The sequence below is a fragment of the Gossypium arboreum genome, chromosome 2 (assembly GCF_025698485.1).
Source record: "Gossypium arboreum isolate Shixiya-1 chromosome 2, ASM2569848v2, whole genome shotgun sequence".
NCBI classification, from domain to species: Eukaryota; Viridiplantae; Streptophyta; class Magnoliopsida; order Malvales; family Malvaceae; genus Gossypium; species Gossypium arboreum.
Genome location: NC_069071.1, coordinates 13,707,312 through 13,779,400, shown reverse-complemented (window position 1 = coordinate 13,779,400; position 72,089 = coordinate 13,707,312). Strand labels below are relative to the sequence as shown.

Here is a 72,089-nt window from a genome sequence, read left to right as displayed (position 1 = left end):
CCAATTGATCTTGGCGTAAGTAAAAGTGAGGCCAAACTTTTAATTCTTTTATATGAGTGATGTTCCTTTTATATAGTAGGGGATTTCATACTGAGTTTTTGAAAACTCACCCCGTTTATTAACCTTTCAAGTAATTTCCAGCCTTAGACAGATCGGAGCTGCGAGGGGCTCGGAGGAAGTTACACACACTGTTTATTTTATAGTTTTGATTATTACTTTTAAATGTTTTATGTGGGTTGTAGTAAAGCCGTTGTAATTTTTTGGATTTCAAATTTGAAATTTTACTTATTATTCTTATAATTGCTAGTATTAGAACACAGTTTTCCAAAGCAACTACTATTGTTCAAAACATCACGTATCCGCAATTGTTTTTAAATCAAGCTTCCGCAACTGCCAAGATTTTTACAAAGTTGTTACGAATGTTATTCAGTTGAGGTTTCTAACAAGGTTTAAAAAGGGTATAAATTTTTAATTATTAAGACGGGTTTTTAATGGAAACATGGTTTTCGAAAAACAATTCAATGTGACATGCCAGATTCGAGCCAAACTTCAGGCCGGGTTTAGGGTGTTACATTTAGTGGTATCAGAGCCAAGTTGCAACAACTCGACTGTGGATTGGGTTTTCAAATGTTGAATTTCAAAAAATTATTTTCAACCACGTTAGTGCATTTGAAGTATTTCTCCTAAAAGTGTAGCACAACCGAGTCTCCATTGCCGAATCCGTAAGTCTTGAATACTTTTGTCTATTTAGAAATTGGAATCTGCAGATTCCTTAGATATTGGTCCAATTTAAATTTGGTATTTATTTTATGTGGATATGATTTTGGATATAGAAATTGTATATATGTGTGATAAATATGTATGCCTTGGTGAATAAGTGTTGTATGTATGAGATCTTTCAAGTTCTAATTGAAGTGTGATAGTGATAGTAGGATCGAGTCTTGTGATAGCGTAGTGGGGTAGATGTTACACGACTACCCTGTTAGATGGAAATTTCGAGGATGACATTTCTTTAAGGGAGGTAGAGTTGTAACACCCTAAATTTGGGCCTAGAAGCTTTGGGCCTTAAGCATGGAAGCGTTTGAAGGTAGCTTATAATATTTTGTTGTGCATGTAAATTTTGTTAATGAAGGCTTGTTTTAGTGGTTAAGTGTGCTGAGAAGTGTTGGAGAAGTCCTGGGTTCAAACCTGGACTCTAGCAAAAATTTTGGTTTAAGGTGAATCAAACCCTGGGTGTAGTAGGTAGGCCTTAAGAATATTGTTGGAGAAATTGTGACACAAAAAGCATTGTGTCTTAGTGGCAAGTAGCGTGTGGAGCATTTAAGGGGAGGCATGGGATCGAATCCCATGGCAAGCAAAGAGCATTTATTTTGCTAACGAGGCGGCAAGAGTTGGTATTGAATTTAAACTCGATGATGGAGAGATCCCCATCGGAAGCTAACATAAGAGTGGATCTGGTCGGCTTTAAATAGAGAGAACCATGAGGAGAGTAAAGGTACCCTTCTTGGTGATCCCTTTCGCTTTGTGGCGTGCTCGGTTGGGTTAGGCGGCTAAGAGTGCTCGGAGCATGGATTAACTCAGGTCTTCAATCGTGTGTATTTCTCACTACTCTAGGTGTAGGATGACTACTTGAGACGCGATGGGCCAAAAAGGGCCATGTGGGCCAAAAGGGAACCATATGTGGGCCCAATGGGCCTCTGAGCCCAATTGGATAAGTTGTTTGATTGTGTAGTAAATATTGGACTAGGCTAGGTGAATCTCATATCTGTGGCTAGATTTGGGGTAAAACGGCCACACGAGCGTGTGGGCCCATTTGGGTCGAAAAGGGCTTTAGACCCATTCGTATTATTATTCCTGTTTAGAATACTTTAGTTTACCAAATTACTAAAATACCCTCGACTTGTAAAATTACCAAAGTACCCTCGATTTATAAAATTACCCAAATATCCTCGATTTGTAAAATTACCGAAATACCCTCAGTTTGCAAAATTACTAAAATACCCTCGATTTGTAAAATTACTGAAATACTCCTGTAAGATAGAATTGCCATTTTACCCTCGATTCTGTAATTCTTGAAATACCCTTGGTTTACAAAATTACCAAAATACCTTCCATCAATAAAATTACCAAAATACCCGGTTTGTAAAATTACCAAAATACCTTAATTTTGAAATTACAGAAATACCACAGCAGGGTAGAATTACCGAAATACCCTTGTAGGGTAGAATTCTTGAAATACCACAGTAGGGTAGAATTAGAAATACCCTTGTAGGGTAGAATTACCAAATACCCTTGTAGGGTAGAATTAGAAATACCCTTATAGGGTAGAATTAGAAATACCCTTGTAGGGTAGAAATAGAAATACCCACGTAGGGTAGAATTACCGAGATACCCTTGTGGGGTAAAATTACCATTTGCCCCTAGGGTTTTAATTATTGTTTTGCCCTTTTGGGCAAGTGATTGACTTGGATTGTGTGGTTGTGGATTTGATTGTGAATATATGTTGGTGATATGAATGACTTGGTTGTGATAGTTTGATTCAAATATGGGCATGATATTCTAATTACGTATGTTGTATGCCATGACATTTATATACATTGCATGGGTTAGTTAAGAATTTTGAGAAATTGTGCAAAAAGGTTTGGTAGCATAAGTGGAAGCTTGGGAACCATGCAAGAGAGCATTTTTTTCAATGGGAAAAGAGTTGTGTTGTTTAACTGATGTGGAGGTAAAAGTATAGGATGGATGCATCGGAAAAGAACCAATAAGTATGGCTTGGTGTCCCTGCGGGTGGGCTTTGGGTTTGCTGGGTGTCGATTTGGCGGTAAATTACTTTATCTATACCTTGGTATTGTTAACCATGAAAGTTAGCCAATGGGCCAGGCCCAATTGGAAAGGTTAATTTAATAAGTGATTCTGGTAGTAACAAGGCTAGAGGGAACCAATGGAATTAAAGGAAACCCTTTGGCCCATTCTAATTGCTTTTTAGGCCCTATAATTACCAAACTGATACTTTTCAATTCTAAATTTTAATTCATTATCATTTAAAATTAAATACCTAATTTATAAATTACAAAATACCTATTGTAAAATTATAAAAACCCTAATTTGAAAATTATATTATTTCATTTAGTAAATTACTTTTATAATTAATCCATTATCCTATTTTTATTAAATACCAATTTACTTCATAAATTACCATTTAGTTAAATTACGAATACCCTTTTATAAATTACCAAATCCCTAATATAGAATTACCAAATTTATAAAACCATTAAATTATAAAATTCCAGGTTTCCAATATTTAAAATTACCCAATTCAATATTACCAAATCTATTTGTAAATTAAATACTTGGGAAATTACAATCTTTGAATTAATTCCTGTAAATACCTCATGAAATTACTAAATATGTGATAATTTATATGTTTAATTCCTTGGATTATCTTTTGGAGAATCTTTCCCTAGGTTTATTATGGTTTTGAATTGTGGAGGGCATTTTAAATGTTTCCGTAACCCAATTAGGCTGATATACTGAATTGATTAGTATCCATAATTAATTTATCCGTTGTTATGATTTGGTTAGAATTTTTCCAGATTATTATTCAATAATGATTATAAGTTGGAATGATCGCAATATGGGTTTTTAAAATTGTTTGACTAACCCAATGATATAATTTAGAGGGTTACTATTTAATTCTTATAAGGAATTTCCATTTTATTGAGGGTAATCAGTTTACTACGTTATTAAGTTCTTTAAATTTTTTTTTAGAAGGTGTATGTTTCATTAATTGTACCCAAATTGTAGTTTAAGTTTAACTTATTATTGTTATATATGGGTTGTTAAAAAGCTTTTTTTATTTAAATTTAATGGATTATAAAGTTAATGTTAATATGTTTACTTTAATTTTAGTTTGACCACTTTTTTTTATTTTAAATATAATTCCATTGTTTTAATTCAAGTTGAACAAAATTTTCAAAGGGTAAATTTAAAATGAACAAATTTAAATAGTTTCAATTTTTAATTTTAAGGGTTTTAAGGAATGGTTTTAAATTGATTTTAGGATTTTTTAAAGATTTTTTTTAGGTTTCAATGGATGTTCCATTCAAGATTGTGAATTCGACATGAAATTGGGTTTTAATTTAATGTTAAAATTTTTAACGGGCTAATAAACTCCCAAATTGGTTAAAGGTTCTAAGAAACTTAATTTTAATATTTTGTCATGTTTTTTAATGGATTTTAGGGTATGGATTGAAATCCTCAACCGTTTTAAATTTTGTTAATTTTTGAGTAGTAGATATGGTGAAAATTGTCCAGTTTGTTTAAGTTTGGATATTGGACTTTAGTTATGTTGTATAAAGTAATTTAAAAATTGAGTTAGATTTTTTAATGAATTAAGAGGGAACTAAGGAAGTGTAAGAATTTTTAGAAGAAATTAAGATGCAATTTTAAAGTTTTAAATATTTTCTAATTTTAAGGTTAATGGATAAAAATTTAAATTTTGGTTAACCTTTGAAAAATTATGATTAAAGGGGTGGGAGGTGGAATAAATTTAGCCAATTAAAAATTTTTGATTGTTTAAATGGTTGGGTTTAAAAATTGGAAGGCAAAAACAATTTTCTAGGGGCAAGGTTTAAACTAATCTTTAAATAAATTAAATTAATTCTAATTGATTGGTTTAATTAAAAACCTGATGGAAGATCCAATCCAATTTAATAGGTGGTTGGTTAAAGAAAAGTTGAATATAATTCCCTTATGGTGTTTGCTTTAACTAGAGGATTAACCTGGTTTAAATTAACAGGGTCCTTACTTATGGGAAATCGGGACACCATTAAAGTTTTGAAATAAAATTGGCCCAGAGGTGAACATATACCTTGTAGTTGAAAATATTTGGGGGAATTTAAAAGGCTTTGGTAATACAAATTAAGTGGAAATTACAAAAATTTTGTAAAATTCAAATACCCGATGTTAAAATTACCAAAATCCTTTGAAATACAAAACCTGTTTTAAAAAATTCTGATTTGAAATTATATCCAGGTAAAATTTTTAACCCGAATGTATTTGAATAAACTTGATGAAATTCCAATCCCAATTTAAATAATACTTGGTTTAAAATTAAAAATTTAAAAATACCTTCCCCGTAGGTTTTACTTTGAATTGAATAAAAGTGGTGAATTAAAACCTTTGGGTATTATCAAAACCTTAGGTAGGATTAAATACCCTTGGTAGATCCAAATACCTGTGGTAAATTCCAATCCCTTGGGTAAATTCATCCCGTTTTGATTATATTCCTTGGGGGTATTAATTTTAGTTTTAATTGAGATTTGGGTTTAATGGCTTGATTGTAGTTTATTCCTTTGGGAATTTAAGTTAGGAAATTAATTTTTGCTGATTTTTTATATTATATTAAATTTGTTAAACCATAATTTGTCAATTTGTAATTATAAAGTTGAAATTATTGAGGGTTGCTATTTCCTAATTAGTAATTAAAAGTTGGTTTAGTTAGGTATTTTTATTCCAATTTGGTTTTATAAATTATTCTTTTAACTTTATTCCGATTTTTGAACTCATTCATTCAAATGTCCGAATTTATTGATAAGCTTCCAAGTTCAATTTAAATTTATAATTTAAGGGTTAAAATTTAATTTATGGTAATTATAAATTTAATGGAAACTTGATTTTTAAAACCAGGTTTTATTAGTGAATTTCATGATGACTAGGTGGGATTAAATTTAATTTGGTTTTAAATTGATTTATTTGTTTTCAAGTTTTTTTGATTTATTTAATTTATTTTATTTATGATTGTAATTTATAATTATCTTTCAAATTCAATGCATTTTAACAAGCTTCAAATGAAATTGCAAATTGTATGAATTGTTTATTAAAAGTTTCGTTAGAAGGTTTGGTATAAAGTTATTAAGATGTTTTAATTATTTCATGGTTTAATCATTCCTTGAAAATTGTCGGGTTATTTTAATTTAGTTTTACACAATTGGCAAAACTCCTTACTTGGTTGGGTAGTTTAATTTATTAAATTTTAAGCAGTTTGAAAACTATTTAAATTTTTCAAATTCGTTAAAATTTTTAGGACCAACGTAGTTCTTGAAATTTGTATTTAAAATTGGCCAGGTTCTGAGATTAAGGGCCATATTGTTTTATTAAAAGTTTTTTTAAGAATTTATATTGTTAATTATAAGTTTGATATAAGTGGTTGTTTTATGAAAATTTAATTATTGGTTTTATTGTTCGGATTAGAAGGTTTTAAGAACTCTTATTTTAAAATGGTATCATTTTTAGGAGATCATTAAAACTATGGGACAAGGGTTACATACTAATGTTATTATATTTGTACAGTTTTTAAGGGTAATTTGTTAAAATGCCGGGAGGAAAGGGTTTAACAGAATTTCAATTTAGTTATTAATATCCGGTATTAAAATTATTTTAAAATACCAAAGTTTGAAAATTTCCGGAATTTAAATTATTCAAAAATTTGAAAATTTGTTTAAGTAATTTCAAACCAAGTATTGGTTATTCCTAAATTTCGTAAATTCCCAAAACATTTGTCATTAAAATTGAATTTTAATACCAAACCAGTATTTTTCATCCTTGGTTTGATTTCTATGGACCCATGAAAAATAAATTGTGGGTTAAATAAATTGTAAATGAATACCCTCGTGGGTTGATGGCCAGGCCTGTGGGTAGAATTAGAGTGTTCTGGGTGATTATATTTATTGTTATTTACTTTGGCAGGTGATGCTATTTGCGTTGAAAAAGGAGTGGGAATTGCTTGAAGGGACACCCATTTAATATTTTTGCTAGATACTTTAGGGAATTAATTATTGGAAAAACAAAGGTCGCATTTTAAGGTTTCCCATTATATATTTGTAATCCAAATTTTTCTTGTAATATCAAAGATGATTTAAAAAATATTAGATTCATTTATCAATTAAACTCATATATTCCTAAAACCCATTTTATAATAAATACCAAAATCCTTTTTTACAAGGCATCTAATGTTTATACCAAATTTAATAAGGAGGACAAAAACCCTGGTTTAAAATACCTTTATTTGGGAATTACCAATAAATTGGGAGAATTACCAAATCCCTTTAGAATTAAAAACTCATTGAGGAGAATACCAAATACCTAGGAAATTCCTACCTTTAAATGGTAAAACCTTGAGGTGTAATTACTCTTTGATTTCTTGGGAATTATTCTTTTGTTTACTCATTGAAGTTTTTTGGATGGATACTTATTGTGTGATTCAATTGGTATTTGAGTTTATAGGATTAAAAGGGCAAATGTTTATTATAAGATGGAGGACATTTATAAACTTTGATTGGTTGTAATTGATACGGTGGTGAATATGCAATATCGGAAGTTGGAACATCGGTTGGGATTTGGGTAAATTGGTTGGGAACGTATTCCTAGTATTGTTAGGGAATACCTTTATCAACTCATACTTCGATTTGATTAATTACCATTCCGATTTTTATTATTCCAATATTCTTATTGATTGTTATAAATTTGTTGTTATTAAAATGTAAGTTGTAGAAATTTAATTTTAACCTAATTGATATTAAATTTATAGATCCTAATTTAATCCTTTGACATTCTTTTAAAGGTGGATTAACAATTTGCTATTTTGGTTTTAAATTTAAGCAAGAGGTTTAATTGTTGATTAATTTTGTTATCTTTTAAATTTTTATGAGGTTTAGAATGCCAAGTTTAAAATTTGTTAAGAATACTTTAACCTTAAATGAATTTCAAAAAATTATTTTAGGCAAGTTCCAATTTAAATATCCAAATTGCAGTTTTAAAAGTTTAAAAGTTAAATTTTAATTTAAAGGTATAAATAATATTAAAACATTTATGGAATCGGTTAAAAAACTTGCCTTAGGAATGTATGCCGTTGGCCTTTACGTGGGTGTTAATTTATGTTTGGTATATGCCTTACTCATAGTACATTCAAAAATTTTCAACCAATTGGTTGCCAATGAAACCCTTTAAGTTTTGGAATGAGAATTGCCAATTATTTGCTAATTTGATTAGAAAGGAAAAAGCAACCTTGTATGTCCTAAAATGTTTAAATTTGAGATCCCATTTAGTTTTACCCAAAAGAAAAATATACATCACCAAATTTGTGTGGGGGTCGGGATTGTTCGGATGTTGAGTTTTAACACTTGACTTCTACTAACCTGCGCACGGAAACAACCGTACGCTGAGTATGGATATACTCAGTGGTATTACTATAAATCAAGACTATTTAATATTAATAAATTACAAACATCAACCATAAATTTTATAATTATTTAAACTACTTTTATATATAATTATTTTACTTCATAAATCTTAAATTCATAAATCATTTTTCTCATACTAACTCAATTCATAATTTAGTTCATACATTCTTTCTCGTACTTTTCAATAGTGTTAAAACAAATAATCTCATTTTCAAAATTTCATTTCAATTATTTACCCTATTAACAAAGCTCGGACTATGACAGATATGCGGATTCCATCCAAACACACCAGAATATCCAACCCAAACACACCCGGAATATTGTAAATCCTCCATAACACACCGGTATAATATATCCTCCCAAACACACCAATAAGGCATTAAATGCCTATTCGGATAAACCAAAGTATATAATAACAGAAACATCTTCTCGGCCGAACTACAATCTCTTCATCACATCACAAATCCAATGGCATGCCATTTGTATCGAATCTAGTCCGACAAGTTAATAGGGTATTATTTTACTTTTTCTAATTTCAATTTCATTTACACAAAAATTTTCAATACTCATTCAATTCAAATATCTATTATCTTAATTCATATACAAATTAATTTTCACACAAGTGTATACCATCAACACCATACAATTGTCACCATTTATTTATTTTTCAATCAATACACTTTTCAAATAATCACATACTTACTGTGACATCCCTAAATCGACCCTAGTCGGAAAGTGGTTTCGGGACCACCAAACCGAGTCATAATAATAATTAACCATCATAATTGATGCTCATTATATGTATATATGCATGTGTGAAAATTTCGTGTTTGGATTTTGTTAATAGTAAGTGAATTTTTATCAAATAGGACTTATGTGAGAAAATTTAGAAATGTGCTAGGCAATTGTAAGGTGGCCTATTAATACATGTGGGAAAATAGTTGTCCTTGCATGTCAAATAACCCACTTCCTAAGGTGAGTGGCCGGCCATGACAAGAATATGGGCAAGGGAACATGTTTCCAACATGTTTAGTTAGTGGATTATGTAGAAAAATAAAGAAATGAAAAAAAATGAGCATGGATGCCCCCTTTGTTGCCGTGAGTAGAGGAAAAAGAAAGGAAAAAATTGTTCATCCATTCTCAAAATCTTGGCTGAAAATACTAAGGGAAAAGGAAGGATTTTGCTTCATGCTTGGTTTAGAAGAGAACTAGAAGGAGATTTGGTCATACTTGTGTCAAGATTAAGGTATGTTTGAGGTTGTGTCATGAGATTCATGCATGTTTTAGTTGCTAACTTGATGTTCATGTTAGCCCATGGTTTAAATCCTTGTTATGCCATGGAAATGGTATTTGGCCAAGGTTGATATTGTGTTAAAGCCATTGCATGCTAAATGTGAAGCTTGTTGATGATACATGTAATGATGGATTGACTACTCTTGAAATTTCTTTTAGCATTCTTGAGTAAGACATGGAGTTTTCTTTGTTTAACCATGACCAAAAATTGAAAGGGGATGGTGTGGGATGTATTCGGCCATGGCATGCTCATAAGTGCGATTTATGCTTGTTGCATGATAGGTAAAATTTGTGTTTTGATATATGTGTATATGTGTTTGTACATGATGTTACAAATGGATGTGAAAATATGCTAGATTGGGAAAATTTGATTAAATGTTCATGAGATGAAATTAGGTGATTAAAAGATGTTAGTTGACATTGTACATATATATATATATTCGCCATTAAAGTGAGTATGTAGGTAATGTTGAATCAAGTTTTGGTGCATATTCGGTTAGGTGTATAATCGACCAAATGGACGATTAGTAAGAATGGTTGCCGAATATACAAGCATACATATGCATGTGTAGTTGAATTATGAATGTTTAGCAAGATGGTTAAACTAGTGATTTATTGATTAAGCTCAAGGAGTTAAAGAAGGAGAATCAAGCAAGGGAAAGACGAAGGTCATCGAGTAGCCGACTTGGAACTATTTTACCCAACACGAGGTAAGTCATTAAGCACGTATTTGATATTGCTTAAATGATTGTAAAATTTATGCAATTGTGTTTAATGGGATGATATATATATATAAATGAAAATGTATGTGTATGGAGTGATGACAATTGTTGAATGTAAAAGAAATAGTGAAATGTGTAGAAAGTTTGCTTTCGGCACTAAGTGTCTTGGGCAATACGTGTGTACGGTGACGAGATTGGCACTAAGTGTGCGTGTTGGAAATATATGGCACTAAGTGTGCATGCTGGAAATATATGGCACTAAGTGTGCGAGCTCAAGGGCATGGCACTGTAAAAGGGCCTAAATCGCATGGCACTAAGTGTGCGAAATCGAGTATTAAGCACTGTGTGCGTACTCTATATATATATAAATATCTCCAATCGAACAATTATATGGAGGGTGTGTCTCCATCGAGTGAGTATGGACAGCGGATCGGTAAGTACCTTGAGCTCATGACGAATAGGTAATACGCTCATGCTTGGGGTTGAATTTGGTAAGCCTTAAATCTATGTGATGATTGAAATTGTATGGTTGTGCTGGAAAATGAGTTAATGTGTAAAATGCTTGATTATCTTGTTGTGTAGAATATGAAATGTGGATGTATGAATTGGTACGAGATTGGACCAAAAGGTCCGAGGTATTATGGTATAGATTCGATATGGACGAGTACCTAGCCTCATTTGTTGTACATGTAGTAGTAACTTTATCGATTGGATTGACGAATGCTTATGACTTCTTGAGTTGTAAACTCACTCGGTGTTTTCTTGTCACCCATTTTAGGTCTCTTGGACTCGTATTGTTGCGTGCTCGGAACCGTCGTTGAAGTCATCACACCGGCTGAAATCTTGTGGTATTGTTTTTTGTTGTTGAAGAACATTTGGCATGTATAGGCTATTATATTTTGTCGAATTGTGGGTTGTAAACTTTAAGCCATGTGAAAATGGCCTATGTGGTCGTCGAGTGGGATGCTAGAACCTATAGCCACGAGTCTTAGAAACTCAAATTTTGTTAAGGTGGCCATAATTTGTGTCATGTATGATGGATGATTAAGGCCAAGGAAAAATTCATGAAATTGGCATAGTTCATGCGTAAGCTGTTATGGACAGCAGCAGTGAGATGAGATTGAAAATCACTAAAAATAGTATAAGTAGAATTAAATAGTGAGTAAATTATGGAACTGATCCTTGATGAATCTATTTTTATATGGACGAAACGAAACGACCATATGAGCAGTATACTGGGAGATATTAAAGTTCTCGTGAGACAGGGCCAGAACGATTTCTGGGTCCCCTGTCGCGACTTTGAAAATTTACCATAAATTATCCAGAAAGAATTAGGAGTCATGCCTTATATGTACAGATTCCATTTTGAGTCTAGTTTCATTAGAAACAAACAGCACCAGTATTAAAGCCCTGTACAGAAAGATATTCAAGTTGTAACGCGCGGAGGTCAGAGCAGTCGATCCCTGTAACATGGGTGACTTTAACTAATAAATCCATGGATGGGTATATGAGTCTAAATTCAGGAAAATTTACGAAACCAGTTTCGAGTTTTGGAACTCGAGATATGATTTTAAGGCGACGGTGACGTAGTTTTCCAGCCTGTCCGTAAATGCCAAATTGGTCGGTACTTTAAGAGGATTTGTCTCGTTAACCCTCGTGTGTCCGGCTAACCGGCGTCGGTCACGAGTTAGGGTGTTACAATTTTATTGGTATCGAGCTATGGTTTAGTCGGTTCTAGGACTACCATAGCGCGTGTGAGTCTAGCTATACATGCCAAATTGATAGTGCTTAATAATGTGATGACTTCGACGGTTGAAATTTTTGTTTTGATTAGCGATGGAACCGGGGTAGAGAGACCCTTGGCGGATGACGTTGAAAGTGTAGCGGCTGCTCTGCGCAAGGGACACCGCTGTTGAGCCTCGGTCATCCGCGAATAATCAAAATGAAGGGCTAAACAAGCCTTCTTCACTATGATGAATGAGTGGGTCGCGCAATATGCCCGAACCAACCCTACTGTCCAACCATTCCCGAATTTAAATACTCCACCCCAAGACTCGCAATGCCTCCGAGCATCGATCCCGTGAGGTCGAGTAAACCACCGTGGACTTGATTAGGAAGCGTGGGGCCGAGGAGTTCAAGGCCATAGTTACCGATGATGCCGAAAAGGCCGAGTTCGCTCGATAACACCATTAGAGTGTTAGATGATCATCATGCACACCGATTTAATGTCTTAAGTGTGCTATATCCTTGTTATGAGACTCACTTACTATTGGTGGAGGACTTTAATTTCCATAGTCCCAAATGAACGAGTTACTTGGGATTTCTTCCAATCCAATTTCAAAGAAATACATTAGTCAACGGTTCATCGATTAGAAGCGTAAGGAATTCTTGGAACTCAAGCAAGGCCGGATGACCGTATCTGAATACGAACATGAGTTTGTAAGACTTAGTCGGTATGCTCGGGAGTGTGTGGCTGATGAGGTTGCGATGTGCAAAAGATTTGAAGAAGGATTGAATGAAGAGTTAAAGTTACTAGTGGGAATTTTGGAGATAAAGGAGTTCGTGACACTAGTCGAACGAGCTCGCAAGGCGGAAGAACTTGGGAGGAGAAGAAGAAGGCTGAATTTGAAGCAAGAGATTACCGTAAAAGATCGACGAGTAAAGCTCCGTTCTCGGTGTAAAGAGGTTCGTGGAGGACACCAAGAAGTCGAGGACGATCATGCGGGAATTTCCATTAGAGCCCGACCATTGACGGACTCGAGCTACTTCAGTAGCTAGTGTGGGCAATAATCGTCAAGAGAGACCGAATGCCCCCAATGTGGAAGACGACACCTAGGTGAATGTTGGGGTAAGTCATTAATAGGGCCTGTTATGGATGCAGTTCAAGGACCACTTCATTAGAGATTGCACGGAGCTAGATGAGAGGAATAAGACGCAAGGTGCAAGACCTAGTGGAACGACGGTGGAGGTAGGCCCCGAGAATCTCTGGAGGTAGGGGTGGTAATCGAGAGGAGCCTCTAATACGGCCGTCCGATCCGAGACCCGTGTTCTGCTAGAGCATATGCCATCCCAGCACGAGAGGAGGCATCCTCCCCGACGTTATCACCGGTACTTTTACTCTTTGATACTATTGTGATTGCATTGATTGACCCCGCTCTACTCACTCATATGTATGTGAAACCTTAGCATCCAAAGAAGACTCTACCGTTGAGTCTACCGAGTTCGAATTCGAGTGTCAAACCCTTTGGGTCAATACGTGCTTGTTGATAAAGTGCAAGAGATGCCCCTAATAATTCGAGAATCCTGCTTCTCGCCGATCCGATGCTTCTACCATTTCATGAATTCGATGTTATTCTTGGTATGGATTGGCTGATCAGACATGATGCAAGTGGTGGATCGCAAAAGGAAAACTATTAATTTGAGGAGTGCAAATAATGAGGTAGTCCGAGTCGAGTCTCATCGATTTAAAGGAGTGCAAGAATAATATCTTCTATGACCGTCAAGATATGTGAAAAGGGGTGAAACATACCTTGCGTATGTGTTTGGGAGTAAAGAGACGGAAAGGAAACTCGAATCGGTACCAGTGGTTTGTGAGTATTCAGATGTTTTTCCGAGGAGTTACCGGATTGCCACCGGTTCGAGAAGTGGAATTCGCATCGGTTGTACCGTACTACGCCGATTTCAATAGCCCCGATCGTATGGCATTAACGGAATTAAAGGAATTGAAGGTTCAATTGCAAGAATTGACGGATAGAGGTTTCGCTCGACCGAAGTTTTTCTCCATGGGCGACTTGTATTGTTTGTGAAGAAGAAGGACGGAACCATGAGGTTGTGCATCGACTATCGTCAACTCAATAAAGTGACGATAAAGAATAAATATCCATTGCCACGAATTGACGATTTGTTTGATCAATTAAAGGGAGCCTCGGTGTTTTCAAAGATAGATTTGAGGTCGGGTACTATCGGTTGAGGGTCCGAGAATCGGACATACCCAAAACCGCTTTTAGAACGAGGTACGGTCACTACTAATTCTTGGTGATGCCGTTTGGGCTCACTAATGCCCTCGGTGTTTATGGATTTAATGAATAGAATTTTCAGGCCATACTTGGATCGGTTCAGTAGTTGTATTTATCGATGACATTTTGGTCTATTCGAGAGATGAAACCGAACATCTTTGAACACCGAGGCTAGTGTTGCAAATCTTACGAGATAAGCAATTATACGCAAAGTTCAAGAATGTGAATTTTGGTTGAAAGAGGTTAGCTTTTTGGGGCACGTGATGTCCGTGATCGGTGTCGGTGGACCGAACAAAATTTCGCCATAGTCGATTGGAAACCACCAAGGAATGTTACCGGTTAGGAGCTTTTTGGGGCTTGCGGTTATTACCGACGATTTGTAAAGGTTTCTCGACGATAGCCACGCCAATGACGGCTACTCCAAAAGGATGTTAAGTTCGAATGGACGGAGAAATGTCGAAAAGTTTCGATCAACTGAAAGCTTATTTGATGAAGCCCCAATTCTAGTGCAACCCGAATCGGGCAAAGAGTTTGTCATTTATAGTGACGCATCCCTACTTGGGTTGGGTTGCGATTGATGCAAGAAGGGCGAGTTGTGGCCTATGCGTCGAGACAATTAAAGCCACATGAGAAAAATTATCCGACCCATGATCTCGAATTGGTCGCCATCGATTCGCCTTTAAAGATATGGCGACATTACTTATTTGGTGAGAAGTGCCATGTGTATTCGGATCACAAAAGTCTCAAATATTTGATGACTCAAAGAGACTTAAATCATGACAAAGACGATGGCTCGAGTTGTTAAAAGATTATGAACTCGTTATTGATTATCACCCGGAAAGGCCAATGTGGTTGCGGATGCCTTAAGTCGAAATCACTGCTTGCTTTACTGACGATGAATGTACACTTGTCTATTCTACCCGACAATGTGTTAGTAGTCAATTGAAGGCCAAACCATTGTTGGCTCATCAAATTCGGGAAGCTCGAAAGTTGATGAGGAGTTGCTTGCAAAACGGGTGAGTGTGTTTCGAGCAAGGAATCGAGTTTCAAATTGATGATGACGATTGTTTAAGGTTTAGAAGTCGTCGTGTGTTCCAAAGAATTGAACTTATTTCGATAATTCTAAATGAAGCCCATTGTAGTCGAATGTCAATCCACCCGTAGTACTAAAATGTACAATGACCAAACGCCAATTTTGGTGGCGGTGATGAAACGAGACATTTCGAATTTGTTTCAAGGTGTCGATATGTCAACAAGTGAAAGCGAACATCAAGTGCCATCGGGATTACTTCACCGATCATGATACCGAATGGAAATGGGATCGAGTCACAATGGACTTTGTATCCGGACCGCCATTGTCGATGAGTAAGAAGGATGCGATTTGGGTCGTTGTCGATAGACTAACTAAGTCGGCTCACTTTATCCCCGACGCACGGATTTTTCAATGGACAAATTAGCGGAATTGTACGCTTCTCGATTGTGAGATTACACGGGTGCCTATTTCTATCGTGTCGATAGAGACCCAAGATTTACGTCGCGATTTTGGAAGAAATTGCAAGATGCTTTGGGTACCAAGCTGCATTTTAGCACCGCTTTTCATCCCCAAACCGATGGTCAATCCGAACGGATAATTCAAATACTCGAGGATATGTTGAGATGTTGCATCCTTGAGTTTAGTGGTTCATGGAACGGTATTTACCTTTGATTGAATTCGCCTACAACAATAGCTTTCAATCAAGTATTAAGATGGCGCCTTACGAGGCTTTATACGGTCGTAAATGCCGTACCCCATTATTCTGGATCGAACTTAGTGAAGGTAAATTCTTGAGGTTGATTTGGTTAAGGATGCCGAGCAAAAGTTCGAGTAATTCGTGAAAGTTTGAAAGTCGCTTCGGATCGCCAAAAGTCGTATGCGGATTTGAAAAGAAAAGATATTGAATATCGGGTTGGAGACAAGGTCTTTCTCAAAGTTTCACCTTGGAAGAAGGTGCTTAGATTTGGTCGTAAGGGCAAATTGAGTCCGAGGTTTATCGGCCATATGAAGTATCCGAACGAGTTGGGCCAACGATATCGATTAATTTTGCCCTCGAGCTCGAAAGGATTCACAACGTTTTCATGTCTCGATGCTTGACGATATAGGTCTGATCCATCGCACGTAATTGCTCCATCTCGAGATTGAGATTCAGCCTAATTTGAGCTATGAAGAGGAACCGGTTCGCATTATGAGGCGTGAAGTAAAAGAGTTGCTAATAGGAAAATCCGTTAGTGAAGGTGTTGTGGCATAAACACGGAATGGAAGAAGCCACTTGGGAACTTGAGGACTCTATGAAAGAGCGATACCCGAGCCTATTTACGGTAAGATTTTCGGGACGAAAATTTCTAAGTGGGGAGAGTTGTGACATCCCTAAATCGACCCTAGTCGAAAAGTGGTTTCGGACCACCAAACCGAGTCATAATAATAATTAACCATCATAATTGATGCTCATTATATGTATATATGCATGTGTGAAAATTTCGTGTTTGGATTTTGTTAATAGTAAGTGAATTTTTATCAAATAGGACTTATGTGAGAAAATTTAGAAATGTGCTAGGCAATTGTAAGGTGGCCTATTAATACATGTGGGAAAATAGTTGTCCTTGCATGTCAAATAACCCACTTCCTAAGGTGAGTGGCCGCCATGACAAGAATATGGGCAAGGGAACATGTTTCCAACATGTTTAGTTAGTGGATTATGTAGAAAAATAAAGAAATGAAAAAAAAATGAGCATGGATGCCCCCCTTTGTTGCCGTGAGTAGAGGAAAAAGAAAGGAAAAAATTGTTCATCCATTCTCAAAATCTTGGCTGAAAATACTAAGGGAAAAAGGAAGGATTTTTGCTTCATGCTTGGTTTAGAAGAGAACTAGAAGGAGATTTGGTCATACTTGTGTCAAGATTAAGGTATGTTTGAGGTTGTGTCATGAGATTCATGCATGTTTTAGTTGCTAACTTGATGTTCATGTTAGCCCATGGTTCAAATCCTTGTTATGCCATGGAAATGGTATTTGGCCAAGGTTGATATTGTGTTAAAGCCATTGCATGCTAAATGTGAAGCTTGTTGATGATACATGTAATGATGGATTGTGTAACACCCCGAACCCGAGACCATCGCCGGTGTCAGACACGAGGGGTTAACAAGCCAAGTTCACATGTTTTGCCCACCAATTTGGCATTTCCAGTCAGGCTGGAAGACTGCGTCACCGTCGCCTTAAAAATCATATCTCGAGTTTCAAAACTCGGAAACTGGTTTCGTAAATTTTCCCTGAATTTAGACTCATATATCCGTCCATGGATTTATTTCTAGAATTTTTGGTCAGGCCAATTGGTACAGTTTATTAGTTAAAGTCACCCATGTTACAGGGATCGACTGCTCTGACCTTCTCTCGGTATAACTTGAATATCTCTCTGTACAGGGCTTTAATTCTGATGGCGTTTGTTTCTAATGAAACTAGACTCAAAATGGAATCCGTACATATAAGGTATGTCTCCTAATTCTTTCTGGATAATTTATAGTGAATTTTTAAAGTTGCGACAGGGGACCCAGAAACCGTTCTGGCCCTGTTTCACAATAGCTTCAATATCTCTTAACATGTAACTCCTATGATCATTTCGCTTCTTCCATATGAAAATAGACTCATTAAGGTTCATTTACATAGCTTATTCACTATTTAATACCATTCCTACAATTTTTGGTGATTTTTCACATTCACGTCACTGCAGCTGGCAGCATCTGTTTTAAGGTAGGTCTTATCTATTTTTTGTAGTCTCCATCAACCAACTAGTCTTGCCATACATAGGTTCACATATGATCATTTTAACCATACCAATGGCTGATCATGTGACCAACACTCCCATTTCCGATCCATAATCACATCATGACACCATATATATACATTCAAACCACAAATAGTCTAAGTTCATGCTTCCTTTTACGAGCCATTTTCGCATGGTCAGATACATATACATCGCCACATTTTTAAACCAACAAGGGGTAGTCCTATACATGCCATTTCAAAGTTCAACCAAAATTTATACCAAAATAGAGGCGTGGATAGTGTGGATGACTTCGACTTTATTGATCCCGAATCCGTTTGCTATCGAGCGAAATCTATAAAAAAGAGAGCCAAAGCAATGGGGTAAGCATTTTTATGCTTAGTAAGTCTCAAGGAATATAATCAGCTTTAATTAAAGCAATACATTCACATAACCAAATGCATCATTTCATTAATGCACATTCACATAATCGTACTTACTTCACCATCCCAACACTTATGTTCATACACAAATAACGGCTTCATTAAGGTCGATAACTCGCTCCATCATAGGAGCGGATATTCATATGTTTACTCCTAGTGCGCAAAGCACACACCGCACTTACCTTGTCATTGGGAAATTTCACAAGTGCATTAGCTGAAATTTTCCAGCAAGCTTATAATTTTCAAATCACATACCTTCGAGTTTAACCGACGTCGCTACTCGCTCAATCGCCGGGACATAGCCGGTTATGGTAACCCGCACCAAGGCTTACGGGACTTAACCCGGATATCACGATTTGCACAAATGCCTTCGGGTCTTAGCCCGGATTTAACAACTTGCACGAATGCCTTCGGGTCTTAGCCCGGATATAGCTACTAGCACAATTGCCTTCGGGTCTTAACCCGGATATAATTTTTAGCATAATTGTCTTCGGGGCTTAGCCCGGATATCATTCAATTTCTCATGCACACATACATCAATAATCATTGGACATACATATTTCATTTTCCTTACTAAGGCTCAAACACAATTATAATCATTAATCATACACATCCATATTTCATCTCACATAATTCAAGTAAGGTCACTTCTTGAGGACTTACCTCGGATGTTGTCGAACGGCTTTTACGGCTATTCGATCACTTTTTCCTTCCCCTTGTCCAATTGTGGACCTCTTAGCTCTTGAGCTAATTCAAACAAATTCAATTTATTAAAACCTCATTGTGCTAGCTTATGGCCGAATATGACAAGGAATTTAAATGGTCATATGGCCACTCTTTAGCTTGAATACACAATGGTCATGCACATTTTATACTACATCAAGCAATTCAATACAATTTATTTGAGCATCAAGGAAATGCTAAGGCCTTCAATAGGCTACCCAAGGCCGAATATTCATGTACATGTTGAGGCCAATTATGCACTTAATACCTCACAAAACAGCATGCATTTTACTAGTTAATGCTTTGCATATTGTGGCTCAAAACTTATAATATAGCATCAAGCACTTATATGTGTGCTAGGCCGATTTGTGCTTGCAATTTCACAATTATTCTTCAACATCTTCTTCTTTAAACAAACTTATTCATCACTTCCTTCATAACCAAAACATCATGTGCAAACATATATATACATATATGAGCATGGCGAATATGACAATCATGCTCCTTTTCAACTTCAATCATGATAAAACAAAAGAAAGCTCAAAATCTTACTCAAGAGTAGACAATCCATCATTGCATGCATCATCATCAAGCTTCACACTTAGCATGCAATGGCTTTATCACCATAACAACTTTGGCCAAATACCATTCCCATGGCTTAACAAAGATTTGAGCCATGGCTAACATGCACATCAAGTTAGCAACCAAAACATGCATGAAACTCCTAACACAACCTCATACATACCTTAATCTTGATGCAAACTTAGCCAAATCTCCTTCTAGATCTCTTCCAAACCAAGCATGAAGCAAAAATCCTCCTTCTTCCTTAGTTTTGGCTCAAAGAAAGGATGAACAAAATTTTTTCTTTCCTTCTCTACAACTCACGGCAATGGGGGGATTACCACACTCACACACATTTTTTTTTCATTTTTTATCACCCATACACCTTTGTTTATTATTTCACCCTAATGCACCAACAAAACATGTTTCATGACATGTTTAGCCCATCCTCCCTTGTCATGGCCGCCACCACCTATAAAGGGGGAATTTGACATGCAAGTCCATTATTTTGCATGCATGCTTTAATTAGTCATCACACATTTCCCTATCATACTTTCAAAGTTCATTACTAAGTCCTTTCTTGTGGAATTCACCCTTATAACACTAAATCAATCATCATAAAATGTCATACATGAGCACACATATTATAGGCATCAAAATAAATTTTAATTATTTTTATGCCTCGGTTTTGTGGTCCCGAGACCACCTTCCGACTAGGGTCAATTTTGGGCTGTCATGATTGACTACTCTTGAAATTTCTTTTAGCATTCTTGAGTAAGACATGGAGTTTTCTTTGTTTAACCATGACCAAAAATTGAAAGGGGATGGTGTGGGATGTATTCGCCATGGCATGCTCATAAGTGCGATTTATGCTTGTTGCATGATAGGTAAAATTTGTGTTTTGATATATGTGTATATGTGTTTGTACATGATGTTACAAATGGATGTGAAAATATGCTAGATTGGGAAAATTTGATTAAATGTTCATGAGATGAAATTAGGTGATTAAAAGATGTTAGTTGACATTGTACATATATATATATATATTCGGCCATTAAAGTGAGTATGTAGGTAATGTTGAATCAAGTTTTTGGTGCATATTCGGTTAGGTGTATAATCGACCAAATGGACGATTAGTAAGAATGGTTGCCGAATATACAAGCATACATATGCATGTGTAGTTGAATTATGAATGTTTAGCAAGATGGTTAAACTAGTGATTTATTGATTAAGCTCAAGGAGTTAAAGAAGGAGAATCAAGCAAGGGAAAGACGAAGGTCATCGAGTAGCCGACTTGGAACTATTTTACCCAACACGAGGTAAGTCATTAACACGATTTGATATTGCTTAAATGATTGTAAAATTTATGCAATTGTGTTTAATGGGATGATATATATATATAAATGAAAATGTATGTGTATGGAGTGATGACAATTGTTGAATGTAAAAGAAATAGTGAAATGTGTAGAAAGTTTGCTTTCGGCACTAAGTGTCTTGGCAATACGTGTGTACGGTGATTGAGATTGGCACTAAGTGTGCGTGCTGGAAATATATGGCACTAAGTGTGCATGCTGGAAATATATGGCACTAAGTGTGCGAGCTCAAGGGCATGGCACTCGTAAAAGGGCCTAAATCGCATGGCACTAAGTGTGCGAAATCGAGTATTAAGCACCGTGTGTGCGTATCTATATATATATAAATATCTCCAATCGAACAATTATATGGAGGGTGTGTCTCCATCGAGTGAGTATGGACATGGATCGGTAAGTACCTTGAGCTCATGACGAATAGGTAATACGCTCATGCTTGGGGTTGAATTTGGTAAGCCTTAAATCTATGTGATGATTGAAATTGTATGGTTGTGCTGGAAAATGAGTTAATGTGTAAAAATGCTTCGATTATCTTGTTGTGTAGAATATGAAATGTGGATGTATGAATTGGTATTTAGATTGGACCAAAAGGTCCGAGGTATTATGGTATAGATTCGATATGGACGAGTACCTAGCCTCATTTGTTGTACATGTAGTAGTAACTTTATCGTGGATTGACGAATGCTTATGACTTATCTGAGTTGTAAACTCACTCGGTGTTTTCTTGTCACCCATTTTAGGTCTCTTGGACTCGTATTGTTATAAGTGCTCGGAACCGTCGTTGAAGTCATCACACCGCTGAAATCTTGTGGTATTGTTTTTTGTTGTTGAAGAACATTTGGCATGTATAGGCTATTATATTTTGTCGAATTGTGGGTTGTAAACTTTAAGCCATGTGAAAATGGCCTATGTGGTCGTCGAGTGGGATGCTAGAACCTATAGCCACGAGTCTTAGAAACTCAAATTTTGTTAAGGTGGCCATAATTTGTGTCATGTATGATGGATGATTAAGGCCAAGGAAAAATTCATGAAATTGGCATAGTTCATCGCAGTAACTGTTGCGGACAGCAGCAGTGAGATGAGATTGAAAAATCACTAAAAATAGTATAAGTAGAATTAAATAGTGAGTAAATTATGGAACTGATCCTTGATGAATCTATTTTTATATGGACGAAACGAAACGACCATATGAGCAGTATACTGGGAGATATTAAAGTTCTCGTGAGACAGGGCCAGAACGATTTCTGGGTCCCCTGTCGCGACTTTGAAAATTTACCATAAATTATCCAGAAAGAATTAGGAGTCATGCCTTATATGTACAGATTCCATTTTGAGTCTAGTTTCATTAGAAACAAACGGCACCAGTATTAAAGCCCTGTACAGAAAGATATTCAAGTTGTAACGCGCGGAGGTCAGAGCAGTCGATCCCTGTAACATGGGTGACTTTAACTAATAAATCCATGGATGGGTATATGAGTCTAAATTCAGGGAAAATTTACGAAACCAGTTTCCGAGTTTTGGAACTCGAGATATGATTTTTAAGGCGACGGTGACGCAGTTTTCCAGCCTGTCCAGAAATGCCAAATTGGTCGGTACTTTAAGAGGATTTGTCTCGTTAACCCTCGTGTCCGATAACCGGCGCCGGTCACGAGTTAGGGGTGTTACACTTACCTCAAGTCTTACTTACCATACATAACAATTAAAATTTCAGCAATCAATAATAATTAAAATTTGAATTATAGTAATACACACCGTAATTCTCCGCTTTTAGTCCTCGATGACTTTCTCCTTTCCTTTCGATGTTGATGCTTCGTGTTCTTTGTTGGCTACGAAAATAATAGTAATTTACATTATTATTTACAGCATTAATTATAATAAATAATTAAATTTCTAAACAACCCCTACCTTATTCCCAATTTAATCCTAACTAAACTTAATTATTTTCTTAATCCAATTCACTCTCTTTTCTATTCAAATTTTGTCTAAACTTATATTTAACTATAAAATTTCCAGCATATTTCCCTAATTTCGAAATTTCTTCAATTTAGTCCCTACAACATAAAACTTATAGCCTAGTTTACAATTTAATCCTTAATCAATTCTAACTTAGAATTCATTCAATTAAATCCCTAATTCCATAATTTTTCCAGCATGAACCCTACTTGGAAACATATGAACTCTTGAACTATCAACTTAATTTCATCAAAATCTTGTTTCAAAGCTCCTAAAACATCAAAATTAACTGAAAAGGACTTAATTGAGTTACCAAATTAACTCCAAGCTTCAAATCCTTAGTTTTCTTTTATTTTTCTTTCTTTTCTCCCCGCTTCCGCTTTCAATTCTGTTTCTATTCCTTTTTTTCTTTATTTCTTTAATTCTTTTATACTTTATTATTTTATTAACATAATATAATATTAATATAATATATTAAAATATCTTTTACTTTAATATTAAGTAAATTAATAATTATATAACAAGTGTACATGTCATTATCAAATTTGCTTATTAAATAAAAATCTCATGATTTAATTAATACAATTAATAATTATAAAATATCTTTATACTTAAATTATAAGTAATTAAATATTTAAATTACAAATGTACCAATACAATTCTTACACATGTATATTTTATTACCATACAATTGTCTTCTATTTAATTTAGTTATAATATATTATCAATTAAATAATTATAACAATTTAATACAAAACCATAATGATAATCATTATAATATATAAAACCTAAAAAATCTTTGATTTTATTTCACCAATATGGCACCTCATTTGTAGTCAATGGCTTAATTGCCATTTTAATCCTTTTTATTTTCTATTGCTTTATAATTAAACTTTTACCCTTTATTCAATTTAATCCTTTTTATTACTTACTCTAAATTAGCTAAATTCACTTAATTAGATCCTAATTAGACACACCACTAGGCTCATAAATATTTTTAATAATTATTTTCGAACTTATTTCACTAAGACAGAGGCCCTATAGCTCACTTTTCCGGTGCCCGTGAATTTCAGGTCATTACATTTCTCACCCCCTTAATAAATTTCGTCCTCAAAATTTACCTGAGAAGAGATGAGGATATTGTACTCTCATAGTTTCCTCTGGTTCCCAAGTCGCTTCTTCAACATTATGATTTCTCCATAGGACTTTCACTAAAAGAACCTTTTTATTTCTTAATTCTTTCACTTCGTGCTAAAATTTGAACCGCTCTTCTTCATATGATAGATCGTGTCGAACTTCAATATCTTCTGAGAAATTATATGAGAAGGATCTGATCTATATTTTCGTAGCATCAAACATGAAAAACATCATGAATCCTTTGTAATTCAGAAGGTAAAGCCAATCGATATGCAACTGGTCCAATTCTTTCCACTATTTCATACGGCCCAATAAAATGTGGGGTCAATTTACCTTTCCGACCAAATCTCAAAACTTTTTTCCAAGGAGAAACCTTAAGAAATACTTTGTCTCCAACTAAATATTCAATGTCCCGACGTTTCAGATCAGCATAAGATTTTTGTCTGTTAATCTCTGTTGAATCTTCTTGACTGTTTCTTCTATTTCACGAATCAATTCCGGCCCAATTACTTTTCTTTCATTCAACTCCGTCCAACATACCAGTGATCTACATTTTCGACCATATAACGTTTCATACGGAGCCATCTGAATACTAGATTGGAAACTATTATTATAGACAAACTCAGCTAGTGGAAAATATCGCTCCCAACCTGCTTCAAAATCAATAATACAAGCTCGAAGCATATCTTCTAGTACCTGAATTACCCGTTCGGACTGTCCGTCAGTTTGGGGATGAAAAGCTGTACTGAAACTAAGTCTAGTACCCAACGACTCATGTAATTGTCTCCAAAATCTTGATGTGAACCGATGATCTCGATCTGAAATTATTGATATCGGAATGCCATGTAGTCTAACAATTTCTTGAATATACACGTCTGCAAGCTTCGCAGAACGACCAATCACCCCGATCGCTATAAAATGTGCTGACTTGGTAAGTCTATCAACTATCTCCCAAATAGCATTCTTTTTGCTTGCTGACAACGGTAATCCCGTAATAAAATCCACCGTGATGCGATCCCATTTCCATTCAGGAATATTAATAGGCTGAAGCAATCCAGTAGGAACCTGATGTTCTGCCTTTACCCGTTGGCAAGTCAAACATTTACTTACAAATTCTACTATGTCTCTTTTCATCCCTGGCCACCAGTATAATTCTCTTAAATCTCGATACATTTTCATGCCTCCGGGGTGCATAGCAAACGAACTATCATGAGCTTCCCGTAGAATTAATTCTTTAAGCTCAGAAATATTTGGAATACAAATCCGATTTCGAAACCTCAAGCATCCACAATCATCAATACTAAAATTTTCTGCTGTGCCATTCTGTACCATATCTCTTTTCTTCAATAATTTGTCATCTTCCAACTGAGCTGATCTAATCTGATCAAACATTACTGGTTTTACTCTTAATTTGGCCAAAAGACTCCCATCATCAGTGATACTAAGCCGTGCAAACATTGCTCTTAATTCAATTACAGCTTTTCTGCTTAATACATCAGCTACAACATTAGCTCTTCCCGGATGATAGTCTATAACACAATCATAATCTTTCAGAAGCTCGATCCAATGCCTTTATCTCAAAGTCAATTCCTTCTGAGAAAGAAGATACTTCAAACTCTTATGATCAGTATAGATGTAGCATTTTTCACCATAAAGATAATGTCTCCAAATCTTCAATGCAAAAATCACAGCTGCTAACTCAAGATCATGAGTGGGATAATTCCTTTCGTGTGGTTTCAATTGACGAGATGCATAGGCTACTACCTTCCCATCCTGCATCAATACACAACCCAAACCATTTAAAGAAGCATCACTATACACTACAAAATCTTTACCCGATTCTGGCAATGTCAAAACTGGTACCTCGGTTAACATTTGCTTCAATGTTTCAAAACTTTTCTGACACTGATCATCCTAAATAAAAGGAACATTCTTCTGCAGTAGTTTAGTCATTGGTAGTGCTATCTTCGAGAATCCATTTACAAACCTCCTGTAATACCCAGCTAAACCGACAAAACTGTGTACCTCCGATACATTCTTTGGCGCCTTCCACTGAACAATTGCTTTGATCTTCTTTGGATCAACTCTAATCCCGTCAACAGATACTACATGTCCTAAAAATACAACCTCTGATAACCAGAATTCACATTTACTAAGCTTTCCATACAACTGTTTCTCTCACAAAATTTGTAGAACTATTCGAAGATGCTGATCATGTTCTGCCTCTGTCTTCGAATATACCAATATATCATCAATGAAAACCACCACAAATTAATCTAAATACGGCTGAAAGATACGACTCATGAGATCCATAAAAGCAGCTGGGGCATTTGTTAACCCAAATGGCATTACCAAGAACTCATAATGGCCATACCTCGTACGAAAAGCTATTTTTGGTACATCACTTTCTTTTACCTTCAACTGATAGCAACCCGACCTTAAGTCAATCTTCGAAAACACAGAAGCTCCTCTCAACTGATCAAATAAATCATCAATGCGAGGCAACGGGTACTTATTTTTAATTGTTACCTTGTTCAACTGTCGGTAATCAATACAAAGTCGCATAGAGCCATCTTTCTTTTTAACAAACAATACTGGAGCTCCCTAGGGTGAAATGCTTGGTCTAATAAATCCACGATCTAGTAAATCTTGTAACTGCACCTTCAACTCTTTCAACTCAGTGGGCGACATTCGATACGGAGGTATAGAAATTGGTGTTGTACCTGGATACACCTCAATAGTAAATTCAACCTCTCTATCAGGTGGTAAGCCCAATAATTCTTCTGGGAATACATTTGGAAACTCACATACAGTCCTAATCCGACTGCACTGACTCCCAACTGAATCAGAATTAATAACGTATGCCAAGTATGCTTGTAATACCCCGTACCCGAGACCGTTTCCGGGGTCGGACACGAGGGGTTAACAGACTTAATTCACTTATTTTCACAGTCCATTTTAAAAATTTCCAGACTAGCTGGCTAACTGCGTCACTGTCACCTTAAAAATCATATCTTGAGTTCCAAAACTCGAAAATCAGTTTCGTAAATTTTCCCTGAAACTAGACTCATATATCCATCTACAAATTCTTTTCTAGAATTTTTGGTTGGGCCAATTAGTACAGTTTATTAGTTAAAGTCTCCCCTATTTCAGGGTTCGACTGCTCTGACCTTCATGTATTACGACTTATATATCTCCCTGTACAGGGCTTAAATACTTATGCCGTTTGTTTCTAAAGAAACTAGACTCGAAAAGGAATCTATACATATATGGCATGACTTCTAAATATCTCTGGTTAATTTATAATGAATTTCCTAAGTCCGAACAGGGAATCCAGAAACCGCTTTGGCCCTATTTCACGAAAACTTTAAAATCTCATAAAATACTGTTCATATGATCGTTTTATTACTTCCCTATGAAAATAGATTCATCAAGGTTCAATTACATAATTTATTCACTATTTAATTCCATTCTTATTATTTTTAGTGATTTTTCAAATCCACACCACTGCTGCTGTCAGCATCTGTTTTTAAGGTAAACCTTACCTATTTCATGGTTTTCCATGAATCAACTAGAGTTTGTCATACATAGCATCAAAATAATCATAATTAACCATTCCCAATGGCTAATCGTTACCAAACATTTTCATACCTCTCAATGAACAACATACAAGACGATTATAATGCTATGCTCAAAGTGTATATAAGCCATTCTCGCATGGCTATCCAAATTTATGCAAAACCAAAGGGCACATGACCAACAACAAAAGGGTAGTCCTATACATGCCATTTTCAGAGTTCAACCAAAAGTGTACCAAAAGGGCTTTGATAGTGTGGACGACTTTGACTTCAACAATCCCGAGTCCGATAGTGATTTAACCAAAATCTATAAAACAGAGAATCAAAGAAACGGAGTAAGCATTTAATGCTTAGTAAGTTTTGAGCCATGAAATTAGACACAACTAAAGTATAGCATTCATATGGCTAAACGGATAATTTCTTATGCACAAATTCTCAATATCATACTTACTTCACATTACCAACCCTTATATTCATACACAAAAGATCAACTTAGCTAAAGGTCGGAAGCTCATTAATTGACTGAGCGATTAATATTTCAAGGGAATTTACTACTCCAATGCATATACGAAACGTACCTCATCGTTGGGATTTACGAGCGTATCAATTTAAATTATTATAGCAAGATCGCTCATTCCCAAACCAAGTACCTTCGGAGTTTAGCCGGATATAGCTACTAGCTCAAATGCCTTCGGGACTTAGCCCGGTTATAGTAACTCGCACAAATGCCTTCGGGACTTAGCCCGGTTATAGTAACTCGCACAAATGCCTTCGGGACTTAGCCCAGATATAGTAACTCGCACAAATGCCTTCGGGACTTAGCCCGGATATAGTAACTCGCACAAATGCCTTCGGGCTTAGCCCGGAATTAGTCACTAGCACAAATGCCTTCGGGACTTAGCCCGGGTATCAATCCGAATATCCATACACATATCAATAAATCATGACACATCAATATTTCATTTTCATAACTAGAGTTCAAACACAATTCAATTATTAAGCATTACATTTTCGGCTCAATAGCCACATACGAACAGCATGATTCGGCTTGCTTCATGACATGATTTCTATGCACATATGGCTACCCATCATACGTATAGACTAATTAACTCACATATGATTCAAGTAGAATCATTATATCACCGTATATTGTTATAATTATACGTCATGACTTAATCAAATCGTAAACTAAGTTTCACTACTTGAAAACTTACCTCGGATGTTGTCGAACGATTTCGATGGCTATTCGATCACTTTTTCCTTCCTTTATCCGATTTAGTTCCCTTTGCTCTTGAGCTTAATATTAACAAATAAATTGATTTAATCATTTTGAACATCAAAGAGGAATTTAAGGTACTTAGCCCTTATATATTAGGCATTAGAGTCATATATGTATGAAATCACGAATCAAATTCAACATATTAGCCAATATTCTCCTTAGCCGAATTTTCTAAGTCAAGATAAAGCCATCAATATGCTTACCTATGGCCGAACATACACATCAACCTATGTACTCATTCATGTGGCCGAATATGCAGGTCTATGTTGAGGCCGATTGTATACTTAATACATTCTACAAATATGGTCACTTGTATTGACTAAATACCATTTTGTTTCAAGTTCAAAACTCGCTAATACACATATATACACTAGAAATCAAATACTAACATTTGCACTTCACCTTAATAGCTAGCTTAGCAAACCTTGATTTAACACATAATTGTTCATAACACAATTTAAGCATACTCTCCATTCCATCAATTCCAAAACACATACATTACTCAATAATGTTCAAACTTATATTCGCCTTAGCACACAACTTGCTAGCCGATTCTTCTCCATCTAGCAACTAATGCACATATGTGCTCATTTGTTAGACTCTACTTCATCTAACAACAACCATATTTCTCTTCTACCTCCTACCATGGCCGAATGCTCAAGATACCTCAATACCAAACTTTTAACTTGGGTTGCTTAAAGAACTTGGTGATGAGTTAAAATTTATCTAACACCTCAAGCATCATAACACATCCATATAGCCAACATGCTAATAGTATCAAGGCTTCACTAAAACTTTTGAAGCCTCTTAGTCGAATACTAACTCTAATAACCCCAAATCCTCCATGAGATAGTTAGAATTTAGACTAATCATCCAAGGGATGTATGAACTTTCAAAGCAACATTAAACATACCTTAATCTAGTGAACCACCATAGCCGATTTTTTCCAAGCTCTTTCCTTCCTTTCTTTCTTCTATTCGCCAACTTGAACAACATGAGAGCTTTTTTCTTTTTTTTTCTTCAAGTCACGGCAATAGGGGGTAAGGGGAGACAACTTTGGTTTCATCACCCTCCCTTTTCATTACTTAATTACTAACCCTTTATTTTATTCTTTCTAACATAACACACTAACACAACATGTTCACAACATGTTTCACCCCATAGCATGGCCGCCACTAGCTCAAAATTTGGGTAATTTGACATGCAAACCCATCATTTTCATAACATGCATTAATAGGCCACTTTACATTTGCCTAGCACATTTCTAAATTTTCTCACATAAGTCCTATTTAATAAAATTCACTTACAATTAACAAAATTCAAACATGAAATTTTCACACATGCATATATGCATATAATAAGCATCAACTATGATGGTTAATTATTTTTTTATGACTCGATTTAGTGGTCCCGAAACCACTTTCCGACTAGGGTCAATTTAGGGCTGTCACAATGCTGGACAACCCTGCTGCAGTAATTTATTAGCATTCATCGCTGAAATAATGCGTGTCGAACCATTGGTACGGATGCCATTCACTTCAATTCTATTCCCATTTTCTGTCTGAATACTAAACCTCTTTTTACAGCAATCCAAAACTACCCCATGTTCATATAGCCAGTCCATACCCAAAATGATATCAAAATCACCAAAAGGCATGATCAACAAGTCCACAAGAAACATTTTATCATGTATTATTAACGGGCACCTCCGACATACTCTATCTACTAACACCGTTTGTCCCAAATGGCTAGACACTTCTATAGAAACTTTAGACATTTCAGATTTTAATTTTCCCGATTTGACTAGTTTTGAATTTATATATGAGTGTGACGAACCCGGATCGATTAAAGCATAAATAGGCTTAGAATACAATAGAAATATACCTGTAACAACATCATGTGCATCACCCTCCTCACGGGTCCGGACTACATACGCTCTAGGCGGCACTTTGGCCTCTAACTATTGTGTAACTATATCGCTGTTTCTTCTGACACCTCCACCTCTAGACACAGAACCCGAACCACCCCTATTAGATCCTCTGCCACGAACAGTAGGTACTGATCTTTGAGATGTTGCAGGTGTGGCATTTTCACCTTTCGGACAATCTCGGATGAAATGATCTGTAGCTCCACATCGAAAACATCGTCGAGTTATCCTCCAACATTCACCTCAATGTTTCTTTCAGCAATGCTCATAATCTGGAATTTCTATACTTCGGGATGGACCTCTCACACTACTAGTAGATACTGTCATCTGTTTACCTCTACTTCTACCACCTCTGTCTGAACTAAAACTGGATCTCCAATCACTTCTTGATTCTCTGAATCTCTTCGCTAATGGATTAAAACTAGTAGTTCCCATACGTTTCCCAAATTGATTTACCAATTTCGATTTTTATCCGCACCCAAGATTTGTTCTATCATTTTTGCTCGCTCAACCAGATCAACAAGTTCAGTAATTCTGAGACTTACCAATTAAATCTTGATTTCATCATGCAGTCCCCGTAGAAATTGTTTACAACGATCAGCCTCGGTTGGAACATATTCTAAAGCATACCTGCTCAATCTAGAGAACTCTCGCTCATAATCCAGTACTGACATATTCCCCTGTTTCAACACTAAAAACTCTTGCTTTTTCTATTCGATGTACAATTCCCCAATATACTTCTTCTGAAATTCTTTTTGAAACAAGTCCCAAGTTACCTGATCATCCGGCAAATGTCTAACCACAGATTCCCACCAAAGATACGCTTCTCCTTGTAACAGTGATACAGCACATATCAGACTCTCTCGGGGAGTGCAGTCTAATTGTTTCAAAACTCTTTTTGTTATTTCTATCCAATTTTCAGCAACGGATAGATCAGCTCCTTTTAATCCCTGAAATTCCGTGGCACCATATTTTCGTAGCTCTTTAATCGGGGCCTGTCTGACAGTAGGTACAAATGTAGTAGTAGGTATAGTTCTCACTATATGCTGTAATGCATCAGCTATATCTCTTAACACTTGTGAGGTATTTCTTTCTCTCCCTACGTTAGGAGATTGATTATTTAACGGATTCACACTAGGTGTAGCAGATTCAGTTTCTTCTAATTCTCGACTTCTAGTATACATTTCCTGTTCAACATTATCCATTCTTTCATCTGACATTTTATCTATAGAACAAAATCAAATAAATATATTAGCATCCAAAAATGCCGACTCAATTTCGACTCAACAGTGGCATGTACTTCTAAACTCACTTCCGAGCCCAATTTAGCCCGAGAATCGGCTAAACTTGATAGCTCTAATACCAACAATTGTAACACACTCTAACCCCAAACCGTTACCGGAACGAGGTTATGAGGCATTACCAGACATATCAGACAACTTACGAATAATTTACACTTTATATAACTTTCATAGTATAATATAATAATTAAGTCCCTATCTTGAACTCTCGAAGTTCAAGCACGTATTAAAAGTAAAACGGGACTTGTTCGAGTATTCCAATTTTTTTTTATAAAAATTTCGGTAGCATTTCTGCTTATTTTTACCTAAACCTCCTGCAAATTCAAACCAAAACAACTAACACCAATATTTCACATTCATATAACTAATATTTATATCATTAACAAAATTTTAACTTAATAACTATCATAGCATCATTCAAAATTGATTAAAAACTTCATTCATTTAACAACTTAATGTTCATGTATCAAAATATCATGTACTTTCCTTACCATTTCATTTAACCATCTAAATTTTATAATTCATCCTTCACTACCCAAAGTAATATATATATTCAAGTGACTAAACAACACCTATGTACATGCCACCTTTACCCAAAAGAAAAATATACATCACCAAATTTGTGTTGGAGTCGGGATTGTTCTGGATGCTGAGCCGGAACACTTGACTTCTACTAACTCGCAAGACGGAAACAACTCGACTGTTGAGTATGGATATACTCAGTGGTATTACTATAAATCAAGACTATTTAATATTAATAAATTACAAACATCAACCATAAATTTTATAATTATTTAAAATACTTTTATATATAATTATTTTACTTCATAAATCTTAAATTCATAATTCATTTTTCTCATACTAACTCAATTCATAATTTAGTTCATACATTCTTTCTCGTACTTTTCAATAGTGCTAAAACAAATAATCTCATTTTCAAAATTTCATTTCAATTATTTACCCTATTAACAAAGCTCGGACTATGACAGATATGCGGATTCCATACAAACACACCAGGATATCCAACCCAAACACACCCGGAATATTGTAAATCCTCCATAACACACCGGTATAATATATCCTCCCAAACACACCAATAAGGCATTAAATGCCTATTCGGATAAACCAAAGTATATAATAATGAAACATCTTCTCATTGAACTACAATCTCTTCATCACATCACAAATCCAATGGCATGCCATTTGTATCGAATCTAGTCCGACAAGTTAATAGGGTATTATTTTACTTTTCTAATTTCAATTTCATTTACACAAAATTTTCAATACTCATTCAATTCAAATATCTATTATCTTAATTCATATACAAATTAATTTTCACACAAGTGTATACCATCAACACCATACAATTGACACCATTTATTTATTTTTCAATCAATACACTTTTCAAATAATCACATACTTACCTCAAGTCTTACTTACCATACATAACAATTAAAATTTCAGCAATCAATAATAATTAAAATTTGAATTATAGTAATACACACCGTAATTCTCCCGTTTTAGTCCTCGATGACTTTCTCCTTTCCTTTCGATGCTGATGCTTCAGGTTCTTTGTTGGCTACGAAAATAATAGTAATTTACATTATTATTTACAGCATTAATTATAATAAATAATTAAATTTCTAAACAACTCCTACCTTATTCCCAATTTAATCCTAACTAAACTTAATTATTTTCTTAATCCAATTCACTCTCTTTTTCTATTCAAATTTTGTCTAAACTTATATTTAACTATAAAATTTCCAGCATATTTCCCTAATTTCGAAATTTCTTCAATTTAGTCCCTACAACATAAAACTTATAGCCTATTTTACAATTTAATCCCTTAATCAATTCTAACTTAGAATTCATTCAATTAAATCCCTAATTCCATAATTTTTCCAACATGAACCCTACTTGGAAACATATGAACTCTTGAACTATCAACTTAATTTCATCAAAATCTTGTTTCAAAGCTCCTAAAACATCAAAATTAACTAAAAGGACTTAATTGAGTTACCAAATTAACTCCAAGCTTCAAATCCTTAGTTTTCTTTTATTTTTCTTTCCTTTTCTTTCTCTTTTCTCCCCTGCTTGCGTTTTCAATTCTGTTTCTATTCCCTTTTGTTTCTTTATTTCTTTAATTCTTTTATACTTTATTATTTTATTAACATAATATAATATTAATATAATATATTAAAATATCTTTTACTTTAATATTAAGTAAATTAATAATTATATAACAAGTGTACATATTTATATTATTACAAATGTCATTATCAAATTTGCTTATTAAATAAAAATCTCATGATTTAATTAATACAATTAATAATTATAAAATATCTTTATACTTAAATTATAAGTAATTAAATATTTAAATTACAAATGTACCAATACAATTCTTACACATGTATATTTTATTACCATACAATTGTCTTCTATTTAATTTATTTATAATATATTATCAATTAAATAATCATAACAATTTAATATAAAACCATAATAATAATCATTATAATATATAAAACCTAAAAAAATCTTTGATTTTATTTCACCAATATGCCACCTCATTTGTAGTCAATGGCTTAATTGCCATTTTAATCCTTTTATTTTCTATTGCTTTATAATTAAACTTTTACCCTTTATTCAATTTAATCCTTTTTATTACTTACTCTAAATTAAGCTAAATTCACTTAATTAGATCCTAATTAGACACACCACTAGGCTCATAAATATTTTTAATAATTATTTTCGAACTTATTTCACTAAGACGGAGGCCCTGTAGCTCACTTTTCCGGTGCCCGTGAATTTTAGGTCATTACAATTCATCCCAGGAATTCTTTTTTTACTATTTATATCCCTTTATACCCGATTATCAATCCTCTAGAAATCGTCCATTGGTAATCATTTTGTCTCCCAATAAAGAACCAATTGGTCTTAATCCATACAAACCAGAATTGGAAGTCAATTATGTCCAAATTAGCAACTAAATTTTTCTTGATTTTTCAGTAAAAGTCGCCAACTTACAACTTCTTTCAATTTAACCCCCAATTATTCTTATATTTTGAACTTAAAGAAAATCGAGTGTGACAACTCTCCCACCATAAAAGAAAATTTTGTCCTCTAAATTTCCTTTCACGCTAAGTCTTAGAGGCAGGCTTAGAGAAACTCTTCCTCATCTCTTCCCTTATATGGTTCACGGAAGTAATCACCTTTCATTCTTACAAGAACCTTAAAGATGGTTTATCCTTCGTACATTTGCTTTATATCTATTATGCTTCATTTGCAGATCTGTCAATACTTAACGAAATATAGATACCAGCTCATTTGCAGATATTAGACCACTCCATTATTGGATACACTCAAATACATAGAGTTTTTTACCACAATCTTAATTTGGCGAATGCTTTGGATCGAACACTGCTTGATTGATATCTTCTTGATTCCAATTCTGGCAGATAATCCTACAAATCCATTTGTTCATGCGTTAACTCCTTCTATCTAGTGGGCCAATTCCTTCTCACAAGGCAGCTAAGCTCGCCCATAAAATATTTTTACTACTACTTTAGTGAAGTACTAGAGCTACCACTCTAATTTTGGAGTTTTACTCTAATGGTAACATTAGCTTAATAGCCATTCTCGAAAAGGGTTGTTGCTGGACGAACTTAGAACTTGCTCTATAACCTAAGGGTTGCACACTAATAGGTAGCAGTTGGCAGATATACTCTGCCTCAAGAATATTAAAGGTTTTTTATGTCCAATTATGCTACTAGAGTGCAGGTTCCTTGCTACTCCCAATTTCAAGGACTAAAAAAACCTATTTTGAGGTGTCGCCCTGAAGACCCTGTATAACTGTTTCCACCGTGTCACCCCAAATGACCTGTGTACATTTGCCGTAATACCATTCCAAGTAGTCAATAGACTATCGTCACAGTGTCGCTCTAGTAAGTTAGTCAATAACATTCCATGATGTCATCCAAACTCCCTTGTATTTCCATTTTCCCGCCTTTAATTGGCAGACTCGATGGTTTCCTCTCAATCATTAGCAATAGTGGTATGAAAATCCTTGGATGGGCCCTTCAAAGTGGAAGTGAAGCAAAGAAAGTTGAATTCGAAAGGGTCACCTATTCTGGTGAACAATGGTGTATCTGACTTTTAGGACTTCTGAAAATTTTGTGCACCAGAGTTATAGGTTTACATTTTCTCTCCCCGCTTGGAGGTCTAAATTCAAACCTTTGAAGGTTTACAACAAAAAAGGGTTAGAATATGGTATTGGCTTTCGGAAGTTGTGCCTTGATGAAAAGGTGCAGTTGCAAAATAGGGAGTTAATAAACCCTTGAATATATGATAGATACCAAGTCTGGCATCCAAGCATACCTCCTCAACTTCCTCATTTAATCACCATTCAAACCTAACACAAAGGCCTTCCTCATTCAATTTTGAAGTCTCAGCTGTGTGTACTAGCTGTTGTGGGTTCTTTCTATATGAATCTCGCAACTCTATTTATATATGTAAACTTACCAATGTCATCCTTGAATTCGACATTCCCATTCCTCTAGTTCCAATGAGGAGATTTTTAGAGAGGATGGAAGGAATTTGACGATTTTCTCATTTTCAAGAATCAGGTGTGGTCAATTCTACTATTTTCGAAAGACTAACCAAAAAGAGGTGAAGACACCATTAAGGCGGCAACTCACTCAGCAGATAAAAATGCTTAGTTTTATTTGTATCTTTTCTTTAATGAAATTCTCTTCTTGTCATTACTTGTCCTCTCAATTTATCCTTTATTTGTAATTTTTTTTTTGAATCATCTGTTTTAACTTTTATTTCTATCTGCCAATTTAGGCAAATCTATCTACACAAATCATATAATAACTTAACAAACATAAGGACTAAACGAACCTAGCCAGATCGAACACTATGCATATAAGGGGTAGTTTGTTCCAGTTCCTACGTCCAAAGGACTAACTAAACTGTGCTCTAATACAACTAAAATTTTGACACCCTTACCGAGCCTGATCGCTAAATCCATGTATGGAGTGTCACAATTGAACGGTTCAGTCTAATATCAAACTTTCTTCAAAAAATTCACCAAAAGACTTCATTACTTTATTACGGATATTTCTTACCATAGGAACCTTAAACCAAACATAATTTAACTACCTTGAAAATTCAAAATCTAAGAAAACTACTTATTTACAATATATATGTACCCAAGGCGAAGCCTCTGAAGGTACCCTTTTTATGTGCATAACATCTTACTGATGATATTCCTTGGTTTTATAAGGTTTGGCTTGGCCCTCCTCAAGTTCCTTATTCATCCAAAAAGTCTTTCAAACATAGGCTAAAATACTGTAAATTCAAAAAAACTGAGTTTCTTTGCTAATATATATAACTAAGTCCCCTTCTTACTGAGGTATTAACTAAAAAGGAAACAGACACACTAACTCCTTGTTTTAATTAGACGTTTGTGCTTTATTTGGAGTGGCAGACTCTAATATGAATTTTTCATTTCTTTGTTGGAGAATAGAACGTTAAATGATCATTACCTTATCGACCTTATGTCAAGTCGACTGGTTTGACAATCGTTAAATGATTTGTCATACTTACAGATTCTTACTTTTACCTTGCACAAAATTACCTTCTTTCCCTTTTTCCACAAATTTATGGTCATGAACAACCATTTACCTCTATCCTGACTCGTAATCCATAATTTTGAAACATGGCGAGTTGTTTTCGGCATCGTCATCCTTGAATGTAAGTCCTATTGTACGCTATATCCTTAATAAAACTCTCATTACATAATACTCTTTAGATGATTCTCTTAACTCATAATAATTCTAGCGTGTTTACTGACATTCCACTCATAAGGCCACTAGTAAAACTTACCGCCCTATTTCATCTTTTATTCTTCTACCTTACACTCCAGTTGAAATGTTGTTTAGGTTACTCTTTTGTAATCTACCATATTTGTGATACCTTGCTTTTAAGGTGTAACATGTTCGTCTGCAGTAGACCACTTTAACCTATAATTTACAACAAACTATTACTTGAGCGAACATTCGAGTTTACGATCTCCCTTATGTGATGGTTCCTTACAGAAATAACTCCATGGCAAGTATACTCGTAATAGATTCTCTACAAGGAGGAATAATCTTGACAGACATAATTGTCTCTTAGATAATCCTTATTAGTTCCTCCTTCTATCAATAGGTTCCAACTAACCCCTATTTACATATTAGACTATCCGAAGTACATACGATTGAACCACCCCATACAAACTATAGTTTTAATGGATCCTTATACTGGGAGTGATCTCTCGTTACTCTTCCAAGACCTTCCTCTGACATACAAAGTTTCTTTGAGCATTTTTATGCAGTTCTTAATGGCAGATATTTATATTCAATCCTCAGATAAATCCTCTTTCATTTGTCTATAAAAAAGGCATTACTGGCTCGAGATTCTTATATCTGATTATTTCTGGTTTAGCACCATGTGGCCTACTAGTTTCCATGTTTACCATTTTGGCAGAATTTTCCCCATTTCTATTATTTTTTCCTTTTTCGGCTAATTCCTCAAACCCAATGGCTAGCTATTGCTTGAGGACACTTGCATTTTTCCTTCTAAATTTTTTTTCCTCGTTTGCATGATTTTCCATGATTACCATCCTGGCAAACTACCCCATATTTATTGTCCTGGGAAACTCCATATGTTGTCATAGTCGAGCTATGGTCTTACACATAATGCCCCATGTTTAATATCCTAATAATCTCTCTATGTGACCATAGTTGAGCTATGGTTTTACATATTATGCCCTATTTTTAATATCCTAATCCTAACTCCATCTAACCAGTAAACAAAAACTTTCCCTTCGTACTCCTCCGTTATAAACATGCAACACATGTATTTCATAAACATATTATCATCATTATGGATGAACCACTAGTAGGGCGGATGAACCACTAGTAGGGCGGATGAACCACCAAAGTTTTTTGATAAAAATTTTGAAGACAAGCTGCTAGTACAATATTGATAAACCACTCATTGGTGCAGATAAAAGTTGCTAGTACGTTATGCATAAACCATTCATCAATGCATATAAAATTTGCTAGTAAATTATGGATAAATCACTCATCAGTGAAAATAAAAGCTGTTAGTATGTTACAGATAAACCACTCATTGGTATGGATAAAAATTGCTAGTATGTTGAGGATAAATGTAACACCTTAGTTTTGGTGGATCTAAAGTTTTGGGCGTATAGCAGTAAACTGTCTATTTGGTGTGGTGTTATCCACCTAAATAATCATTTTGGAGCATACCTGTGGGCGTATAATATCCGCTACTTAAGTTAGTAAGAATTTGATTTCATGATATTTTGATATATTAAGGAGATGCTCATGTTAAGGGAAAAGGGAAATATGATATGAGTATTCGCCAAAGGTATAGTACTTCTGGTTTGTATGGAATACTATGTAAGTTAGACTTTAAGCAATCTGGTTAGAAACCTGAAACACCCCTAACCCGTATCTATCGTCGGATTGGGGTTATAAGGTATTACCGGACATAACACAGTTCGATACAATTACTCAATTCAAAAATATTTATATAGAGATCTAATGCTTAACTTATAACCCGGTACAATTCATTTCATATTCAAATGGAATACGTGAACTGAACATTCAAAGCATACTAATAGTTTATAAATAAATGGATCTGTCAACTTGCAAATTTATTAAGTTACATATCATCATATTCATATAAGTAGCATATATCTCAATGTCCCATTCATTTCAATGCTAACCAAAATTTGTATACCATTCTCCAAAAACAAGCATATTAAATAATACACATATACCAAAATAAATTCTAGTCATATGAATATATAGCCGAATACATTTTAATACTAAAACATGATATAAAATATATTTTTCAAAGATAATTTAACCATCGATTATGGATACATATGTATATTCAAGACACAACTTCCATGAACCATATATAAAAGAAACATACAATATATCTCCCATCATATTCGGTCATTATAATATGTCCTTTATTACCAACTCATTTATAGCACGTTAACCTAACATAATAACCTAAATTTCATATATAACTTTTCCTATACAAACCGCGTCGAAGTTGACAAACATATTTATACATGTATTATGACCATTTCTTTTATCAACCAATCTCAATATGCACACACACAACACAAGCTCTAATCATCCAAGGTATAAGGCATAATATCTAAAATAGACTCAAACCATTATTTAACCAAAACATACTCAAGCATAGAGATTAAGTCATTTTCGCATGGCCTTTATACATAAACCAAAATACAACATTCCAAAACGCATTCTAGCCTATACATGCCATAGTTCCAAAATGTAACTTATAAAATACCGAAGACGGTTGATAGTGTGTAGACTTTGCTGAGAATCCCCGAGCTTGTAACTTGAATCCAAAATCTATAAATCAGAATGAACATGAAAACACAAAGTAAGCTATAATAGCTTAGTAGGTCATTAGCAAATAAACATCCCATTGTTATAATCAACTCATTTTAAGCTAATCCAAATTTCTTATCATTATCAAGCTTAACCTCAAACCTAAAAATGAGATAAATAACACATTTTCATACACAAAATCTACATTGGCTGAATGCTCACTTAATCAATTTAACCTAATATTATTCATTTTTCAAAGCCAAAATGTCTTAATATAATCAAACATACACATACGCATTTATATAAGCTTAAGAACCATAATATAACATCATGTACATATACCACTTATATGGCCGAATTTACATGATCACATATATGCACATATCAAAGAATCAATTCTACAATATTCATACTATTTATTTACAAGGCCGAATACACATACTAAATTCATATGTAATCTTCATTTGTATCACACATAATTAGTAACAAATATCAAGTTACTTCTTTACCTTATCTCAAGTAAACAACAAGCTAACTCATACCTGATCATTTAGCTCGTTTAACGTATTCAATTACCACATCAGCATAAAGTCTTTTAGTCATAAACTCATAATAATTCACCCGCATAAAGCCTGCTAGGCCTAAGCCTGTATTTCACACCGACACACTAGTTGCTAAACTCAAAGTCTGATTTTATACACTGGCAATAAGCCTGGTAGGCATAAGCCCGATTTAATTCACCAGCACAAGACTTGCTAGGCTCAAAGCCCGGATATCACTATTATAAAGCTGTCTCATAAACAATTCATATATCGAAAAATCCAGATATTCCATATAGTTCATACGGACTTTCAAATGTTATAACTCAGTCGAATTAAACTCAAATACATTATTTCCATTCTTAATCATATTCGGCTAACTCGACTATAATTCTATGAATTCCAAATCAGCATATTAAACTAATTTACATTCAAAATTTACGATGTTTAATTGCTTAAAGACTTACCTCAGATATCGACGAACAATGTAAATCGACTATTCCACTATTTTTGCTTTTCCCCGATCTAAGTCCGATTTCTTTTGTTCCTGATCTATACAATTTCAAATTAATCTCATTCAAACACAATTTCATTCAATTTAATCCAAAAACACATAAATGGGAAAATTACCATTTTACCCCTGATATTTCATACTTTTACAAATTAGTCCTAATTGCATAAAACACAAAATACACAAAATCTCACAACAAAATAATTAGGCCGAATCTTCCTTATATTCATAATAGTCCATATATTTCATTTATTTCACATTTTAGTCCCTCAATTTATTATTTTTACAATTTAGTCCTAATTACTCAAAATAATTAAAAACTCCAATACAAAACATGTTAATCTAAAATATATCTTTCATATTTCATCATCAAACAGCAAAAATCTCAAGCTCTCATCAATGGCATAACTCAAAATATTCATCAAAATCAGAAATTCAAGCATGGGCTGGATAGTATTCGAAGTAACGATCTCAAAAACATAAAAATTATCAAAAACTGAAACCAAACTAACCTTGAATTTGAATCAACAATGGCCGAATATCATTTGCTTTCTCTTTTTCTTTTCTTTTACAAGTTTCGGTCAAATAAAATGAACATATGCATGTTTTTTTTTTATGTTTTATTATATTATAACATATTAACTAGTTTACATAATTAACCTTGGATTTAAAATATAAAATCATGTTATATTAAGGCCATTTCCATCCATTTCATGTCATCATGGGCTAATTACCACATCAATCCCTCCATTTACAAAGACAAACACATTTCAGCCCTTACACATTAAACCATTAAATTTTTAATTTACGCGATTAAGTCCTTTTATTTAATCAGACACTCAAATGTCCAAATTAAATTACAAAAAATTCACAAGCATAAATTCACACAAAATAAACACAGAAAATAATTTTTTTTAAAAATTTTTCTAACTCGAATTCATGGTCCTGAAACCACCATTCTGACTAGGGTCTAAATCAGGCTATTACAAAACCAATTGTATAGTTTAGCATGATAAGTTTGATGAAGGGAACTTATTTATAATTTTTTGAAAATTTGTAGGCAAATAAGAAGGTAGGTTCTGATACGCATGACACTTGTTAACTTCCACTAAGCAAGATAACTCATATTTATATGTGAGAATGTGTTTTGAAAGGGGTTCTTTCTTCTTATTCTTCCTCATCCATAAGTAGAATTTACAAATACCTTCCTTAAGTCTGGATGTATCTCTTTATCCTTAATCTAGAAGCTAAGGTTATCTCATGATCAGTGTCTATTCCATTTTTAGGTAAGTTCTATTATTTTGCCTGTTAAATTCTGAAAGAATAACTCTGTAAAAGATGCATGAACAATAAGATATAAGTATAAGGCTTTGCATTAAATGAAAGAATAACTCTATAAGAGGTGCATGAATAGTAAGATATAAGTATGAGGATTTGCATTAAATTGTATATGAATGAGTCTTAATGATGTTCTTATGTTCTGAAAGTAGTAGTTATTGCTAGTTTGAGATGGATATCTGGATCTAGAGTTTTGATATGTCGTCAGTAAGAATCAAGTAAGTCTTTCTCTAACTCTTTCATGTATGTTGTTCATACTGAAGTAAGTCGATGAGAAAGTGATAGAACTATGAATCTGAAACTTTGGAATGTATAGTATGAATATGATAAATGAGTGTGACTATATGAATTGTTATTGAGGTTATTATGTATATTTTGTAACACCCCAAACCCGGCCCAGAAGTTATGGCCGGATCCGGCATGCCACATCAAAAACATAAAAAAAAAATTCCATTCTAAGTCCAGAAAATCGTACTTGATGTTCAAAAGATTAATTCATTAAGGGTTAAAGTGAATGGAAGTCGTGCACCGTAGGAAACCGGAAAAGAGGTGGTGAGTCCATCGGATCGCTATACCAAGCTCCTTCGGATCCAATCCTAGACATGCATACCGCCATTGCCACACCTTAACGTCATGGATATTTCTAGGAAACCGATTCGATTAAGTCATTTTTAGGAAAAGTGATTAATTTTGGAAAATACTTTCATTGCGGAAGCTTTGCTTGTTGTCGTGTTATTTTGAAATCAACTGTTGTTTTTGAAAACGCGCCCTAAAGCTATCCAATTTCAACAGTTAAAATAAGTATTACCTATCTTAGTAATACATATTAAAAACCATCAAAAATAAATAAGTGGCCTTATTACAATTAAAAGCCTAAAACCTCAAACGTAATTAAAAGGATGTCCAGTTCACCAGAAGAAAATCAAACTTTCAGAATGGGTGGCCACTCCGAATTCCCTCACAGCTCCAAGCCCACTATGGTTGGGGATTTCCTGCGTGGATGAAAATAAAAGGGGTGAGTTTGGGGAAACTCAGTGTGTAAGGAAAACCCATTCAAAGCCCAAGTCAGCTCAAGCCTATTGGGCCTAAGCCCATTCAGTAATAGTGGTATCTGGCCGAGCCCTTTCAGATTACAATAAACTAGGCCTTAGCCCTTATTCAGATAACAAGATGGCCCATAGGCCCATTTCAAAATACATGCAACATCAGTAAACATATGCAAGCCCATTTGGGAGACTACTCAACCCACCAACCACTACACTCCACCCGTACCACCATACACTCCATGTGGGAATAGCTCAACCCACCCATTTCAACACTCCAGATTGACTTTTTGCACGCTCATTATCAATAAATTGAGGCAAAGCCTCCAAGATGTGGACAAGCCACTTTCAGTACTTCCTCCGTCAATATCCCGGTCCCATGCATCGATAATAACAACATGGCATGCGATAAATAACAACAAATCAAACATGCATTTAGGTCAATTTAACCCTAGGGTATTTGGTAATTTATCTCCTAGGGGTAAAAGCGTAAATTTTCACTTTTAAAGGTATTTCAGTAATTTATCTATTTTAGGGTTTTTCATGCATATTCCTACCTTTCACGTACTAATGTAATCACTACCGAGGGTTCTTACCGAATTGGGCCGTTAGCCCATCATTCCAATTTTGGCCCATCAAGCCCAAAAATATCGAGGGCACAAAAATCATGCACTTTGCAGTCCAAATTTTGCAGCTTACCAAAAACATTAATCGATTTACCTCACGAGCATTACTTTTCAGAAATCTACAAAATACCGATTTTCGGCATTTCGGCTTTTCGACTTTTACCGATCCAGACTAAGAAAGAGGGTGTTAGTTACACACCTGTTTGCGACGATATGCTGACGAGATCCACACACGAACCGCCTACAATTGGATTACTAACACGTTAATCTAACTATTCAAATACAAACTACATATTAACCCCTTACAATATTCGGCTAACCACACCTATAGATCATTGTAAGCTTATAAGAAAACAATAAGCAACTCATTAACAAATTTTTGTCAATGTTTACCACATAATCATAATTTCACTGCAAGCTGTCTTCCTGAGCAACAGTTACTAAATCATTTATAACTGGAGCTACGAAACTCCAAATCAAGTTCCGCTAATTTTCCTTGAAAATAGACTCATATATCTTCTATCCATAAAATGTTCAGAATTTTTGGTTGAGCCAATCAATACCAGATTTTTCTCAAAGTTTCCCATGTTTCACTGTTTGACTAATCTGACCACTCTTCATTACGAATCAAATTTCTCCTTGTACAGAATTCAAAATATGTTCTTGTTTATTTCATTAGAAACTAGACTCAATAAGCTTTAATTACATAATTTATTCAGCTTCTAATTCATCTCCCACAATTTATGGTGATTTTCCAAAGTCACATTACGGCTGCTGTCCCAAGCAGATTTATTACCAAATCACTCTTTCATACACCTATCTTGCATGCATGTTATTTAAACATGTATATCACCAATCAATCATCACATATCTATGATTTTTTACTTAAGTATAATCTCCATTTCATCATTTTAAAGCACAACTCACTCTTTCACACATACCTTGCATGCATGTTATTTGAACATGTATATCACCAATCAATCATCACATATCTATGATTTTACTTAAGTATAATCTCCATTTCATCATTTTAAAGCACAACATGTTAGCTGATTTTTCCCTTTAACATCTAAGGCACATGCATGCTCATTTGTTTGGCTCAACTTCACCTATCTTTCATTTTTCATCAAAAGAACATGAAACAACAACCATTTCCTTCATTTTAATTCATGACTAAATGCTCACAACACAACTAAAAATCAAAATATACTTCAAGAGTTAAGGTAGAATCAAGAAGAACTCATGAACCTCAAAATAGAAGCAAGGTACCAAGAACTTACCTTCAATTTTCTTCCTCCTAATGATCGATTACTCAAGAGCTTTCTCCTCTCCTTTCTCTTCTCTAACTTTCAGCTATGATGAACAAAGATGGACAAAACTTTGTTCTTTTCACCCCTTTTTCTTTTAATAAAACTTCATATTTCATCCATTTAATTCTTTAATATAAAAGACATGAAATTCTTATCATGAAACATTTACCTAACCTATTACCATGAAACATTTACCTAACCTATTATCAATTTGTATCAATTTGTACCATAAATTATAGATATCAAGTGTACATTTTGTCTACAACAACATGATGGCTGGCCACTTCCTGTAAAATGGGAGGTTTGTCATGCAAATCCTCCTATTTTGCACTCCTATTTATTTGCCCACTTCAATTTAGCCTATAGCATTTTCAAACATTTTCACATAGGTCCTATTTCATAATTTCACCCCCTTTTTCTTATGGAACAAAAATTAACTAAAATTGTCGGGTTCTATCTTAAGTTTGGGCTTTCTAGAGGCCCACTAACATAATTAAACCTATGCCAACATTCACAGAATTGTCGAAAATTGGGGCGTTACATATTTGGAATAGAGTCCAATAAGTCCAAGTATGTGATGAGTGGTGCATGAGTATTTTATATGTTTGAAATATATGCTATGAGATACATTTGTTCTAATTGGGTGTAAGTTAGTGAAGTAAAAGGTCAAATGTAGATTGTATCATTGCATGGAGAGTTTCTGTCTGTTCACTACGGTGGTATCTGAAGGAGTTCGTCGAGACTAAAAACACAAATTCTGATATGAACTCTGAAAGAAAAGTTCATGGCAATGACACCCTCTAAAAAAGAACTAAGAAATTGTGATTACCCAATAGGGTTCTGTACGTGTCCTAGAATGATGATGGGCAAACGTTACGTAATGTGAGTTTAGACAAATCCATATCGTAAACACAACAGCTAAAAATAGTCTTAGTGACAAACTTTGAAAGAATAGCCTTTGTGGCAAATTCTAAATGTATCACTTAGTGGCATATTCTATCTCATTGCCTGTATGGTGAATTCTGCTAAATCCATGTGGCGTGAACCGTCAGGAATATCTAGTAAGTTATGAATCCAAATGTTTATCTCTATGGTAAGATAAGAGTAAGTTCTTGTAGTTCAATAATAAGTATAACCAAGATAAAGTATTGATATGCTTTGGAATAAGAGTTGAATAAAGTCTTAAAGGTTTTCCAAGAAAAAGAGATGTGTGTTGGGTTGTCAAGAAAGGTGTCTGTTATGATGATATGTAAGTATGAAAAGTAAAGGGTATCACATATTCATCTAAATTTATTATGAATTTGATTCAATGTTATTTTGAATTGTGAGATTCTTTTATAGTAAGATATGGAGTTCATCTAGATGTTATACGCAGTGAACTATCAGTATGGATATGTGGACAGAACTAGATCAGGGTAGGTTTGAGTGTGCATCAATGGTATGAAACTCTGTGTAAGTATCCGCCATGTATATGTATCCATCCAAGATAATGCCAGTGAGCTATTGTTTGAAATAAGAATCTGGGTTTAACGTATGAATTGTTGGAAGTAGTTATTAATGGTATGTTTTATTAAGTAAGAATTATGGGACAATAGTTTTATGGAATGATTAGAAGGATTCCTCAATTAATAACGTAGGAAAGGTTAAGTATGATAAGGGTATGATAACTGGCATATAAGGAAATAATTAGGATATGATAACTGGAGTATAAGGAAATGATAAGGCTGTATAGTATCAGTCGAAGTAAATGACACAAAGTAATAGTTCACTCATAGTAATTTCTACAAGATCGAAAAGCCTCCATCAAGGTATGGTTAATGAGCTCACTTAGTACTCTTGTACTTAGAAGGCTGTTATTTCTTTTCAGGTTTATTGAGAAGAAGCTTTACTTGGAGGGATATCGCAAGGAGTATGCCAAGTTGGTGGCGGAGTAGGTTGTTATGCATACAGTGGATGTGTGGTGCAGTCTTGAACACCCCTTTGAATCTGTCTTAAAATTTTATCTTGTTAAAAACCTGTATATAATTGATGTTGTTAGAATTAAGTGACCCAAATTCTTATTTAAATAAAATACGATGGAAAATAAAATAAAAGTAAAATCCATATAGAACTAGACTTCTTTTATTTTATTTTAGAATAAGGTTTTTTAAATCTTATTAAACTCCATCTATTTTATATTGATTAGGATAAGGTGTTTCAATCCTACTAGAATATGGCTTTACAAGCCTATAAATAGACATAGTCTATTCCTTTTGTATTGATTCAAATTTTCGACATAGTGAATTTTCTTCTCCTTTGCCCGTGGTTTTTTCCCCGAAAGGGTTTCCACGTAAAATTTGTGTGTTATTTTATTTTTTCTTTTTTTCACAAATTGGTATCGGAGCTTTCGGGTTGTTCATCTCAATCACAGTAATGGCATCTTTGAAGTATGAAATTCTGCTGTTGGATTGCAACACCAGATTTGCATTGTGGCAGATTAAGATGCAAGCAGTTCTTGCGCAGATGGATCTGGAGGATGCCCTGCTAGGGATAGATAAGATGCCTTCGATATTAACAGATGAAGAGAAGAAGCGTAAGGATCGAAAGGCGTTAACACAATAACATCTACATTTGTCCAACGAAATTTTGCAAGATGTAATGAAAGAGAAGACTGCCACTACATTATGGAAGAGGCTAGAACAAATATGTATGTCGAAAACTCTAACAAGCAAGTTGCATATGAAGCAGCGTCTTTATGCTCATCGTTTGGAGGAAGGTGCGTCTGTACATGAACACTTAATAGTGTTTAAAGAAATTCTCTCAAACTTGGAGGCCATGGAGGTTCAGTATGATAAGGAAGATTTAGGGTTGATTCTACTTTGTTCGTTGCCCCCGTCTTATTCAACCTTTAGAGACACGATTTTATATAGCTGTGAGTCACTCACAGTTGATGAGGTTTATGATTCTTTAACCTCGTATGATAAGATGAAACATCTTGTGGTTAAACCCGACTCTCAGGGAGAGGGTCTCATTGTTCGTGGGAGACAAGATCGGAATGTTGATAATGATCGTGGTAGGACACAGGAACGGAATCCTCGTGGTAAATCTAAGGGTAGATCGAAGTCTTCAAATAGAAGTAAAACTTGTAACTTCTGCAAGAAGAAAGGGCACATTAAATCTGAGTGTTATAAGCTACAAAATAAGATTAAAAGAGAGGCTGCGAATCAAAAGGGAAAACAACCAGAAAATTTCGGTGAATCTGATGTTGTAGAAGACTACAGCGATGGTGAACTTCTAGTCGCTTCTGTCAATGATTCTAAAGTAAGTGAGGAGTGGATACTTGATTCAGGTTGCACCTTCCACATGAGTCCCGATCGGGATTGGTTTACAACTTACGAAATAGTGTCTGAAGGTGTTGTTTTGATGGGAAATAATGCTTCGTGTAAAATCGCAGGTATTGGAACAATTAAAGTTAAGATGTTTGATGGAGTTGTCAGAACACTTAGCGACGTACGGCATGTTCCAGAATTGAAAAGAAATTTAATTTCGTTAAGTACTCTTGATTCAAAAGGGTACAGATACAGAGCTGAAAGTGGGGTTTTAAAGATTTTCAAAGGGTCCCTTGTTGTGATGAAAGGCGAGAAAAATTGCCAAGTTATATGTTTTGCGTGGTTCTCATATCTTGGTGATGCAATTGCCGCTTCCTCTTCCTTGTCGATGATGATATTACTAAACTTTGGCATATCGCCTAGGGCATATGAGTGAGAATGGCATGGTGAATTGAGCAAAGAGGACTTCTTGATGGGCAAGGAATTTGCAAACCGAATTTCGTGAGCACCTTGTGTTTTGGGAAGCAAAGAGAGTTCGATTCACTAGAGGAATCCATAACACGAAGGAAATGTTGGAGTATATTCATTCTGATCTATGGGGGCCATCCAGAGTGCCTTCGAGAGGTGGAGCTAATTATATGCTAACCTTTATTGATGATTTTTCCAGAAAAGTTTGGGCGTTCTTCCCTGAAGCGTAAAAGCGATGTGTTTTTCGCATTTAAGTCTTGGAAAATTATGATTGAAAAAGCAGACGGAAAAGCAGATAAAATACCTCCGCATGCACAATGGCTTAGAGTTACGCTTCGATGAGTTTAATAGATTGTGCAAGTCGAAGGATCATGAAGCAGAACGATCATGGAGAAGGTTCGATGTATGTTGTCAAATGCCAACTTACGAAGTCATTTTGGGCGAAAAATGACCTCTCTTGCATGTTTTTGATCAACCGATCTCCATCCGTTGCCATTGAGAAAAGACTCCACAAGAGGTATGGTCCGTAATCCTACTAATTATTCGATTTAAAGATTTTGGGGTGTCTGCGTATGCTCATGTTGATAATGGAAAATTGGAACCGAGATCCATTAAATGCATTTTCTTGGTTATAAAGTGGTGTAAAAGGCTATAAGTTATGGTGTCCGAAAATAGAAAAGTTGTGATTAGCAGAGATGTTGTTTTTGATGAAACCGCTATCTTGCCTAACTTATCTCTTAAAGACTCTTCCAATAAAGAAAACCAAAAGCGGTGGAGCATCGATTAATCCAAAATCAACTCCTCAAGCCAAGACAAAATTGAGAATAGAGTTGCTTCTTCACCGCAATACTCTATCGCCAAAAACAGAACAAGAAGAGAAATTAAACCTCCAAAGAAGTATGTCGAGGCTAATCTAGTTGCTTATGCTTTAAATGTGGCTGAAGATATAGATGCGAATCAAGAGCCATTTAATTATTCTGAGGCGATTAGCTATGAAGACTCAGAAAAGTGGATGTTTGCTATGCAAGAGGAGATGGAATCACTCCACAAAAATAGAACATGGGATCTTGTAAAACTTCCTAAAGGTAAAAAGGTTGTTCGTTGTAAATGGGTGTTTAAAAAGAAAGAAGGGACTCCAGGAGTTGAAGAACCCAGATATAAAGTAAGGCTTGTTGCAAAGGGTTACAGTCAAATTCCAAGAGTGGACTTCACAGATGTGTTCTCCCCAGTTGTTAAGCATAGTTCGATTCGAGCTTTGCTTGGTATTGTGGCCATGCATGATTTGGAGCTTGAGCAGTTAGATGTAAAAACTGCATTTCTGCATGGAGAACTTGAGGAGGATATTTACATGCAACAACCAGAGGGTTTTACAGTCTCGAAGAAAGAGGACTATGTTTGCTTGCTGAAAAAGTCCCTTTACGGTTTGAAACAGTCACCAAGACAGTGGTAGAAGAGGTTTGATTCCTTTATGACTTCTCATGATTTCAAAAGAAGTAGTTTTGACAGTTGTGTCTACTTTAAGAAAAATAGTGATGGTTCTTTTGTGTATCTACTTCTTTATGTTGATGAGATGTTGATAACAACAAAAGATAAAGTAGAGATAAGAAAGGTCAAAGCCCAACTAAGTGAAGAATTTGAGATGAAAGATTTAGGACCAGCAAAGAAGATACTTGGTATGGAGATTCTTAGAGATAGAAAAGCAAGTAAATTGTAGCTAAGTCAGAAGGGGTACATTGAGAAAGTTCTTTACAGGTTCAATATGCAGAGTGCTAAGCCTGTTAATACTCCTTTAGCAGCTCATTTCAGACTTTCATCAGCTTTGTCTCCACAATCAGATGATGAGATTGAGTACATGTCACATGTTCCATACTCTAGTGCAGTAGGATCTCTCATGTATGCTATGGTTTGTTCACGTCCAGATTTATCATATGCGATCGGTCGAGTTAGCGATACATGGCGAATCCTGGTAAAGAACACTGGAAAGCAGTTCAGTGGATTTTAAGATACTTACGAGGTACTACTGATGTTTGCTTACAGTTTGGAAGAACTAGAGATGGAGTCATTGGGTATGTTGATGCTGATTTTGCTGGAGACCTTGATAGAAGAAGATCTCTCAAAGTTATGTCTTTACAATCGAGGTTGTGCAATCGGTTGGAAAGCCAATTTGCAAACTACTGCTTGCTTTGTCTACCAAGTGAATACATGGCGATTCTTGAGGCTTGTAAAGAAGTTGTTTGGTTGAAGGACTCTTTAGTGAACTTAATGAAGACCTTCAAATCAACACATATTTTGTGACGATCAAAGTGCCATCTTTCTTACAAAAGATCAAATGTTTCATGAGAGAACAAAACACATTGATGTTCGGTATCATTTTGTTCGTGATATTATTGCTCGTGGTGATATTGTTGTGAGCAAAATTAGTACTCATGAAAATCCTGCAGATATGATGACTAAGTCACTTCCTATAACCAAGTTTGAGCATTGCTTAGACTTGGTTGGTGTTCATTGTTGAAGTTAAACCCTTAAGGGTTTTATGGAAGAGGTGGAGAACTTGTTTATTGAAAGTTCGCGATGAAGAACTTGTTCATTGAGAATTTGTGTCAAGGTGGAGATTGTTAGAATTAAGTGACCCAAATTCTTATTTAAATAAAATATGATGGAAAATAAAATAAAAGTAAAATCCATATAGAACTAGACTTCTTTTATTTTATTTTAGAATAAGGTTTTTTAAACCTTATTAAACTCCATATTTTTTATATTGATTAGGATAAGGTGTTTCAATCCTACTAGAATATGGCTTTACAAGCTTATAAATAGACATAGTCTATTCCTCTTGTATTGATTCAAATTTTCGACAGATGTAATGAGTTATTTATCATATATTTTATTTTAGATTTCCAAATGTTAACTTTTTCTCTTCGAACTTCAAAAAAGGTTTTTTAAAAAAAAGAAATTATAAATTGTTTCTTTTAAATGTTTTGTATCATTTAGTAACATCTGAGATCCGAACTCGGTCCATCGGGTTGGGTTAAGGGTATTACAATAAACCACTCATCGGTGTAGATAAAAGTTGCTAGTACCTTGTAGATAAACCACTCATCGATGCAGATAAAAGCTACAAGTACATTGTGGATAAACCATTCATCTGTGTATATAAAAGCTGGTAATACATTATGGATAAACCACTCATCGGTGCAAATAATATTTACTTGTACTATAACATCTTGTATTAGGTCTGGTCGCCCGACCCGAGCTATAAGACATTACAACAATAATATTTAGACATTTTTCAAAATTTCAGTCAAATTTAATCAAATAATTCATATTCAGTCATTTCCAAGCTATTCAATCAAATCAATACCTAAATCGAGCTTATGGAAATTTAAAATAAACTGGGAACAATTCTAGGTTAAAATGAAACTTTTAAAAATCTTTAGTAAAACGTGAAAATAGGGGTTACACGGCCGTGTGGCTAGGCCGTCTGAAAGAGCCCAGGCCATGTGGCTCAAGGACATGACCCTATGACCAAAGCATGTACAATTCGAAAATAGGGTCACACGACCGTGCCACCAGCCTGTGTGCCTAACCGTGTGCAATTCAAAATAGGGTCACATGGCTATGTCGCAAATCGTGTGTAGTTTGAAATAGGGTCACACAGCCGTGTCATTAAGTCGTGTAACAACCTTTGACCATGTGGGAAAAACCTACTCTAAAATTAAAGAATTACATGATTGTGTAAGGCACACGGCCATGTGGTAGCCAGTGTCACTGGCCATGTGTGCCCAAAATTTCCTTCAAAATCAAGCGAACTTACATTCCAATGCTTGTGCTCCAAGAAATGCAATAACCAACAACCAAACCTATCCAAAATATGCCTAAAAGAGTCAAAACATACCAATTCACACTCAACCTAAGTGCCTAACCAATATGCCTTCAATGACACCACAATTTGAAACATAAACAACAATCATCTAATCAAACATGTAACACAAGTTAACTTTAATCAAACATCCTTCACATTTTAAATAGAAAATACCATATATCACTTATAATCCAAACCATCAAATACTTCTAAAACCAACCTAAACTCATAACTTATCATAACCACCTTGACCATTCATCAAACAGAAGGCATTTCAACTAGCTTATTAGCCTAAACATACCATCCACACATTCATAAATTCAAACCACAAACATCCAAATTTAGCAAATAGAACGTACATAATCACATTCACATGATCTTCAAATTACACATCATATGACCATAATGATTTAAACTTACATATCCAAAATCCTATTTACATGTCACTTATAACTGGGCCAAAATAAATAGATAGCTACCGAATAAGTTGCCAGATAGTGTGATCTCTAATAATGTTCCAATTGATAGCAAAAGTCTGACGATATGTAATAAAGAAAACCAAAGAAAGTAATCTTACAATAAGCTTAGTAAGTTTGTAAACAAAATAACACATACCTATTAACTTAATTATAAAACATTCAAAACATGAAACTAATAATCCTTGCCATATATCATCTTTTCAACTTTTTGAAATACTTAAACCTCGATGATTCATATAATCAAAATACAGTGTGTCAAATAACCATAAACCAAGATACAAATCATCACGTCATCTTAGACCATTTTCCTTTTAATAGATTAATTATTTTTTCCCAGAGAGCAAAAGTAATTCAACTTTGGATACACGGGAGGGAAATGCTTACTCAAGCTAGCATAAGGACATTAATAGATACACGAAGCCTGCTAAATACATCGACTTGAAGCCTACCAAATACATAGGCAAAAAGCTAGCTAAATACACCGACACGAATCCTTCTATGCCTTAAATGGCATGTCATTTGTATACTAGCTATTCACTAAGTTCACATGGGCTTATTCTGTTTTTTTTTTAGACATTTCATACTCGACTTTATTTTTCTATATCATTAAACATCCAATAAATTTCATATTATTAAACACATAAAAAAATTAAATATAAATAATACAACAAATGTAATATGAACTTACCAACACACGATAGCTAATGACATGTGACGACAATTACTCGATGACTTTTTCTTCCCTCCATTTATCAACAAATTGGTTCGTTTCTTGATATAAATATAACATTCTACTTAAATTAACCAAATTAAACATCTTAAAACACTTAAATTTATGAAATTAACCGTTTAATGACATTTTATACATTTACTCTAAACTTTCACCTTTTATACAATTTAGTCCCTAAAATCGAAATTCTCACAATTATCACAAATTAGCCCAAAAAATATCATGTTGAATTCTATCTGGTCCCTAAACAGTAAGCTTTTATTATTTTATTACAAGAATTACATGATATTTTACAATTTTAACAACTTAGTCCCTAAACTTTAAAATTAACTAAAATCACTTTATAAAATAGTCATGTTTAACTATCAGGCTTAATAACCTATCACTAAACTTAAAAAAAAAACAACAAATTCATCCATGAAAAAAATTCTAAACATTTAATAGTTTTATAAATTAGTCCCCAAATTAACTAGAGTAAGCTACAACAACCTCAAAAATATAAAAATTACTAAAAACGGGTATAAAACACATACCATCTAAGAAGAATGAAGATTGGTCAATTCTATCCTACCCCAAAAAAGGTTTTTTCAATTCAAAGAAATGAAATGAGGAAGAGAGTAGCTTGTTTTCTTTTGTTTATGTTATTTAATTATTAAATTGCCATTTTACCATTTAAAAATAAATTAAATTTCGTGCCAAACCTTACCTAAACCGTCCACTATAATGTAAATTGGTAATCCATTAAATCATGATTCCTTAGCCATTTAGTACACTTAAACTAATAGTGATTAACTTTTACAGTTTTTACGTTTTAGTCCTTTTTACTTAATTAACTATCTAAATGTTAAAATTACCTAACCAAATTTTAATAAGAAACATTAATAACCTTATAAATAATTAGTAATTAATAAAGTATTGACTCAATGATTGGAATCGTGGTTCTGACACCACTGTTTTTGACAACACTAAAAAATGAGTTGTTACAAGTACCTTGTGGATAAACCACTCATCGATGCAAATAAACTACTCACACTTCCTTTATTCATATTGTGTCACCCTATGCAATGCAATATGACATGCTTATAATAAATCAAAACGGTAGTAATGGACATGCTTATAACGAATTAAAACGGTAGGAATAGATATGCTTATAACAAATCAAGATAGTAGAAAAAGACATGCTTATCATTATTCAATTTAACAGTATCATAAGATATGTTGAACATGCAATCAGTAATACATATGCAATAGGCATGTATTGTTCACATATCATGCATATAACAGTAATAATTCAATCACTCAGATCATAGATTCCAATATACTTCTTATCAAGGATTCAATTGAGTGAAATAAAACTCTAAAAATAGTTTGGGGACTATATAGGGGCTAAATAGAACAATTCAAAATTTCTGGGGAAAATTGTAAAACAATAGTTATAGGGTTGTATGGCCAAGTCGTGTAATAGACTATGATCGTCTGGTAAATGTTAAAATCAAACTATATGAGAGACACAGTTGTACAAAAGGTTATTGGCCGTGTGTGAAATAAAGTACCCTAACGTAACAGTGGCACATGGTCGTGTGGTGGTCGTGCAGTCCACATGCCCATGTAGGAGACCGTGCGGCCCTAAACTTATACATGGTTTGTTGGAAAATCATGTTTGGAAAACACAACGGAAATTAAATTTAGGAAAAAATCAGAGTTTTAAAAATTTTTTTTCCAAAATAAGAGCTTGGTTGTGATATCTAAAGTAATAAACACTTAATCAAAATTGTACCTTTTTTATTCTAGGATGAACGCTTCGACTGAGTAGCCATCTCCACTATGCTCAACCTCACATCTGTCGAGTGTGAGCTCGCTTCGAATTAGAAAAATTTTCACAAAAAATACTAGTGGGGTAATTATGTAATTTCTCTAAACTTTTGGGTCAAGTTGTAAATAAAAAATATCTCTAGAAATTTTCTAAAATAATTTCTTCAAAGAACTTTCTCTCTACAACCTTCTCTTGAATTCAAGTGTATGGAAATAATGACCCAAGGCTTTCTTTATATAATGAGAGTTTAGAGAGTTCAACTATGATTAAACTTAATCACTTTAATATTAAATTAATATAATATTTATCAATATAAATATTAAATTAAATTTAATATTAAATATTATTAAATTAATAGAATATTTATCTACAAGATAAACATTAAATTAAATTTAATATTAAGATAATCACTTTAATATTAAATTAATAAAATACTATTAATATAAGTATTATATTAAATTTAATAGTAAATCAATTAAAATAATATTATTTTTGGAATAGTTAATCTGAAATCAAGTTCTTTCGTAAAGCCCCAATAGGAGTGTAATTCATCCACTACTTAACCACCAAAGACCTACCACCGCCAACCATTTTTCCGCCACCAGAATGTCACAATCGTAGTCACCAACACCCTAAACAGGTTTGGTTGTTGTCAGTTCAAATTGGGCCAATGATGGTTCGATCAGTCTGATCCAGCCACAGGTTGAACCGTCGGCCCGATTTCACATACCAGGTTGGTTCGACCAATATTTGGGTTTTGGTCTCTATATTAGGCTCTATGCACAATTTACGATCTCAGGTTCAATTTTCAAGTTTAATTATCTACTGGGCTAATTGTCTGACTTGAAAATTAATTTTCAAAAATATCATATTAATTTTAATTAATATTATTAATTTAATTTTATTTGATAAAATTAATTTCACAAAAATAACTTAGATTTTCCAAATTTATTTTTAAAGAAAATTCTTTAATCGAATTCTCTAGTTGAACAATTTTTACGACCATCCAATTTAATTCCACATAGAATAAATCGACTCAATTAAATTATTTCCAAAGTTTTAGAATTTTCTTCTGATTCAAATGTAGTTTGATTGAGCTTTTGTTGAGCTAACGAGGTACCAATCGGACTGATACAATTAGGCTCTAGTAATTGCAAGTATGTCTAGAAGTATCGTTCCAATAATTTGCAATGACTTAATCATAGAGTCAGTCCACAAAAAGTACTGTGAGTGTTAAATGACCTCGTCATGTGTGTGTTAAATCCATGATTAATATGATCATTACCAACAAATGACTGATAAATTTCTCGTTTGAGAACAAGCAACCCTAGCCACGTTCCATATTTATCAATCCATACAATCCCAATGAGAAGATATTGTTAACTCTTTCATTGAGCTATGAATTTCACTGTTGCTAGTAAAGCCATGCCATACACAAGTCATGTACCCAACATAACGACTATCGACTTGATCATTTTTAGAGCATAAGCCTCCAATTATATCAAAGCACATGAGTTACACACACATGGTCAGTCAGTAACTTAAGATTTAGGTAAATCATACCATGAATGTCACAAGTGAATTAATTCAAAAACGAATTCAGAATTAATTCTTATTGGGTCCAGCCCAATGTATCAGTTTTCCAATGAATACATCTATGTCTCTACCCGTGGAGTCAACTAGTCATCTCCTCAATTGGAATTGTAGATGACATAATAATCTTTCTAAATATTTGAATCAAATGCTCACTTTGATTTTTTTTACAGGATTACAAACTCTTTTAGATTATCTACTAAAGTAATTTGTTTCTCTCGCAATGTAAATGTTCTTACAATGCCACTTATCATTAGTTTGAACTTAAACAATCAATAAGCTAATATTTGCTTGTCATAATTTCGCGATGCATGCAAAATATGAAAGAAAGAAATACAAAAGACATAACATGAAATGTGAAAGTTATTTATTCATCGTTCAAATACATAGAATACAATTACATGTTTACTATAATATGTACACATTTCCCAACACAATTTTCCCCGATTCACTTTGTAAAGAACACATACCTTTTGTTAGGGGTTTGATCGATGTTCTTCAAGCTCGGTTTTGATCTGATTTACCTAAATTTGATCCTTCAAACAACATTTACACATAATTTAATGGTTGGTTTCAAGATTTGACAAGATTAACAAAATATTTGGCAAGAATCATAAAAGTTTGATTAATCGAATGTAAGATTGCTATCGGATAGTAATATTATGAAAATTCAGGATATGAATATCAGAAACAAGATGTATTTACCAATTCTTGGTAAAGATAGGGATGCTATCGACAACAGTTACAAAACTGATAGAAAGAACGATTGAGTGGAGGATGATTTGGTTAGGGAAAGTAAAATAATTATCAACAATTTCTATTAGGATGATTTGGTTAACGAAAGCAAAATAAAAAGAGAAGAAATAGAAAGATGGAGAGAAAATTCTATTTGGATTTGAAGATGGACAATATGAAAATCTAATTAGAAAAAGAAAAGAAAAAGATGGTGGAATTCTAATTCTATTGGAATTTTGAGGAAAGGAAAGATATGAATTCTAATTAGGAAAGAATTGGTTAAATTCTTAGGGTTTGTAAACTCTAGGGGTGGCACACGCAATTTTCCAAGTTTTATCAAATTTGAAATTAAAATGAACGAGGGAAGGAGGAAGAGGATCGAACTTAGGCTCTCTAGGAGTACTAACGCTTTAATCGTTGAGCCTGTTGCACTTTTCTTGTTTATTTTAGACACTTAATCGTAAATATATGTTTTGGGGTGTATTTGATGAAATTACGAAATAAAAAGGGGAATGAAGGGTTCAAACCTAGGACCTTAGGATAAATGCTCTAACTTTTAACCATTGAGCCTCAAGCTCATGTCATGCTTAATCTTATTTTTTAACCGCATACCTTTATTTTGGAGTGTGACTTTACTCTAGTTTGCTAAAAATAATAAAAATGGGAGGAAGGGAGCTCAAACTTGGGTCTCTAGGGATAGTTGCATTACTTAATCGCTAAGCCAAATACTCAATTTTGTTTAAACTCTTACAACACTTATTCTTAAAACGAGGCGTGACACTTGCTGGGGTTTGGAGTAAAATTGCACAAAATAAAACTGATGTGAGGGAAGGGATTTGAACTTGGGTTTCAAGGATAAATTCACTAACATTTAACCATCAAACTAGAAACTCTTTTATTTATAATTCAAATAATGATAATTTGGTAGCTTGAGATTATGAAATATAAAAATGGACTCTATCACCACACATTACCAATGACTCAAAGAGTCTAACATCTCCCAAAAGTGTAGCATTAAACTAAGCACTTTCCAACCTCTCCTAGGGCCTCAACACCCAAATCACAAAATACAAAGGTGAGCACTCGCAATCCTATGGTATGTCAACTATATCCAATGGTTTCAAGAGATCACAAGGCCAAAATATCCTCAATTACCCATATGTAATTACTATTTTAATGTACATAAGCTCCATTCATATTCATCAATTCACACCACAATCTCATACGTAATACATGCTTATTGGACTCATATTTAAATGCACTTTAAGTTCCACAATAATGCTCTTTGAGCTATCATATATCAAATATCATATATGTGCATTAAAAACAGTGTATCACATACCACATTTACATTTTTTTCTCATATTACATGTTATAATAGTATCATACAACACAACACAACTTACTTAAGCGTGACTTTTCAACAAAAACAATAATAAAGATTTACTTTCGGAACTTAGGATAGAGGTTTAGGTAAGGAGAGGGAACGATGGAAATTCCTAATAGAAAATTAATTCCCCAAAAATTAGGCAATTTTCCCTTTTGGTCACTCCCTATTTCTCCTTTTTTCCAATTAGGTCCTAACTAAATTAAAATACACTATTTTCAAATTAAACCTCGTAATCATGTTTCGTTTAGATTAATTCAATAAATAAAATCTGATTATATTATTTTAATACTTTAATTAATTATTTGTAACCTCCCTAATCTGGCCTAAACGTTATGGCCAGATTGAAAAGGCTACATTAGCCACTGAAATGGCTAAGCTAATACGTTACTTTTGTAGACCTTAAATGAACTTATTTTAGAGAAAAACCGTAGTTGTACTTTGAGTTAGTTTAAAAACATTCATTTATTAGGTCATCTGCACTTAAGATTCATTTTATTATTGATGATATTGTTTTAGAAAAACCGTTTGTTCGTCACTTTACTTTGTAAAAAGTTGACGTTAACTAATTCAACGAAAAAAAAACCCATTATTCATGTCATTTTGGAAATCTAGTTGCCTTATAGATTTTTTTTTCTTTCAAAAATGGTTCCTTTGTAATGAAGTAAAAATTAGGGAACAATGTCAAATTTTAGTTAAGCCAGATATCATGCATTTTTCAATTATTATGCTTGAGTAATTCGTGCATGCAAAAATCCTTAAATGAAAAGTTACCAAGCCACTGATTAGAAATAATTAAAAATTACAAACCAAAACAAATAGAAACTTAATAATACTTATTAAAAATAGTCCAAGGTCCAATGTGATTCTCCGTATGTCGGGTCCAGTCCTAATTTCGAGGTTTACCTGAAAAGTTAAACACTATGGGGAAGTTAGCTTATGAAAGCTCAGTGTGAGTCAAATAGTTATTTAAACAAACACAAATATCATATACAGTGAAACATATTAGTATTAATAGAAGAATGCAGAACCGTCATTGGAATTTCATATCATTACATAGTCATTATCAAATCAATATTAAACTATGTATGATGCAAAAGGTGCAATGAAAAATTTCCTACCCAGACCATCCGCTACACACCACGGGTTCCCCAGAACCCGTTTTCCAAACTCCAACGAATGCGAGTAAAGCTCGATGTGGTAAAACCACCAAATGAACATAATTGCAAAAGAATTACCATTTAACTAATAAATGCAATAAAATCACCAATCTCCACAGTGCTCCCAGTGCAATGGACTAACTACGAATAATTGCGGACTTAATATGCCACCAATCTCAACGGAACTCCTTCGTCAACCACAATATCTCACCCCATGCACATGTGATATGCTATATAGTATTTTAGTCAAATGCATGTTTCATACGTATTCTTTCAGTAGCTAGGTTACATGCCATCATTATAACATTCACATATCAATCGTTCAGTTTCACCATCAATACGATGACATTTAATCAAATCATCAATCGTTAACACTTTGGGAAAATATTTTCAGTACATGTATAGTAGTTTTTCCATTCAATACTTTTCATGGCATTTTGTCCAACAAGATTTCGGCATTCAATATCTATTCCAAAATAAAACATGTTATACATACAATCAATCACACGTCATATCAACAAACCTTTCATATCAATATCAAGCAATTCAATCAACTAAACAAATTTTGCAAACATGCCATTTAGTTAAGGTCAATAACTACCTGATTTAGCCACTTTAACACATTCACTTAGTCAATTAACTAAGCCTGGCCAGCAAGATTAATCCACATTTAGATTATATATAATATTATCAAAACATTCAAGTTAACAAGTTAGGACCCCACACCTTTTTTTCGCACTACACACTGACGAAACCCACAATTTCTCCTTAAGACCTTAAATAGAGCCTAAACTAAAAATCAATATTTTATCAAATTAATATTAAGCTAAAATAGCCATAAAATACCCTCATATTGGTTCAACCAAATAGCATAACTATAACAATTTTTCATATCTAAATTGACTAGGTTTCTTACATTGGTTTGATGCCAAACGTATGCGTGAACGTCTAACAAATTCACTATCGGTTTGGGGAGTTTGGATCGATGCCTAACACCACTAAATACAGAAAAGATAGTAGCTATATAATCATAAAATTCTTTAACCCAATCAATTGTCAATGTCCCTAGCAATTAAGTTGAAACTATGCACTAGCCGACAAACTACCACACTTACGCTTTCTAAATTTTCAGATCTGAATCATTAAATGATCAAGATTGAATTTCCCTAAGGCACACATGATTGAAGGCTGATTTTGAAGGGTTCAAGAACCTAAGATATTTTTGAAAATATATGGGAAAAATTAAAAAAACAACAGTCCCCTTTTGTGCCTCTGGGCGTGACGCACCACCACCAACGATGGCCAAATCGAGGCTGATTTAAAACCACAATTGAAATCACATTAAAGGCTGAAAAAATAAACATTAAATATTTAAAAATCACCCTAATTCTATATCTAGAAAATTGGGTATTTTATCGAAAGGTCCATCAAGAAAACGAAAGGAAATGACACTTACTCAAGTAAGAAGATAGGGGCGGCAATAGAGTTCTTTTGGGGCATCAATGGAGGCCGATCTTGAGTGCTAAAATTTTAGATTTAAGGCTGTAAATTTTATGATAAAATGATAGCAAGAAAATGAAAAGAATGGTGCAAGAACCCGTTGCAAAAATAAGAGAAATTGATGGTGAATCTTTATGGCTTAGGTGGTGGCACAGAAGGGAAGGAAGAAAGAAAAATAAAGAGAAAAGAGGAGATGAAGAGGGTGAACAGTTAGGGTAGGGTAGGGAAATTTTGACTTAAAAGATAAAAAATGAAAGAGAAAGTTGTATTCATACCAAGGGTTCAAGGCTTGGGCGGACAAAATAAGGAGAAAGAGAAATTTTAGCAAAAAATTAAGTTATTTTGCAAATGAAGGGAATTGAACTTGAGACTGTAATCTAATTTCCATGCTTCCTTATTTTTCCTTTAACCTTATAATATTTATTCTAAAAACAAGGTGTGTCACATACTAGGGTTTGATGCAAAATTTGCAAAATAATAAAAATAGTGCAAGAGAAGGGATTTGAACTTAAGTTTTAAGGATAGTTTCACTAACATTTAACCAACAGACCAATAACTTATTTGTTTCCTAAAAAAACACAAATAATCTCAAAAATTAGGGCATGACCACTCTCTCTCAGTTCATAAACCCAATTTTACTAACTCTCGATTTTTGGGATATGACGTTATTTATAACCCTAATTTCGGTATCCTTTTCAAAGCCTCGATTTATTTACAAATGCACAAAGATAACCTTATAAATCGAGGCATGAACGCTCTTAGTTTTCACAAACCCGAATCTTCTAACCCGATTTTTAGGGTGTGGCACTCAAAGTTTACAATTTTTGAAAAAGATCAAGTAAACAATAGAACCTCAAAGAAGGTATGTCTTTACAAAGTTAAGCTTTCACAGAAATGAAAAATGAGAGTGATAAAATATTTCACAATATGGATTTTGAGACTATGTACAAGAGAAAAATGATAAATAAAGAATTTAAAGTTTTTCTCTTTTCTTTGATGCTCGGATATGTATCTCTTATGTATTCAATTTTTCTTGACTTTTGTTTATACCCTTTAGCTGATTTTTGGACGTTTGGAGCCAATAGGGGAAGTTTGGAGTTGTTGCAACATTTAATTCAACAGACTTAGTATAAGACCAAAATAGTTTTTAAATTTCTAAAAAAATTTAGATTAATAATTTAATACACTTGGAAAACAATTTTGTTCTAACTGCCATTAGAACATAAATGAACAAAAAGGTTTAATGCAAAGCAACACAATGAGCAAAGTAAGGAAAGAATTAGGAAATAATATTTGTTAGCGTAGTTCAGACACAACAGTCCTACGTCTGCGAAGCCTCGCCCAGTGAATGATTTTATTCAACAGCCTTCTAAATCACCTATTGGCTTAATCTCAATCTACCCTTGCAAAAATATGTAATTGTAGTCCCAATACTAACCCCAATTGTTACAAATCACTAGCTCAAATACCTCACAATGCAATCAATAAACTTTCCAAAGAATAAATAAAAGAGTGTCACAACTTTACCCAATAAAATAAAAAAAATATAAATGTAAAGACACTCAAAACTCTACTAGTGTGTGGCACAAAATAACCTATTTATAGGTCTTTTCAAGTGAAAAACCAACATTATTTTGTTAGGCTTGAAACACTAATTTAAAAGCTAAAATTACCTCATTAATTATCTCCAGTATTTATTTGACAATAGTCTTCATAAACAAGATCCCCAACAACTTGAAATACTCTAAAAGATAAGGATAAGAACTCAATCTTTATCCAATAAACCCATGGATTCATCAAGAAAATCAGTTGAAGAGTTAGAGAATCTAGCGCACGAAATTGTTGTTTTGTCAAATATGTCACAATTTTGTAGACCATAAACATCCAACATCAAAAAGGCTGAAAATCTTCCCATGGCCCAAGGAGAAATTCTTTCTCATTCTAATAGAACATGGATCGAGCAGTAACCAAAACTCCAACGGCAATTTGCAGACACAATGTTTCGATACATGATTTTACATACTTGTACATATCTTAAAAAACATAGTCGTTGGAGGGCAGATGTATTGGAATAAAAGATCATGTACTAATACAACTAAAGGTGTTTCGATACCTCTAGATTATGTTGCGATACAATTCTTCAAGAAAGTTTAGGGAGCATATTGAATCCAATGTTGCAATGGCATGTACCGATAAATCTAGGTATGTTCCAATACTACTCTCCCCTGTTTCATAATTTTACTTATTGACTCAGTTGTATCAGTACATCTAAGTCGTGGTATCAATACTTTGTACTAAATTTAGCTAAAAGCAATTAAAAACATTTTTAATGACTTGGAAATGCTTTAAAACATTTTGTAAAAATTTTTAAGTCGTTTTGACACTTTATTTTTATATTTTACAACTTGAAAATGATTAAAGAATGTTTGAAGTGATTTTTACAAATTTTATCTAGGAAACCTTTAAATTTATTTTGCTATATCAAAACATTTGAAAAATTAAAATTAACAATTTCTATTTAATTTTAATCTTTTAACTTATTCATTTAAGAGGTATCCAAGTAATCCTAAAAATATATATGGTGAGAAATAATGAAAAATTATTATTTAGTAAAAATGAAGAAAACTCTATTTTATAATAAAATCTTCTTGAGTAAATTTTAACCATTTAAATTTTGGGAGAATATTTGATCATGTACCATCAGCTAATAATAGGATGACATATCATTGTTTGTGTAAAATAAAAATATTGAAGGGTTTAAAATAAATTTAAATAACTTTATTTTAAAATAAATATTAGTTATAATCGTTAGGCATAAATAAATACAAACAAATCAAATATGAAATTCAAATCCAAAACTCCAAATTCATAATTTAAAACCCAAAATCTAAAACTTGAAAGTTGAAACCTAAAACCCGAAAGAAAAACAAATTATTATAATTAATAATTAATTATTAATTAATTATTAATTATGTTAAATAAAGCTAATATTATTTATTTTAAAGTCTTTCAATATTTTTTTATTTTACACTAATGATAATGTGTCATTTTATTATTAACGATAGTATATAAAACTTATATATCGATGGTGCGTTAAACATTAATTCTGTCGATTGAGTCTTAACTCGATTGACATGGTTATTGTTATCAATGCAGGAGGAGGTGGGTCCAAGTGCATTGAAGCGTATTATCATCCTATTTATGGGTTGGAGAGGAGCTATAGGTAATTCTAAGCATTATGTTAAAAAAACAAATATGATCCGAACCCAAACCTAGAATGAAATTGATAAAAAAAATATTAATCCTTAAACTCTTTTCAAATATATCCTTTAACCTTATATCCAAATAAACCCTTATTTTGCAATTTATTTAAGAAAGATCCTTCATCTACTCGCATTTTATTTGATTTGACTGTTTAATCCAACTTAAAGTGGTTAACGGTCCAACAAGTTCAAATGTTCAATGGTTGTAATAATGGACCTACAGTTTGTTTGTTAATTAACTAAAAGAATATTCACTACTACTAATGATAACTAAATTAATTGATCATAAGATTAGGTTAGATGGTATTTGAAGAAAGTGGACCCAAGACCAATTGCCACACCTTGCTTCAACTCTATGGTTTAAGATTAATATTAATAATAAAAAAGAATACTTTAATTAAGTTAATTAATTAGGTAATCTAAATATAGTTAATTAAGGTAATTAGGTTGGTCAGCTTTTTAACTCTTTCTTTTAATAATCTCATTAAATAAAAAGATAATGTGCTTTAATATACTTAAACTCACGTCCTCTGATATTAATAATAATGCCCATACCAATCGAAATAAGGCTCAATCAACTTTTTAACTTTTACAATCATCTTTAAAATAAAAATATTAAATCAAAATTAAAATTCCGTATTAAAATTTATATATTTGGAACTTTAGATTTCAAATTAAATATCATATACCATTAATATTTTTCTTTTCTTTCTGTATGGAGGGGAACCGAAGATAGTGACTTGCTACCAACAAAGGTTTCCCCTCTTTTATTATGGTTGAGTACAAATTTATTGAAATTATTAGATTAAATTAGGTGCATGTGTTGGGTATGGTCTGATTTTTTTTTTTAAAAAAAATAGGCTCGAGTTTAAAGTTAGCTCTAACAAATAATTAATTTATTGTTCATAAATTATAAAATATACATTAATATTTATATATTTTATAATTAAATTAAATAAAATTTATTTTATTTTTAATATGAAATCTGGCCAAATTAAGCTAACAAGTCTGTTTTTTTTTTTTAAGTCTAAGTTGATGATGTTTATCTGCTTGTCCGACTATTGATCCGTTTTGTATTTTTAGAATTATTTAGTAAGTCTTCATAATACTCTTTACTATTTGGAGTCACAAATAAGATAGTTAGTATCGTATTGATAAGTATACTTTTTTGTCCTAATCTGGTACCTATTAATTTGGGTGCGTTTCAATATATCGTTTTGGGTTTATCAATTTTTTTTATTTTTACATAAATAATTTATTTTAAGTTTTTAATAAATTATATATTACGTAAATATATCTCAATTATATCTATATAAAATATATTTTTCTACATATATGAGTTTTAAATTTATTAATTAGGTTAAATAAATTAATTTAATAATTATATTTTAAATTAAAATGCAATTTTAAAATGCTTAAAATAAAAAATAAAATTTATGTTTAAAGTATTAAAATTTTATATAAATCGATAGAGGTCGATACGCATAGGTACAAGTAAAGTATTAATCGAAGTAGGTTGATACGCAGCTAAACAGCAATCATACACCAAAATATTGACAAGAACAAAACATATATCACTTAATACCGATTAAGAACTAAAACAATAGGACCTATGTTAATACAGGTACAGTACAGACTATGATGCTCAGAGAGCTGCAACTCTTTTATGTCATGAAAATTGGGATAGTGATATAATTGTGTTTTAGTTTTTCTTTTTTGTACTTAAGCTAAAGTGATGTCTTTAATTTGCAGCATTTAAGATCATTTGTTTGTGTGTCACATATCTTAAGAAGTTATTGATGTTTTAATTGAATTAGGGTCCACCCATCTGTCGAAGCTTGAAACACAATAATGCAAGGAATAATTATTTTAAAATTTTGTTTTCCATAATTCTATACCTTGATTGGTTGATTAGATATATCTAACCTCTTAGTTCGACACTTGAGGCTGGTCAATTGTATGGAAGTGTTATGGTTAATCAATTCTACATTCATGTCTGTTTTTTTATGTTAATAAATTAAATCTTTTTTTAAAAAAATATAAAATGTAATATAATAAAAGTTGAAAATTTTTTAGGGCCTTAGAAGACGAAAAATTTATGGTGAGAAATTGAATATTTTAGGCATTTAATTAATTTATTTTAATCTGAAATCTTTTTCCATATTAAAAGATAAAAGAAAAATTTGTTGGGCCCTTCCGATCCTGAGCGCTAGACGGCTGTACTCTCAAACAACCCCCAAGATAGAACTTGTGTACATTCGCAAATCTTTTTATTAATATACATTTTATTATTTTATTTATATTATTATATATTAAAAAGTAGTATACACTTGCATTAGTATAAGACCAAAATAGTTTTTAAATTTATAAAAAAATTTGATTAATAATTTAATAATATAACTTCCATATTACATCTTTTATTTGCATTCTAAATTTTGAATAAATTAAAAATGTTTAATGTTTATTTAATGTAAAACACTCTTATTTGTTAAATAAATATTAATAAAGATAATATTATGAATCCGAAAATGAATCATAAATAGATATGAAATATACTAAGAAAAGATAGTATTTTTAATCGAAAAAACAAATTGATTCAATTTAAAATTTTACATACATGACAATTACAATTATGAAAGTTTGTTTATTTTGCCTTCTAATTATCAAATTCAAGTATCAAAGTGGATATAAAAATATAAGTATCAAAGTGGACAAAAACAAAATGTATATATTAAAATAAATCTAGTTGTCAAGTTTAAAAATAAAATTATATTAACCCTAATTTGTACTATATGTACTAATTTATTAAAATTTAAAAGGGTTTGAAATTTATCATGTAATTTAAATAAATACACTTTAAAAGGTAATTAGATAAGCACATATTTCAAGGTTGATTCATTTTAAGAATTTGTTTATAAATATCAATTGAGTCTTAACTCGATTGGCATTATAACGTCCTGGATTTTGGGGTTAGAAGTTTTGAGATTTGTAGGTAGGGTCAGTGGCTAGATCAAACTGTTATGTATATTTTTGCATTTAAGTGTTAGAATGGGCTTGTTGGTCTAGTGGTTGTTTGTGTGTTAGTTTAGCCTGGGGGTCTTAGGTTCAAGTCCTCATGTGTGCTTTGAGGGAATTATTTTGATTTAGCTTTGTTCTAGTTTTAAAAGGTTAGATTTTATTTTTATTTGTTTTTGCTTATTTTTATTTTTATTTTTATTTTTATTTTTGATATGAAAAAAAAAGGAGAAAAAGGAAAACAGGATTTTTTTCACGTTTTGGGGGGTTTCCTAATGTTTCTCTGTTCGTTCCTCTTTTCTCCTTTCTCCCTCTCTTCTCACGAAATTCTTTCTTTTTCATCCTTGCAGTTTCATCGTTTTGATTTGGTTTTTGGGTTCTTGAGGGAGATATAATTTTGCAGCAAGTGAAGGCTTTGTGGTTCGCTGATTGTTGGGGCGCTTTATCTCAAATTAAGGTGTGGGTTTCGAACCTTTTTCCTATATTTTTGATTTGTTAATTCAAATTTGTAGTATTCAATAATTCCGAGTGTGTACTGAACTGTGTAATTGGTACCGAATTGTTGTAAATTCAGCAACTTGTGTGTGCTCTGAAATGCTTTTATTCGACATGAAATTGTTGTTGAATTTGGAGGATTTTTGTAAGATTCTGTTGTTAAGAGTGGTTAACAATTGGGATTCGTTCTGATGTCACAAAACTGAGATTTTGGCCAGTTTCGATGTGGTTTCATGACCACATGGGCATGTGCCCCTACACAGGCGGTTCACACGGCCGTGTGCGGTCCAGATTTAGGGTTTCCTGGCTAATTTTGGAGCCACACAGCTGAGTGGCCGATTCGGGGCTTTTAGTCAACTTCTACACGACCATATGCCAACTTGAGGATTTAGGGATCCCACACGGGCGTGTGATACCCTCACACGGTCGTGTGATACCCTCATACGGTCGTGCCTACTCTGTACCCTATTTTAGCACAACGGACAAAGAGTTACACGGCTGGATCACACGGCCATGTCCCTAGGTCAAACGGGCATGTGCCTTAGCTATACGGGAATGTGCCTCCTTTCACACGGGTGTGTGCCTCTCCACATGAGAGTGTTCATCCCCACACAACCTAGGTACTTCCGCATAGCCAGAGCACACGGCAGTGTGGTCCTATTTCGCAAATTTTTGTTCTGTAGCATAACTTACCTATTTTGTTTCTTGTGTCGTCCAATGATTGTTGGGGCCTCTGTATAAGTATTAATAACTCTGATATGGCTTAGGGTCATGTGATTAATTGTAAGTGTGGTGCTAAACTTTCGATTTGATAGTTAGTGTTTGTAATGTGCTCTACGAAATGAAACTGTGTCCGATAATTGTGAAGAAATTTGATATTGAACTTGTATGTGTAAGAGCATTCTGATTCTGTGTGTCAGATTCTAAAGAGTGTGTATTTCTGTAATCGCATGGAATTCTGTATTTTTCTGGCTGTTTACGACCTTCTGTGTCTATATGAATGTTCGTGTTTGGTGTGCATTATTGCATTTGCATCATGATTTGGGGTTTGGTTGTGAAGAGAATGAAGACTGATTTTGATCTGATCTAGCAGTTTAGTTACAACATATCTGTAAAGTAGTTTACCGCAATGCACTATACTAAATATACATCAGCTTTGTTGCGTACTATTATTTGAGTGGCTTAGCCCATATACGTGGTGTGTAGGGTTGAATGGGCCTTTTGAGGTCCTATGTGGTATGTTTGGTTGGATGAGCTTAAACAGCTCTATTGGGGTATGATCGGGGGATAGAGAGGTGTTTTGGCTGGATGGGTGAGTTTTCACTACTTGACTGCATTCATAAGTATCAGATTAAATGATTGGGTGTAAATCTGTTTATTTTTATTTTTTCTGTTTGACTTATCATTTGTGACAGTTCTTACGTGTAATGACGTTTTGTAACACTATGTGTGATGATAAGTACTTTGCTTGAGTACATTCGTTCGAGACGTTAGCTTTGTGTATACCTTCTAGTCCTGTATATCTCTGTAAGTACGTTTTACTATTGTACTGCTATCTGGAATTTTGGTCTGTAATTTTATTGTTAGGCATGTTTCAAACTCACATTGAGCTCGTATAGCTCATCCCCTTTGTGTTTCCCCTTTCAAGTACATTTTCGAATTCTGTTGATGGACTCAACACGTCGAAGGTCTCGGTGTTACGCGTTTTAAATAATTAGTTAAAGTATTGTTTTGAAAATTGTGGTATGAACTTTTGTATTAAATACATGTAACTATTATTTAGACTGAGGTTTTTGTAATACCGAGATTTTATAGCTAGGAGTTTTTATGAAACTTAAATACTGTAATGTTTTTTGGTTTGTTAAACTAAAATTTCCCATGATCACTTTGGTGATCAATGTGACCTCCAAAATTCAGTCTAAACTCCTAGGTTGGGTATTGGGGTGTTACAGGCATAGGTATTGTTGCCAATATAGGACGTAAGTTTAAGTGCACTGAGGCACATTATCCTCCTATTTATGGGTTGAGAAGGGGCTATGTGTAGTTTTAGGCATTGTGTCAAAAAAAGAACAAATATGACCAGTAACCTCCCCAACCCGGCTTACACGTTAGATCCGAATTTGAAAAATT

The 72,089-nt window shown here is 33.7% G+C and overlaps 1 protein-coding gene and 1 long non-coding RNA gene across 2 annotated transcripts; both read right to left on the bottom strand.

Moving 5' to 3' along the window:
* Nucleotides 1–31,584: 31,584 nt before the first annotated feature.
* Nucleotides 31,585–32,256, bottom strand: LOC128284217 (uncharacterized). The gene is made up of 2 exons (XM_053022072.1): nt 31,813–32,256; nt 31,585–31,716 (listed from the first exon to the last, which is right to left on the bottom strand). The coding sequence occupies exons 1-2, from the start codon at nt 32,254–32,256 to the stop codon at nt 31,585–31,587; spliced, it is 576 nt and encodes a 191-aa protein (XP_052878032.1).
* An 11,617-nt stretch (nt 32,257–43,873) lies between these two features.
* On the bottom strand, nt 43,874–45,138 carry LOC128283549 (uncharacterized). The gene is made up of 2 exons (XR_008273915.1): nt 45,041–45,138; nt 43,874–44,164 (listed from the first exon to the last, which is right to left on the bottom strand). It is a non-coding gene; the product is annotated as an uncharacterized LOC128283549 (long non-coding RNA).
* Nucleotides 45,139–72,089: the final 26,951 nt, after the last annotated feature.

Excerpts from the sequence above, each read along its gene's own strand:
- LOC128284217 (XM_053022072.1), bottom strand. The coding sequence starts at position 32,256 with ATGTCAGATGAAAGAATGGATAATGTTGAACAGGAAATGTATACTAGA. Across the intron at positions 31,717-31,812 it reads GACATTTGCCGGATGATCAG|GGGAATATGTCAGTACTGGA; the intron begins GTAACTTGGGAC and ends GTGTTGAAACAG.